The sequence below is a fragment of the Erpetoichthys calabaricus genome, chromosome 9 (genome assembly GCF_900747795.2).
Source record: "Erpetoichthys calabaricus chromosome 9, fErpCal1.3, whole genome shotgun sequence".
Taxonomy (NCBI): domain Eukaryota; kingdom Metazoa; phylum Chordata; class Cladistia; order Polypteriformes; family Polypteridae; genus Erpetoichthys; species Erpetoichthys calabaricus.
Genome location: NC_041402.2, coordinates 85,055,818 through 85,127,906, shown reverse-complemented (window position 1 = coordinate 85,127,906; position 72,089 = coordinate 85,055,818).

Genomic DNA, 72,089 nt, shown 5'->3' with positions numbered 1-72,089 from the left:
TTCTTCGGTTATAGTCTTGAATAAAAGTACACTTTTATTTATGTGAAAACAGCTGTGTCAGATGGGGTTGTATGGATTGATAAGCAGCTAAGAACCGCTGATTTCAAGTGACGGTGAGATACGAAGAAGGCAGCTTCGCCAGCGTTTGTGTGTCAGAACCCTTTTGGGGGGGGTGGCAGTAATATGCATCGTGGTACACTGCAGACCTATAGCGCGTCTTTATGTCAGATGGGGTTGTATGGATTGATTCTGAATGCGACTGCGAGAATGAAAAGTGAATTAAAAAAAAAAAAAAAGCTAACCTTTACCAGTATCATAAGTTACACCGGCTGTTACAGACTGAAATCAAATTTATGTTGTTATTCTAAAATTGTAAGAATAAGAGCAGTTCATTTCTCGAAGTGGAGCCGAACTCGCCACCCTCTGATACCCAGTCAGGAACTGATACCATTACACCACCGCGGCGGTTTTAGTAAGAGTGTGAATGTGGCATGCTAACGCGGCTTTTTTTAAAAGCGCACGTGTTCTCTTATTTGTACCTTTTGTGAAAGTGTTTCTTTGATATATGGACTTCAGGCTTCATACGTTATATAGTTTATGCCTACATTTTGTCATTTACTATTAGAATATGAAAAACGTTTCTGTTTTAAAAATGTGTTTGCACAGACTACTGAACGGAACAGAACACACATGAAATGCGTGTATTCCAAATAACACTATATTATTTCCACTATAAAACTCCACTTCAATCCCACATAATCAAATCAAGGCAAGCCATGTGCTAGGAGAAATTCGTTCTAAGTCGGTGGGGGGATGGAATAGCTGGCTGCTAGTAGCTTTTGTTTATCAGCACATTTAGATGACAAAGGACTCTGGCGGAGAGATGCAAACGGATCTAAGACGCGATTTAAGGTGGGACGGATTTACGAGTTTTTTCGTAGGGTCTGGTAATTCTAGTGTTAATTGCATATGGAGGCTATCATAAAATGGAGTCTCACACATTGCGAAAAGGGGTGAGGCCTCCAAAAGATGCTGCTAAAGCCAGCCAAGGCTTTGGAGCTCACCCAGTCCAGCTTAATTGAATTGTCAACTGCAGATTTTGGCCAAGCTAGGCCTAAAAATGAAGGAAACTGGTTTAAAGTAGAAAAACTTAAATATTCCAAAATGCTCACAAGAGAAAGAACCCTGGAAAAACTCAAAAGGCAACACGGTTCTGTTATAAATTGAAAATATTTATTCAAATGCAAAAAGAATAACAATAGGTGTTCAAAAGAGAAGATGGAGGTGCCTAAATAGACAATGAAACATGTCCCAAACATTAATCCAGAAACAGAATCCAAAGACAGAGAAACAAATTACAAAAAAAACAGAAATATCCAAAACCACAATAGCTACAATACAACTCCAAATAGACTTTAGTGAAAACGCTGCCTGAGGTTCCTCTTCTCTTGGCTAAATCACCAACAGGACAGCGCGGGATTGGTAAATTCTTGTGTGAGGATTACTGTTAGGTTTGATTTTCTGGTTTTGCTGATTTTCTTGCTTACTGGATTATTGGATTGTGTTTTTGGAGTTGTTTAACTTGGATTGCCTTTTTAGGCAAATAAAATGTGCCTTCTTGTTTTGCTCTTTTGAATGATTTGTTATTTTTCTATTTTGTAAATAAATCCTTATTTATAAAGTTCCTTTGATTGCTCTTCTGTTTACAGCCAGACATTTATGGTAACCCATTTTCTTGTAGGACATTTTCATATACAGTACAAGTAAAATTCCGTTACAATGAACTCCCAGGGACCTAAAAAATATTTCGTTGTGACGAAAATTTTGTTGTAATGAGATTCTGTATTTGTTGTTATAGTGCTTTCTTTAACTTGCACTCAGGCGTTTGCAATCATTTCAATAGCTTCTTTCAAGTTAATTTTAATCTCATCCTGCCTACAAGTAATGCTGACGAGAAATTTTCTCAGCATTTCCTTGCGATAATACACTTTCAGGGTGCGAATGATGCCCAAATCCAATGGCTGAAGCGCTGCTGTGCAATTGGGTGGGAGGAATTCAACTCGAACATTATCTAAATGTGGAAGCATGTTGTGGGCAGTACAGTTATTAATCAGAAGCCAAATCATCCTTTTTTTCTTCATATTGTGAGGTTTCTGAACTCTTTTGAGACTCCCCCACTCCCCACCCAACGGGAACGACACGCTGAAGTGCGTCTTGAAGCGCGATTGCCGCGTCTGTGGAAGCTTGTTTGTCCGTTGCCGGGCAGGGTAACAACAGGCTCATAGCGCTGCAGTGAAGCGACACAGAAGCAAATCATAAAAGATCGGGGTTGCGCTATAAGTCACTGTCTTACACCCCAAAACATGAGGCTGAGTCTCAGTACTTTAGCAAAACCAGCTTTATTCAGCTTGAAATACGAACGGCACACTTATTTATTGTAGCGTGATCTGCCACTCTGCTATACACAGACACAGCAGATCAGTGATCAAGTTATCTGTTACCTGCATTTACAATGTTCCTTGCATATCACCCATCGGTATCTTTTCTGTTTGCTTTGGTGGAAAGACGCAGCACAGCTAAGAGACGCAGCACAGCTGAGAGACGCAGCACAGCTTTGAGCCAGCTGTTGCCCCAGCAACAGATAAACAGTCTTCCATAGATGCGGAGTTTGGACTTCGGGACGCTCTTCGGCATGCTGTCTGGTATGGGGAGGTCCCAAGAGAGTTTACAAACCTGACATTTTCTTGAACGAGTGCTGCATTAATAGGAATGTTTCTTGAATGCGCATCACTGAACCACATAAAAACTGCTTTTTCGACGTCTTCAAATGCAGCAGTTCACATCCGTTTGCAACCCAAGATTTTTCTTCATTTTTTTTTCAAGAAAGTTGACAGCGTCGATAGCGAAATTCTGAATTCACTGGCAACGTCGTTTTTCTTTTTGCCGCAATCGAGAGCTGCAAAAAATGTAAAGTTTTTTTTCTAATATGAACTGTTATCATTTTTTCGTGTCTGCCATTTCTATAGGAGGGTGACAATGAGTTAAATTCCAATGGATGTTTTTCAAATGTTGATGAGCGATAAGCAAAAGGTATCAATGAAATCCGCAGGAAACAAAAAAAAGCAAAAAAAAAAAAAAACTACGAGGAAAGGTCGAAGAAAGTAAAAAAAATTTACAGTGTTTCTGTTTGGGGGATTGTTGTGCACAACTGAGCTGCGGCCACAGAACTAACTGCTCTGTGGATGATTCATTCAAGCATTTCAAGGTCTTTTGGACACTTCATTGTAATGAAAGTATCTGCTGAATGTACTTTGTAGTAATGAGATTTCTATAGACTCGCGTCATATGGGGAAGCTGTCGGGACCATAAAAACACTTCGTTGTAATGAAAATTTTGTTGTAAAGATATTCGTTGTAACAGAATTTTACCTGTATATTTTGAGACATGTTTGGGGCCTGCTAGGCAGAAATCTTGCAAGCAGTAGTTGGGAATCGTAGATCAGGGATTTGTCTTTTTACCAGGCTAATGATGATTGATTAAGGAAACCTTAGACTCCTTTTTGCTATGTTACAGACTCCCACTCATAACAGAACCTGCTTGTGGTAGTTGGGGTCTGGCTTCCTGGGGTAAGGCCACATCTGGCCCAAGCTAGTGGGAATTTTCAGAAGTGTTATATCCTTTCTGCTTTTTAATACTACTGTTATATATGAAGTAAATATGTGCCTCTTGAGTGTACAGCTACTTTTCACATCATAATATAACAGAAGACCAACTAGGCCAGCACACAAATATTTATTATACATTTTTTCAGCAGTAAGTATTACAGATCATACTTTATTTCCATATTATTATGTTTTTTTGGAGTTGCTTTCATTCTGGTGTTCGTCCTGTGTACTTTTCGGAGCACCTCAGTTTTGTTCCTGCTGTTTCTTCTGTTAGACGGCATATCTCCCAAGGTCGTAACCCACTGGTAATTGTTTTGACAGGTATAAAAAGTCACCCATTGCGGCATGTCTTTAATTGACCCACAGATAACAAACTTTTGTTAAAACCTTTCTGGAGAATTCCTTGTTTTTATATTGATTTGTTAGGTTCTTTTGCTATGCTTTTTTTGACAATGGTCTTTGTCTAGCTATTTGGCTTTGTTTCAGTTTTTTTCAATCTTTAGGTTTTAAGCTTTTCTGTTTTGCATCTCTCTCCGGGTTTGCCTGTTAAATCTCTTGTCGATTCACACATATGCAATACTGCCACATTTCTGCCTGGGGACAAATAAAGTTCTATCTATCTATCTATCTATCTATCTATCTATCTATCTATCTATCTATCTATCTATCTATCTATCTATCTATCTATCTATCTATCTATCTATCTATCTATCTATCTATCTATCTATCTATCTATCTATCTATCTATCTTACAAAAACAAGTAAAAGTTGGGTCCTAACAAAAAATAGGACACTTTGGCCAATGAGGGAAAAGGGGAGGGGCTTACCCTTCTGTGCTTACCCCTTAGCCTAGGCATTTGAGCTATATAACCACAGCACAACCTGATAATTATTTTCGTTACTTGGTTGTGGAAACTTTACTAAAATGTCAGCCTAAAATGTTAACCTATTTCTTTAAAATGTCTTGATAGCATACTGACATTTTTGTACTATAAAGTATAGAACTAGGTATTTAGGAATAGTAAGGAATTTTCTAGGACTAATTCTAAAATAACTCAAATTACTTTATTTTCAGCCTCAGGATTAGGAGGTTGCTGCAAGAGATAACGTTTCTGTGATTGTATTTTAAATGGCTTTATTGACATTTATACTGTATTTACAAATAAACCTCTTTCACAAATACAACCTAGGAAACTGTCTAATTAATTCTTTGACGAAGTTACTGGGATTCACTCATTTATCTGCACAAGATTGGTCAGGCAGCTTTCTGGGTCAGCATCAGAATGTCTTATCTCGGGAAAGGGGCAGCGCTACGGAAGGTGCAGGATTCCTTCTGGCAATTTTTCCTTTTTTATCCATCCATCCATTATCCAACCTGCTTTTTTCCTAACTACAGGGTCACTGGGGTCTGCTGGAGCCAATCCCAGCCAACACAGGGCACAAGGCAGGAAACAAACCCTGGGCAGGGCGCCAGCCCACCACAGGGTGTCCTTTTTTATTGTTAAAGTTAAGCAAATGTTGTTGTGTGTTGGGTTCAGTCTGTTTTTTTTTTATTATTTTGTATAAGGTATTTAATTCATATAGACAAAACTTGCACAAAATTAAATTGGGAAACTGAAAAGAACACATCCAAATATGAATTATCCATTTGTAATTTATTTTGTTTTTTCTTTTTCCAAAAGCTGAACACAGGTCAGTTTTTTACCTGAGGGATGCCAGATGTCCCACTTCCTTCATCTTTACAACTGCTTCACAGCTGCTAGAGTGTACTGTGCAGACAGAAATCAGCACTGGTGAAGCAGGCAGGGCTCTTCCATGTCAGACAGAAACCACAAAACCTCCTCCTCAGTTACAGTTCAAAGTAGTTCACCCATTTTAATTTTTCTCCAATTTCCAGGCGGTTTTCAATTAGCTAAGTAATAATTAAACTTCCTTGAAAAATCAATCTAAACTTCCAATCGTGATTGTCAAAGTCTTTTGTGTTTGTTTTATTTGCATCAAGAAACTTCTGTGATATTTTGACTTCTTTAATGGGGGTTTCCTAGAAAATTCCCAGGAGCCCAATGACGACTTGATCTGGGAAACTGCCAAATTAAATTTCCAGGAATTCTTGACTTAGCTTTGTTCACACTTGTCAATGTCTAAATAATTAACTTGTAAAATCTTGGCATAACCCATTTGTGTGAAAGGGGCTATACATATATTTATATATTTTTTTATATAATATGAAAAAGGGCTTAGTCTGAAACCTTTTTCTATTACAAAGCAGTAAAACAGTGTATTAAACATAGAACAAATTTATATTGCAATAGAATTATGCTAACATATAAATATTTAGAGATTGCAAGAAATCAGTTAAATGATAAGAGGTAAGGTCACTTAAGAACATTTTACAGAATCTTTAAGCCACACACAGGATACATGAGGGATGAGGAGATTTGTTATTTACTTTGGTGGTATATGCTGTATATACACGTAGAAGGGTCCGTCAGTGTCATAAAAAAGAGAAGGAAATGTTTAAGAATTCAGGAATGTCCCATGTCAAGCCAGTAAAGAAGAATGGATACTACCAGAGATGATATGCCTGCAGAGGTCTGTTGAATTGTAAGCAATTGAATTATGCCATTTCTTGCTTAGTTTCAAGTCACTCTCCCTTGCTGCAGACCCTGAGACAGAGCCAAGTTATAAATATGATTAAAACTACCTGTGGTAAATTTCACTAATTACAACTTATCTCAACTGTTTCAAATTCATGTGCTAAACTGGTGTCTCCTTTATCCCCTCTTCTTTATAATCTCTCCCTTGAACCATTGCTCATTTCTTTCTGCAAAACAGAGCTAAACATCCTTTTAATTATACATTGTAAGCCACTAGAGGGCGTACTGCCACCCTAACCCCTGGACACAGACAGGCAGGACACAGGTTCACTCAACACCTGTATTTATTTACAGTTTATGCACATTACCAACACCACAATATACAGACCATTCAGTTCCTTGCCGCCAGTCCACCCACCTCCACTCCTCAATGGAGTGGTGTCAGCTTAGCCTTTACATTTGTGTCCTCACTGTGTTTATTGTGATTATCTCACACAAAGGCTTAAAAAACAGGTGCACACCAAATTACGTAACAACAGTAAATTAAGATATTCCTAACTTAATTAAGTCAAACCCTGTTTGATTTCCACCAGATTTACAACAAAACAGGGATGTTAGCATCTGTTTCTACCAGAATGCGATGCATTTATTTTCAGCTGTGGCCCACTTTTCATAAAGAATGAGAGCTCAGCTAAACATGTGAAACTGAAAACAAAAAGAAATAGACAGCCCTTTTGAGTGATTTTTCTTGAAATCTGAAAGAATCTTGAAAGAAAATAGCAACACCCAACAAATATTGTGATAAATGAATAAATGTCATCTTTAATATAACATGCTAGTCAAGTCTAAAAAACAAATTTAGTGTGTGAACGAAAGAGCAAATATCATTCACAGTGGCCTGCACTTAGCCTAAATGAATTGTGTTAGAAATGCCATCAGTCCTGCCACAGAGATGATTCACTACAATTTCTCCGCTGTTTTTGAAAATGCTATGAATAATTTACTTTCAAACTAAATAACATGATTACAAAATTCCAGTCCTAAGTAAATGTGTCAGTTCTACTCTACAGGGTACCTGAAATCAAAATCACTTCAGAAGATGTGTTTCATTTCAACCAAGGTGCCTAGTTATGCTTAAACTTAGAATTTCTGTAAATTTAATATGGAAAAATGTTGCTGGACAAAGAATAAAGGGAAATTATTAAGAAGAAGAAATTAGTTGCATTACTCATGGTCCTTTATGACTCTTAGCAATGGTTTCGTCTGTCTGCATCTAAAGTGTATAATATAAGAGGGAAAGAAAATAGAGGAAATTGTTTTAAAGGAATTCTGGGTAGGAAAAACTGAAATTAAGAAAAAAAGATTTTAAAACAAAAATATTATATGTTTGCTGTTAATACTGTTCTACTTTCATAAATTATTTGTGATATACCATTATAATTGTAGCAAGCGTAAGGCGAGATCACTAAAGTTTAAAACCGTATGCCTCTACACCTTACACATGGCAAGGCTGTCACTAACTGAGAAATAATGTTTACTCAAAACTGTTAGAAATGGCAAGAATATACCAATTCAGTTCTACTCATGGGGGTTATAGGAACCTCCCATAGATTGTGCATTGTCATCTAGAAAATATTTATGAATCTTATATATCTAGGAAAATGGCTCTTACATATCCGGCCCCTAATTGTTTATGCTAGAGCAGAAATCAATTACTTTAACATTACTTAGTAAGAGCCTTTACTACTTTAATGAACTTAAATCAAACTTAAGAAACTTAAAATTTAAATTCTACTATAAAAACACAAACACAATTAAAATTAAGCATGCAAAAAGAAAAATTAATTATTTCAATGATTTGCTGCTTCCTGGAGCAGGCACAGTTTGTTCACAGGTCTGTCCAGTGTGCTGGTCTTGGTCTGCACACAAACTCTTCTGACTACCCCTTTTGCATCTGGCATTGTCTTGATGACTAGACCCTTTACCCAGGAGTTACAGGGTGTAGCATCTTGTAATTACGCCCACAATGTCCAATTTCTTTATGAACTTGTTGCATAATGAGAGTAGCAATATGTGAATTCTTCTGAAAAATTGCAGGGTGTTTTGCCTCATCTGGCACAGCAGATTTGCTGAGTCTTCCGCCATCTCTCAATATTCTTTCTTGCAGGACTGGGTCCAGTTTGTTGATCTTACTACCTTTCTTTACAAGCTGATTTTTGTGCAAGGCTTTAACCTCCTCTGGGTAAGCTTGTAGTTGACTGAGGCGAATAAGTTCGTCTTCTGCTTTAGACAAGTCAATTAGAGAGAGGCTTTAGTCTCATTGTTGATTTGTATTCCTTAATATGTTCTGTGATTAGTGTCTTTTGTTTTTCTGGGCTGTGTCCAGATTGACTGACTGTATACTGAACGGCTTTTCTCTCTTCTTTCAGACGCAGTAGCACTTCTTTGAACCTAAGGAACCAAGAAATTGCTTTCTTTAAATTATACCATTTTGAGTAGTACTCCACAAGTCTTTTTACTGGTTCGATTTTTTTCTTCTACGCTTGTAAAATTTACTACACACCTTTTGATTTCTGGATCGTCGTTAGTAGACAGGTCCACTTCATCCGGTCTCTTAGGCCATTCATGCTCTGGCTGTAGCAGGAAGTTTGGGCTTTGTATCCAAGTCTTACTTTTGATGAAGCTTTCTATTGTTAATCCTCTTGATGCCTGGTCTGCAGGATTTTGTGAAGATGCGATATTCCTCCATAGCGAGGTTTGAGAGTGCTCTCTTATCACTGCGATTCTGTTAGCAACAAAAGTTTTGTAGCATGCACTTTCATTTGTAATGTACCTTAGTACAGTGGTGCTGTCAGTCCAAAAGATTGATTCTTGCAGGGGAATCTGTAGTTCTTGTTTTAACATTTTGTCCATTTTGACTGCTACCACTGCTGCTGCAAGTTCTAACCTTGGTATAGTGACAGATTTTAGTGGTGCCACTCTTGATTTCCCCATTAGAAATGAACAATGTTTCTCATTTTCTTTGTTAGTCAGAAGGAGGTAGGAAACAGTACCATACCCTTTTCTGAAACATCTTCAAAATGATGCATTTGTGCGGTCATTATTTGACCAAATCCAGGCGGTTCAATGCACCTGTCTACACAAGTAGCTGTAAATCGACCATCCATTTTTTCCATTGCCAAACATACTTAACTTCCACTTCTTGATCCCATGCATATTTCTCTTTACACAGTTCTCTTAGAATAAGCTTAGCAGGCAGTATGACTGGTGGTAAAAATCCAAGTGGGTCATATATTGAACTGACCACTGACAGAATACCAGGTCTTTTAGCACGCTTATCTTGCTTATCTAGCTTTACCTGGAACTTGAAACTATTAGACTGTGTGCACCATTGAACACCTAAGGCTCTTTCAACTGGTTGCAAATCATGGTTTAAGTCCTTTTTGATCTATTGTCCTGTCTTCTTCAGGAATAGACGACAAGAGTGCTCTACTATTACTTATCCATTTTGTAAGATAAAATCCTCCCTTTAAGCACAGTGTGGAATGGGAGACCCGGACACAGACAGGCAGACACGTTACAAGCCATCACCACACGTTTATTTACAATAATACTATTTACAAGTCAATAAGTGCACCTTACTCCAATTCCCCACAGTCCCAAAGTCCAGGCTTCCTTCAGCCTTCTCTCTTCTCTTCCACACACTATACAATGGGCCTATCTTCGCCCACTTCCTTCTTCAACCTTGTCCGCCTCCTCACCTGACTCCAGCCTTGATTGTCGGGAGACGGACCTTTAAATAGGCAGCTGATTGCCGACCACACCCAGGCACCTGTGACAATACTCCCCCCCAAGCTGAGACCCCTAAGGGCCAGCGGCCAATCCAAGGAGGACAGATTTCTCTTGGCGGTAGGCCGACACCTTTCAGTCTAGGGTCCAGTCCTAAAAAATAAGCAGAAAAACAGGGGGCGGAGACGTTGCCCTGTCGCGGCCACTCAGCACGCTTCACCCATGTGTGGGCCAACACTCTCCGCTCCGACCGGCACCCCAATGCTCCTTTCTTCGGCCTCACCATCTGAAACCTGCGATTTCCTCGCCACAGGACCGCCAACTGGAGCACACTCATGTTTCGCCTCCCAGCCTGCAGGTTTTCCCTCTGCCTCGGTAGAGGGCGGCCCTTCGTGGGACGTGTGCACCCAGCAACATGTCCTCTCATATTGGAGGAATCAGTTTTCTTCCTCCGACTCCTCCTCTTACTGTGGGATGCCGTAATGGTTCGGATCTGCCTATAAGAAAAGGACAGACCCTGCCCCGCCGGCGTCCGTAGCGTTACAGGGGTGGTCCTACTCACCGTCCCCGCTGTGCTCCTCCGGTCAGAAGTTCCAGTGCGGCGCCATTCCACTCTCGCCAGCGGCGCTTGCTTTGGCGCAGCAGCCGTCCTCTCTGATCCCTGCGTCTCCACCCGGTGGGCACCTCGCTTGGCCGGCAGTGATTGCACAAGTTGTAGGCCTTCCTGCAGCTCTTGCAGAATCGCTGCCATGGAGAGAGAAATATCTGACGGCGAGCTTACCTGACACACAGCGCCACTCACCGTCTGCTTCCTTTGGGCCCCTTCCTCCGGCCCAATCGGGTTTCTGGCTGGCACGGGATGGACATTCCCTGGTCCCACCTCCATCCAATCACTGGCGGGGACACAGGACACGCTATCCAACCCCGTGCCTGTCACAAGGAGGGACTTCCGGTTGGCGACCATCTCGTCTTCCGTACACACACGGAGACGAAGCTCCGGGCAGCTCTGCGGCTGCTGCGGCTGCCTGAGTTGCAGCCTCTTTGTCCCGGCGGCTCCTCTTGCTGCCGCCGCGTCTTTGAGCCGCCCCTGAAACACACAGTCCTTTGGTAGACCGCTAACGGCCCGGGTTAAACAATCTTCACGCGGGGTTGGGTGCACGCCGCCCCTGCGGCACGTGTGTGAGGTTACCTGCTGTGCTGGGCCGTCCACAGACAATTTATTAAACGCAGGTCCCTGCCTTGAACCAGGCAGAGCATCCTGCCGGCTACGCCACTGTGGAATGGGAGACCCGGACACAGACAGGCAGACACTGTCAGCTGATTGCCGACCACACCCAGCCACCTGTGACAACAGGGTTTGAAGATCTTTGGCCAATTTTATGGCTTGTTCTTCTGTAGCAACTGACTTTAAACAGTCATTAACATAGAAATTATTTAACACGGTCTTAACTGCTTCCTCTGGAGCTGTGCCTCTTGCATCCTCTGCTGTTCTTCCTAAGGCATAAAAAGCACAACTCGGTGATGAAGTAGCACCAAAAAGATGCACTGTCATATTGTATTCCTCTAGTTCATTGTTTAGATTACCTTCAGGCCACCACAGGAAACAAAGACAATCCATGTCTTTTTCTGGAACTTTCACTTGATAGAGCATTGATTTAATGTCTGCCATGAGAGCAATTGGTTCGTCTCTGAATCTTGTAAGAACTCTGATGAGTGTATTAGTTAAATCAGGTCCTTTCAGCAACTGTTCATTTAAGGAAAAACCTTGGTAAGTGGCAGTACAGTCAAAGACCACTCTGATTTTATTTTTCTTTTGATGATATACTCCATGATGAGGTATGTACCACACTCTCTCTTTTTCAAGGGTTAGCTGTTCAGTGGGTACCTTGATGGCATATCCTTTGTCTAAAATGTCTTTCATGAAAATTTTGTAATCCTCATGGAATGTTGGATACTTTGTAAGTTTCCTTTTAAGTCAAATAGCGAGTTGTTCTGCAACACAATGCTTGTTTGGGACTTTAAGAGTTTCATCTTTAAAAGGCAGGTTAATACAATAGTGTTCGTTCACTAGCCTGGTAGAATCTGAGGTTATGCGCATAAATTTTATGTCCTCCTGTGACATTTCCTCCTTCTCCTCACTGCTGCATTCTCGAAAGTCTGTATTGTATTGCTGGAGTAACATTTGTTCTACCTCCATTACTGTCACATGATTGACTGAATAACTTTGTAGTCTTTCTTTGTCTGAGTCCTTTATCAATCCATTAGCAATCCACCCTCGGAATGTTTTTACAGTATAAAGTCTTTCATCTTCACTATGTGTGATTTGCCATGGCTCCATGACTTTATGGGCATTTGTACTTAACAACAACAATATTAATAATAGAATTGTAATTACAATATTATTGCTTTGGTCAGCATTTTTCTGGGATAGATGCACGTCTTTTAGATAAGACAATTTCTTGACATCTTCTTGCATAGGGATGTTCTCCCTTTTCACTGGTACAGGGTTCAGTGTGAACACTTCTGGTACATTAAAAGATGTATTTTCCTCTATCACACAGACTTGTAATTCCGTTAAGACTGTACACTTCACTAATTTCTGTCTATTTACTTTGTCTCTTTCTACAGTGCTGATGTAGATGTGAGACTTTCTTCCAGAAAGATTTAACTGCTCTTGCAGACTTTCTGTGCAAAACGTAACTGAGCTGCCAGAGTCTTTTAGAGCATATGTTTCTACACATTTTTCACTCGTTTAAGACTTAACTTTAACTGGAGTCACAGCTAAGACACACTCTTTACCGGCCCCGGTATCAGTACAAGTCTCTAGCGGTTCCACAGAAATATGGGCAGAAGAAATGTTCTTCTTTTGCGACTTAGCGTTCTCCTTTACAGGAGGTGTGGCTTTATCATCGGTGCCTTTTTCCTTATTCATATGCAGAATGAATGGATGTAACTGAGTGCACTTTTGGCATTTAATCTTTTCTTCACAGTCTTTGCTATGATATTCTTGTTTAAGGCACTTAAAGTATAAGCCTTTAGATTTCAAAAAGTCAATTTTACTTTCATAAATTAATGTCTGAATTGCACTGCATTCGTTAAGATCGTGATTTTCATTGCAAAAAAGACAGACCTTACTGCTTGTACGTCCAGCCATCTCCGCCGTTTTGACTGAGGTGTCTGTATCAATTTTTTCGTCAGAAGCAGAAAAATTTGTAGCGAAGCTGCTTTCTCTCAGGACGCCTTTCGAAGCATGATCCTCTTCATCATTGTTGTCCTTTTCCTTCTTGAAGGTATGGCTTTGTAGAGCTGAGGTGTACACGGTATCCAAAGCTGATGTTGTCTGTTCATCCAGAACGTTCACTGGATCGGCGAGAAGGGCTCGCCTGCTTTCCGTACTTTCAATACTCTGAACTTTGCATTGCCACGGTGCTAGTTGGTCTTGAGGTTTGGAGACTACAGTACAAAGGTTATCATTACTTTCAAATTGTTGTCCGCTTTGTAAGTCGGGCATAATGTTTGTATATCCGCTAGGAGAGATCGCATAATCGCTCAGACCTTCTCCATCGTTTGGCTTTATTTGCTGCCGCCCTTTGTCTTTTCTCATATATGCATCTGCTTTCCGTAGCTGGTTTCCATAAAGACTTTCGAGCTTCATTCTGGCTTTTTGATAACCTTCTAACGGTGACAAGTATTTACAGTTTTTAACAATCTCATGAGGTGAACCTTTAGTAAACTGTGCCAAGAAGTCCAATTTATTTCGCGGATTCTCTATCGCCTCATCGATAGCTCAGTCAAATGCTCTGATCCTTATATTTGAAGGGATCACCGTCAAATACTGGAATATTTCTGTATGGCGCTTGAGTCTATTTTGTTGTTCTTTCTGTTGATCGTAACGCTTATCATAAAGCGGTTGTTGAGGATTGTTTTTACTTTCGTTTTTACATAGAAAGTCACAAGTATTTGCATCTTGTGGCTTTTCAAATTTCACATCTGATTTAGGAGGAACATTACAAGATTTTGGTTTATCTGTACTGTGCTTCGATTGCGTCTTGTAAGAGCTCTCAATTTTGCATCGGATTCTGCGATAGGTGTTTCCAACGCCAATTGATCTCTTTTAGCTTTCAACTGTATTTCTTCAAATTCTCTTTTGGCTTTCAATTGTATTTTGTCAAGTTCTCTTTTAGCTTTCCACCGTGCTTTCTCAGTTTTCCACTTTGCTTCTTCCATATCAAGATCTTGTAGCCTTCTCTGGTTCTCTGCTTTAGCCAATAACACAGCGTGTGCAGCCTCTTGAGATCTGATGGCACTAGTTGAAGTAGCCGCTGAACTTAAGCGAATTTTAGATTTGAGAGTCTTTAACTGAAGTAGAAATGTCATCTTTCATTCTGTAATCCCTGAATTGATTACCAGAAAAGTCAGGTTGCTGTTTGAGGCTTTTATTTTGGCATGCTTCAAAAACCCAATTCATTGTATAGTCCATAAATGTATTAAAAGTTTTCATTTTAGCATCAAAATCCTTTTGTAACATTTTCTGTGTATATTCCATTCTCAGATTGAGGAACTGATTTTTGATAACTATGTCTACTTTGTCGCAGTTAAATTTGTTTTGTTGTAAATCCTTTAGATAGATAGATAGATAGATAGATAGATAGATAGATAGATAGATAGATAGATAGATAGATAGATAGATAGATAGATAGATAGATAGATAGATAGATAGATAGATAGATAGATAGATAGATACTTTATTAATCCCAAAAGGAAATTCACATACTCCAGCAGCAGCATACTGATACAAAAAAACAATATTAAATTAAAGAGTAATAAAAATGTAGGTAAAAACAGACAATAACTTTGAATAATGTTAACGTTTACCCCCCCGGGTGGAATTGAAGAGTCGCATAGTTTGGGGGAGGAATGATCTCCTCAGTCTGTCAGTGGAGCAGGAAAGTGACAGCAGTCTGTCGCTGAAGCTGCTCCTCTGTCTGGAGATGACACTGTTTAGTGGATGCAGTGAATTCTCCATAATTGATAGGAGCCTGCTGAGCACCCGTCGCCCTGCCACGGATGTCAAACTGTCCAGCTCCATGCCTAAAATAGAGCCTGCCTTCCTCACCAGTTTGTCCAGGCGTGAGGCGTCTTTCTTCTTTATGCTGCCTCCCCAGCACACCACTGCATAGAAGAGGGCACTCGCCACAACCGTCTGATAGAACATCTGCAGCATCTTATTGCAGATGTTGAAGGACGACAGTCTTCTAAGGAAGTATAGCCGGCTCTGTCCTCTCTTGAACAGATAATCAGTATTGGCAGTCCAGTCCAATTTATCATCCAGCTGCACTCCCAGGTATTTATAGGTCTGTACCCTCTGCACACAGACACCTCTGATGATCATGGGGTCCATGAGGGGCCTGGGCCTCCTAAAATCCACCACCAGCTCCTTGGTTTTGCTGGTGTTCAGGTGTAGGTGGTTTAACAAAGTCATTGATTAGGTCCCTATACTCCTCCTCCTGCCCACTCCTGATGCAGCCCACAATAGCAGTGTCGTCAGCAAACTTTTGCATGTGGCAGGACTCCGAGTTGTATTGGAAGTCCGATGTATATAGGCTGAACAGGACCGGAGAAAGTACAGTCCCCTGCGGCGCTCCTGTGTTGCTGACCACAATGTCAAACCTGCAGTTTCCGAGACGCACATACTGAGGTCTGTTTGTAAGATAGTCCACGATCCATGCCACTAGGTGTGAATCTACTCCCATCTCTGTCAGCTTGTCCCTAAGGAGCATAGGTTGGATGGTGTTGAAGGCGCTAGAGAAGTCTATAAACATAATTCTTACAGCATCACTGCCTCTGTCCATGTTTATTTATGTTCTTCATCAGACGATATAATTGTTTGTATTTGTAATCCATTTCTGATTGAAGTTTACTTGTCACTGAATTGAACGGCTTTCTGTCGTCATGGAGATGGTCCTTTGTGATATCATATTCAAAGCGACTTTCGTTCACACCATGCAGATATTTCCTCTGGATGCCGGAATCAGGTGCCATGACGATTTTATTAGGTGTTTAAGCTCCTTTATAATTTATACAGTCTCGTGAGGAGCGCTACCAATTCTCAAATATGTCCTACTCCGATCAAAGACAAAGATTAAAAGTACCTGTCGCAGTCCGGTTTCAGGCTTAGAACACACAGGCTACTTTCTTTTTATAATCCAAGGCAATTTTTAAGCTTTCAATCTTTAGGCTGGTTTCAATCTTAGGCAGGTTTCGATCTTAGGCAGTTTTCAATCCTAGGCAGGTGTAGCCACCGAAGCGTAAGACGAGATCACTAAAGTTTAAAACCGTATGACTCTACACCTTACACATGACAAGGCTGTCACTAACTGAAGAATAATGTCTACTCAAAGCTGTTAGAAATGGCAAGAATATACCAATTCAGTTCTACTAATGGGGGTTATAGGAACCTCCCATAGATTTTGCATTGTCATCTAGTAAAATATTTATGAATCTTATATAACTAGGAAAATGGCTCTTACAATGATATTAAAAATGTAAATAATTGGCTATTAGGTAAACATGGCTTTGATCTTCAGTGGTGTTATTCATAACATACTGTACATTCATAATTCAAAGAAAGCTAGCCACACTTTCAAGTTAAGCTACACTAAACTACACTATTCATTCATTATTAAACCCACTTATTCCAGTTATGGGCCATGGAATCTGCTGCCCCTTTCATTTATATGATTACTAGTTGTGCTACCAGTCTAAGAAATGTTGAAATCTAAGTAATCAACATAAACCTCAGCGTTACAGTGCTCCATGTTGCAGTGATCCATGTAATGCATATTCTTTATGATATTTGGTATGGGATTCATAAAAGCAGTGTTAATGTCTGTGATGCACCATCTATTGAAATGACAAATGCAATGCACTTTACAAAAATATTTGTGATGTGTCATCTTTTGGAATGACAGAGACATCAAAACCAGATGGACACACAGACATACACACAGACACTTATGTGTTTATTAAAGTATAAAAGCATAAACTCGCGAACCTCTAGGCCTTGAACTCTGATCTGGGTCTTAATAGAGTTTAGGTGTGATACACGTAACACAACTGATGAACTGGAGGTGCAGGCTACCTCAGCAATGTAATTGGGCTTCAGTTCCTTGTTATGGCAAGTGCTGGTGCATGCAGTGGTTGACAATAAAAGAATGGCTGCAACATTGGCTGAGAATGAAGTTGAAAGATTTAGGAAACATTTGTATGCCTCTTCTTGGCAGCATAAGGTATAAGGTGGGAATGAATACCACAGGGTACACTATTGCATGCCCTCACACTCAGTTGTTGTCAGGGTCTTCTATTTTGAACATCTTTTGCATCTTTTGGGGGTTTGTACTCTAAGGAATCCATTGTTTTCATTTATTTTTGAAATATACATATAGTTTTGATTTTGATTTCTATGTTGGTCTGTTTTATTGCCACCATTTTAATGGTGTTATTGTTTGTTCCTGGTGCTAGGATCCTCCAGGTGTGGGTATGTCACTGTCAGTCCTGCTGCAATGGGACAATAGGTCATTGAAGGGTATACTTCCTCATCCAAAACCCTTCAAACGTTTCTGAAAAATTTCTTTTGTTTTGTTTCTCTGGTTTTTGAATTCTCTGCAATCAGTCTGACTTTGATTTTGTCTAGCGATTCTTAACATTGATCTTAAATAGCTGTTCTCTCTTCTGACTCTCTGAAATCACATGCTTGCTGGGCATAACAGTTGTAGTTTAACTTACCTCACACATGTTGGAATGTGGGAGTGAATGCCCACCCCAAAAAAAACACAGACACCAGACAAATGCCAGACTTCACATAGACAGTATTCAGGCTAAAATTCAAAGCCGGGACACTGAAAATGTGTCCTGTTTTAACATAAATAGCAGTCAAAGTGTTTCAGTGTTCATACTGGAATTTGTTTGCTTGGTAAGACTGGTCAAGTAGCCTTTCAGGATTGTATTTAACTTGGCCTTAAGTTAATGTATCAAGTAATCGGCAGCTTTTCACTGTGGGGCTGCAATGACATTTTAGAAAGTGGCTGTAATTGCAGCAACCATAGTAACTATGATAGGAGAAGCACAACAGCTCAGCACATCTCTCAAGGTAACTGTTCCTCAAATTTTCCAGCCAAATAATTGCAAATACTGTATTGTGGAAAGTAAACCTCAATCATAGTGAGAGTGGTAGCTGATAGAAGGAATGGGTGCTATGACAGTTGTAAAAAGGAAGGCCTTGTGGCATTTGTGTGTAAAGGCATGGGAATGTCTAGTAAAGAAATTTTCAAATAATCTTCTGAGCGCTCCACTTTTAAAGATGTGGAAGCAACAGGGGTCCAGCAATACCAGCAAATTTAATTAAAAAAATTATACAGTTATCAAAGTGTGTGTCATTATTCAATATTTTATTATTTTGTTTTTTATAGGCTGTTGGAAGCACACAAGTAGATAGATAGATAGATAGATAGATACTTTATTAATCCCGATGGGAAAGTAGGAAGTAACTTCAGGGTACTGAATTACCTTGCAGTTGGCCTCGGGACCAAGGATTGGTACTGTCACTTACATCCTTTTCTCTCTTTATTTCAGAGTGGTTGATGGATGACCAGAAGAACTTTAACGTTACATCCTTGAAAGTCATGAATCCCTGCCTACTCTGTCCGGACCTCCATATAAGAATAGCAACACCTGGAAGTCAGTGTTCAGTTAGGGACCAGCAAACTCGAGAAGACATCTATCCAGTCTCAGTTGAGAAGACAATGGACTCGCTAAGATTACTTTACCATCAACTTCTACTTTTGTTTTCATTTATTTAAAAGATGTGCTTATAAAATGGGGTTCACTCAGTTGGTGCTCCAACCCTTTTATCTTGATCAGTCCGATTCCATTGCATGATGCACAACTTTTCGACTATAGCCAAAAAGACAACTATTAAAGAAAAAGGTATATTTATTTGAATTCCAAACTTATGTGAGCAGTTAACTTTTTAGTTTTGCGCTCAGATAATCCATTTTTGTTGTACGTGTCACACACTGGTCCTCTGATTACTCAAAGTAAGAAAGGTGGCAGCATCTAAGTCAACTTTGTGGAAATCTGGCCTTCATGTTTTGGCGGTTTGGAGACAATCATGGAGATGTTCATTTGATATTTGTTGCTTATTTTGTTATTTTTATGGAGGAGAAGTCAGATTCACTGATGTGTGTCAAACCAAAAACTATCAAGAGAAATAAAGCAATTCTGTAATTGGCTCCTGGGGATAATGTTCCACCAATAATATGCAGTCATCTCTTCAGAGGGTCAAGATTTCGGAATGACCAAAGTGAACAACTTGACACACCGTAGCTGGGGTATTTCTTCATGAAAAGTATGACCACTAGACAGGTAGGTTGTCTAATAAAATAGATATTAATTTTGAAAGCTTGAAATATTTGAAGTGCTTTGAAAAGTCTGACATTACTTGTGTTAATAAAGTTTTCCATTTGGTTGCATTCTTAATATTGTAACATATAATCAAGCCTTGACACAATAAAAAGGTTTGGGGCAACCTCCTGTATACTTGAAAGTTGGTTGCAAAATGCAAAAGTCTGAAAAAATGGTCTTTACAGACAAGAGTCCAAGACAAAACTGAAGCAATAGTACATGCAAGATGGTTTTAAAATCGGAGTGGGGAAATGATGTCAATCAGGAGAGGAACCGGAAGTGACATATTCTAGGGGCGGGGCCAGAAGTAATATCTTCTGTGGGCGGAACCAGAAGTGGCATCATAGGGCCCAGGTAGAATTTCCCAGATTTTATCTTTGGGGAGACAAGAGAAAGGATCAGTGCACTCTGCCTCCCCTTTGTCCAACATGGGAATTACCTTCTTTTGAGCCCTTTAGCTGTGTCCCATGTGCACGTATGTGACAATATACATTAAAAAAATGTCAATCTATTACGGATTAAGCAGTCTGTTCTCATTTTCAGCCTTCCTTCTTTTAGCTGGCATTATTTTAGTTCAGTTGTTGTAGCCAAACTACTAAGCCTGGATAGTCAGTGGGGACTCTGAGCTTGGGCACAAATAAATACATGTGGACGCAACATACTGTGTGCAATGTTGTCACAAAAACCACTATGAGACATCAAGAAGGTTTGGGGCAGCCACCCATATATTATGTCCTAGCTGCAAATGGTTAGGATTTAGCACACAGATCTTTATAGATCGGAGTCCACAACTGAACTACCAGTATACAGACAAGATGGCTGCTTTAAAGGACAGTGAAGGAAATTATGTCATCAGAAGCTGGACTGGAAGTGAAATAATCAGAGGCGGGACCTGAATTGACACCATCAGAGGCGGGGACCGGAAATGACAGCTTGTTTGTTTCTGTATAACTCAGTACATGGAGTCAGTAACCTATATTGTATTAAATCTTGAGGAAAAAATAAATAAAATTCATCAGCCATTTGTGGTGATATGAAATCCTACCAGATGAAAGCTTATTCTAGACTTTGTGCCTTGACTACTCTTTTTAAAATGGGGGGAAGCCAGTGCTTTAATGTGTCAGATGAGATAGAACGTTTTACATTTCAGATGTAACAGTAAGAATACATAACAAATCAAATTTTAAGCCATCTTAACCTTATCCCATGTATTTTGAATCACCAGTGCAAAGTGAATGCAAGACAAAAATTAAGAATTGCTCAAATCATTCATTTACTTACTGTCACATTTGAAGTTTGATCACTTTCCATTAATAAAATGCCATATTCTATGCTTTTTTACAACTCTCTATTGTCTTCACTGCATTCCCCAAAAGTTGTCCACTTCAAGCAAGTGAGGAGGGCAAGTCAATAGCTAAAATCATTCTTGTTTTGCAGGATTACTAATTATAAAGGTTTAGCTTTTGAATGAATGTACACTTACCTCCGCTGTTACAGCAATTAATAGACAAAGCACTTTCATTTTCCAAGTCTGCTGATGAACGTTCATTTGTCTTCAATCTTCAATTTTCCAACCAAAATGACATGCAGGTCATTACCCAATCAGATTTCTGAAATTCCTCGTCTTATTAGCTTCCCAAAGAGTCCCTCACATGTTAATCTATCATAAGCTGATCGCTTGATAGAAGTGACTGACTCATTTGAGTGCCAGTAAGAATGGCTGTCGGGCAGCAGTGGAGGTCATGTAGTTTTTATCTGTATGTGTCTGATTGCTTTTCTTTCAGCGGACCGACTTTATCCAATAAAACCAGCAGATTATTGGCTATCTAATGCCTATTGGATTATGGCAGAAAAATCTACAGATTGCCTGATGGGCCCCTGTCACTGCTAATAACTGCTGTTAGCCTCTGCTTTGAGAAAAGCTGTCAAACTTGTCTGCCTGTGTCTGTGGAGGTTACTAAAGTTTAAGCAGATAAATAATAATGCCATCATAATGGAATGTTTTAAGAGGCAACATTTAATAATTAATTCAGATGTTCAGAATAATTTTTGTACTTTTTATAATGTTGGTTTGACATGCATCTAGTATGCCTAAATCTTAATTTTGCTTTAAGTCTGATAAGGCATAGTTTTCATTTCTATTGTTCTTCAGGTTATTCCATTACATTTCATTTGATTTCTAATCCCCTTTATCCTGATAGGGAAGCAGGGCAGCAGGAGCCTATCCCAGCAAGCACAGGGCACAAGGCAGAGGAAATTATGGTTTTATTATGCAAATTGTTTTTTAGGACACATTGTATCCTATTCTGTTGTAACATTTATGAACTATGCAACTTATTAAACAGAAGAAGACTGACTGCGCTTCACTTACACATATAGAACAGTTATGTAAGTACACAATGATGAGGCTACTTGTTATGATTGGTGCATTTTATTTTATTTTTTTAGTTTTCAGGGGAGTCTTTTGGGCATCCTGACAGCTAATAAGGGCTTTATGAAGTCAAGGAACTTGATTTTCACATGCATTTTATTCTGTGTTATTTTCTGAGGGAGCCATACTTTTTACTCTGTCTGTGACTCCATAATAATGGAAGGTGCCTTTTTAAGAATTTCAGGTTGGCTTTTGCTGAGAATTCCCCCGTTTTGTGTAACTTCATCAGAGCATTACTATAAATGGTCAGATTTATATGCCAATTAGCCATTCATGTGTGGATTCTCTTAAAATGTCGAACTCAAATTCTAGTTCTAATTGTTTTCAATAGGCAATTGAATATTTTTTTATTCTTCAATTTCGAGTCATGAGAATCATGTCTAGCTTGGTAAAAGATCAGTTTTTCTTTTTGGTAATGATCCCTGCATATGATTTTGACCTTGCTTCATCTTCTGACCCTAAATTAGAATTTCCCTCTGCTGCAGCAGAACACTGTTATCATTTTTTGAAAAAGAGTAAAATCTGATAAAAATGGTCTTTTTAACTTCTTTAAACCTGTAAAACTATTTATATTAGCTATGGAAATTTGCAAACCATTTTCTGGTGTCTGGATGCTTAAAACATGCCTGACAGTAAGAATACCATCCAAAGTGTATTTTTTGATAAAAACATTTTTGAAATTTGCAGCTCATTCTGCTACAATTTTTTGATTTATTTTTTTAAACATATTATTGAATATATTAAAATCAAATAACATTTCATACAAGTAAATCAAGTTTTACAAAACTAGGTTTGAAACAAATCAATCCCCATCCATGAAAAAGAGAGCTAGGTCAACAGAGAAAAACATTAATAGTAGGAAAAAAAATAAATAAGTAAATAAATAAATAGAATCAAAAAGGGAAGATAATTCTTTCTGCTATAATTTATGTACACAGCCATAATTCCTTACCCAATTGAAAGAAAAATGTCTGTCGTTTATTTTAATGTATGGAACACTGAGAGAAACATGAGGTAGTAATGACTGGTTAAATTTTTGTCAAAAACTGCTAAAAATGTAATGTTTAGAGGGTTGGTCTACAAATAATAAAACATTCAGACTATACCAAGCACTTAAAAAATTAAATTTATCCATCTATCTATTCATAATCTGAACCTGTAATTCAGTTTCAGGACATGGTGGATTAAGTCCTTCTAATATCAAAATTGGAAATTAAATTAAATCTATAAATAAACACGTTGATGACAACCAATACATTTTTCAATATGTTAAGAACTGCTCAAAAAATGATTGGATCTCAATAAAAGAAATATTTAAGTGAAAAATCTTTACTGAGTAACACTGTGTAATTTGTTGAGAACAAAATGATGTAAATTATCAGCCCATTGAGGACTGGATTCAACATCACACCACAAATTAAAGTCAAAAATTGTAATTACAAGCTGATCCAACTTGCATGAAGTTCATCACGGCAACTCATAATGTGACGCAGTAGTGTGTATGGCCGCCATGTGCCTGTATGCCCTCCCAACAACGTCTGGGCATGCTACTGATGAGACGGAGAATGATGTCCATTGGGATCTCCTCCCAGTTCTGGATCAGTGTATCAGTGAGCTCATACAATACAATACAATACAATTTATTTTTGTATAGCCCAAAATCACACAAGAAGTGCCGCAATAGGCTTTAACAGGCCTTGCCTCTTGACAGCCCCCCAGCCTTGACTCTCTAAGAAGACAAGGAAAAACTCCCAAAAAAAAACCCTTGTAGGGAAAAAATAGAAGAAACCTTGTGCAAGGCAGTTCAAAGAGAGACCCCTTTCCAGATAGGTTGGGCGTGCAGTGAGTGTCAAAAAGAAGGGGGTAAATAGAATACAATACACAGAACAGAACACAAGTAATCCTCAATACAATATAAAAATAAAAATATTACAAGTATGGAGCAGTAACAGTAGATGATATCACATAATATGATTTGGATTTGTTTAGAGTCCTGGAGACCTCAGCCATCAAGCTGCCTCCCCCAATTGGCCATTCCACAGCTGAGACAGCCAATCCGATGAATGGACCCATCTACCCAGCAATTCCTGCGATCCTCCTTCAGGGATGACTTTACCGTAGGCAGGCAAAACAACTTGGCAGGTGGGCCGTGCCACATTTGAATACTGAGAAGAAAAACAGAATAGGTGAAGGTTGGTAAGAAATAACTATCATGTTACTTATGTTATAGTGCTAATGACTAACAACAGAGACGCAGCCTGTACAGTTAATAAGCAGCTCTAGTCAGGATATGCTAAACTGAAGTAGTGAGTTTCAGCCGGGATTTGAAAGCTGAGACCGAAGGGGCATCTCTTATATTAGCAGGCAGACCATTAAACAGTTTAGGGGCTCTGTGACTAAAAGCTCGACCTCCCACTGTTATTTTATTAATCCTTAAAATCATAAGCAAACTGGCATCTTGAGATCTTAATGTGTGTTCTGGTTTGTAAGTAATGATAAGTTCAGACAAATAAGCCGGACCTTTATATGTTAAAAAGAGGATTTTGAAGTCTACCCTAAACTTAACTGGGAGCCAGAGTAAGGATTTAAGAACTGGAGTTATGTGCTCATATTTTCTTGTTCTTGTAATAATTCTTGCCACGGCATTTTGGATTAACTGGAGGCTGTATAAAGAACAATTTGAACATCCAGTGAACACCGCATTGCAGTAGTCAATCCTACTAGAAATAAATGCATGAATTAATTTCTCAGAATCCTGTTTATTTAGAAAGCACTGTCATTTCCAAACATTTTTAAGATGGAAGAAACATGATTTGGACAACTTTGTAATATACGCTTTAAATGACATGCTAGAGTCAAAGATAACTTCTAGATTGCGGGCTGATTCAATAAAATTAATGGTGATTTTAACTGAGTTAAATGATGACAAAATATTGTGATCAGCATCATTCCCTCCAATAATTAACATCTGTTTCATCAGTGTTTAAAGATAGGTAGTTCATCCACCCCTTTAATTCACTAACACAACTAATTAAAGACAACATTGGAGAAACTTCATTTGATCTAAATGAAAGATATAATTATTCACATCTGTGAGTGAAAATTAAGATTATGTTTCCTAAGGATAGATCTCAATGGAAGCATGTAAAGTGAAAACAGTAAAGGTCCCAGTACTGAGCCCTGCGGGACATCATATCTCATTTCTGTGTATAATGAGGGAGTACTGTCAGCACATTTCTGTACATATTGGAATTGATTTGATAAATAAGAACTAAACCAAGCGAGCACAGTGCCGGTAAGCCCAACATAATTTTCTAGCCTGTGCAGTAAAACAGAATGGTGTTAAATGCCTTGCTTAAGTCCAACAACATAATTACAGTGGAGTTTCCTTCATCAGAGGATATCAGAATGTCGTTTACAACCGGTGTTAGTGCCGTTTCAGTACTATGACCAGTGCGGAAACCAGACTGGAATTTCTCAAATAAATTGTAATGCGTAAGGTGTGACTGAAGCTGATTGGCGACTGTCATAGACAGTCTGTGGCGCTACTTGGCGGCATCGGATGCAGCAATATATAACGTCCCAGAAGTTCTCAGTTGGATTCAGGTCTGTGGAACATGCAGGCCAGTAAATGGCATCAATGTCTTCATCATCCAGGTATTGCCTACACACTCTGTCAACATAAGGCTGGGTATTGTCCTGCACCAAGAGGAATCTAGGCCCCACTGAACCAGCATAAGGACTGACAAAGGCTCTGAGGATTTCATCCCAGTACCTAACAGCAGTCGGGGTACTATAGCCTAGCACATGGAGGTCTGTGCGACCCTCCAAGGATATACCTTTCCAGACAATCACTTACCCACTGCCAAACCGGATGATGTTGCAGGCTGCATAATGTTTACAACACTCCAGGCCCTTTCACATCTGTCATATGTGCTCAGTGTGAAACTGCTCTCATTTATGAAGAAAATGGGGTGCAAATGGTGGAGCTTCCAATTGTGGTATTCTCTGGTGAATGCCAATCGAGCTGCACGGTGATGGGCTGTCAGCACAGGTCCCACTAGAGGAGGTCAGGCCCTCATGCCACTCTCATGGAGTATGTATTTGACAGTTTGGTCAGAAACACTGACACCAATAACCAGCTAAAAGTAATTTTGTAGGACTCCAGCACAACTCCTCCTGTTTCTCCTTGCAGAAAGGAGCAGCTACTCGTCCATCTGCAGGGTTGATGCCCTTTTATAGCCCTGTCCAGCTCTCCTCGTGTAACAGTCCATCTCCTGGTATCTCCTCCACACTCTGGAGACTGTGCTGGGAGACACAGCAAACTTTCTTGTGATGGCATGTGAAGCCTGATGGAGCTGGACTACCTGTATAACCTGGATCAGCTGCAGGTACCTCCTCAGGTTACCCGTAGTGACAAGAACACTAACAAAGCATAAAACTAGAGAAGAATCAGTAAGGAAGTAAAAGGAGAGAACATGTGTCTGTGGCCATCACCTGCAAGGCCATCACCTTTATGGAGTTTGTCTTGCTGTTGCCTCTCCAGTGCACCTGTTGTCACTTTCATTTGCAGGTGAAGTTATTTCACAGCCACTTTTGCTTCCTAACTGGACAGCTTGATATCCCTGAAGCTTAACTGACTTGGTGTTGGACTGTGATGATTATGCAGTGTACTATAATAATGTGCTCGTCACACATGATGAAAAGTGTAATCTTTTACAAAAAGTTGAGTATCGTATTTACTTAACTCACACATTTATCTGAGACACCACTGATTACATTTCTTTTTTGCTTTTCCAATCAGGTAACAGGCAGATGAAGTGACTTGCTCGTGCTGACACACTGTGGGTGGATTTGATCCTAGAATCTCAGAGTTAGGAGTCCAAAGTCTTAAGCACTATGCCCTACTGCCTGCCTCATATGTGTATGGTAGGCATTGCTTGCTAATTCTATTGGGGAAGAAAACTTGAATAACCTTTTATTTATTTTGTTTACATAGGGCATACAAGGAGGCATTGATGGAGGAGAGAACTATTTCACAGATAATTGTTACTAATTGTATGGTGTAGTGTGATAATTCTAATTCAGCCCAGGACTGCAGATTACCACATTTGCATCAAGTTGCCATAATGGTCATCAATTTTGCTACCCTCTAGTGGAAATATCTGGTAAAAAACTTTGGCTGTACACTACAAAATCTTAACTGACCTCTTTTATGTCATATTTAGCCAGCCACATTTTAAACATTATTGATTATGAATTGATGTGAATTTGTATACAAATCCTTTATCAGATAAATTTCCAATCCTTCTTCCTCTGCATACTTGAAACTTCCTCTTTGCAGATTTTCTTCCAATTTATATTGTTGTAACTCTTACTATTGTTCTGCCACAAAGACAACTGAGCAAATTTTTATGATAAAGGATAGAGAGAAGAAACACTGTCAAAAGACATGCAAAGTTCCTTAGCCAAATATCAAAATTGATCTGCTGACAAGATTAAAAGTAGTTCCAAAAATCTAAGTGAAAAGAATAAAAGTTAAAATGCCCTTGTTACAATCAAGGTCTCTATACTCAAACAGGAAGTGTCTGAGTTGACCGTTAGCACACCCCCTTTAACCCGTAACTTCACAGGTCATGAATTCTGGTTGTCCTGCATAGTGAAATAGCTAGGAACATTACACAAATCAAGTGTGAAATGGTGCAATAATAATAATAATAATTGATTATATTTATATAGCGCTTTTCTCAGTACTCAAAGCAATGAAAAGATGTTAAAATATATGAAATATTTCAATAGACGTTTTTAGATAAAAAAGATTCAGAAACCTTTAAAACATTCAAATGTACCAAATCGTCTTAAGAACAAATGAAAAACAAAGCTATAAAAAAATTAAAACAAAAGCTGATCATAACATTCATTTATTGCTTCCATTGCTGATCACAAATGTGTTCTCTCTGTTTGATTTGTCATTGTGCTTACCGGAAGTTCAGTGCCTCCTTGCTCTGAAATGCAGATTTTTCTTAACCACTGGGTCGAGACCCACTCTTTGGTCATGGACCGCCTTTGCTGTGACATGAGTTACTATTATTTATAATGGTAGTGAGTCACAGATGCATCATGAAGTGGGTCACATTTGGTCGTGAGAGTGTCATGCAGTGTGTTGCGACAGGTCGCAACTCCAAGGATCACATACTATTCCATCTTCCACTCTGGAAATCACGCTTGATTCACCAAGGGGTTCCCTTGGTGGGTTGTGAAGACACATGGAAAAAAGTTGGTGGCGACATCAGAAATGTTGAAAAACACTGATCTAACCCAGAGCAGTTTATTTCTATTCTGTCTCTGTGTCAGCTGGCTATGAAGGGAGCCATCTGTGATGTTGCACTTGCTTTTGCCACAAAATGGGCAAGCTCTGTACAGGAAAAGATTTATGAATTTGAGGTTAGTCCCTCATCTTTAGAGAGTGTGTATATAAGTGTGGTGGATCCTGAACACAAGTTACACATTTCTTGTACCAGATAAGAACTAATGTCTTTACTTCTTCAAAGGATTCAATAGGAGATCAAAATTGTGGTACTTTGTGTCATGGCTGACACTTAAGCTTCACAGAAGCTAAAATGCTAACATTTTACTCATTAATATCAAATTAGGGCTCCTTGCCATTCTACAGATAAACTCCACATCTACACATCATTGATACCGGGCCAACATTATCTCATCCATTTGTCCTTCTCAGTCCTGATGCAGAGGAAGCTTTTGACCTTATGAAATAGGCTTACTGTAAGCAGTGTAAATTAAGTGTTTTTATAAACACTGTGAACTAAGCGTAAATAGTACAAATATGGTTAGGGTCCTAGCCAGGAATCCTTGTTTAATGGTCAGAAGTTTTCTTAAAAAAAAAAAAATAAGGTACAGGCCTTAAATGAACAAGAGGAAGTAGCAGCTTGCTGTTGGCTGTTTGACAGCTTCGTCCGGTTATTGTCTACTTTTCTGTCATCCAGAGTACAAGGGGAGAAATGAGGAAGGATTGCAAGTGGTGTCAGTTAGCTTTACATTGGACTTCATCTGTCCTGAGAAATGGAATGGAAATTTTATAGCATGCAGCACAATCCCTTCTTCAGGTCCCCACTAGTGTCCCGATAACTACATCCTCGTAAGACACTCATACTGTGCATGATGCATGATACCACAATCAAGATTTTTCATATTTGTTAATTTGAATATTTCATATTCATTTTGTATTAACAAAAATGCCAAACAAAGCTTTCTCTTACTGTCTTAATTTTTAACCTTTTGTTTCAGCCTTTTGACATCACTAAGCCTGGCACACATTAGAGCATGCAGATGATATTGTATGTTTTTTCTTGGTAATGCCCCTTCTGATCTCTCTCACATCTTTAACTTTTTTAAATCATTATGAGGCCTTGTCTGGCTGTAAAAATCCAGCCCTCTTTTCTTAATAGTCCTCCTCTTCTACTATCTGTTTCACTGGCAAGTTCACTTACAGTAGATATCTACAAATTACATGGTGGTTGTTGCCAATGATTATTAAAGTTAACGTGGTTTCCCATTTTAATTTTACAAATGCTAGGCTAGCAACTTAATGTTTTGTTAGTCATACATCAAACAACTCTTTTCCCTCTTTCTCTGGAATGCAATAATGCCATCTATTAAGCATTTTACTTTAACCTGTGATATGTTGGGTGGGAAGATTTGTCCTTACCAGATTTAGAACAATACTTTTTGGTGTTCAGCTGTCATCCGACTTTGAATCCTCCATCAACCTGCAATTCTGGTTATCCGCTGAGTTTAGTATGGTTCCTATGATCACTTTTAAATCTTTAAAACTCAAGTTTCACCCCCTAAATGTGGTTCATGTTATCCAACTTAATAAAAGGCTAATTGTCTGTATTTGTATGTGTGTCTGGTTGCTATGTGTCTGTCATTTCAAAAGATGGCACATCACATACATTTGTAGTAATAAAATACATTGCATTTGTCACTATTAAAGATGGCGTATCACACACTTTTATAGTAATAAAGTGTTACAAGATGCATTCTAAGAAATGGTGCACTACAAACGTTAACACTGTTTGCTTAGATTTTAATCCATTTTAAACTGGTAGCACAGCTAGTTTCTTCTATTTTGGACATGTTGATGGGCGTTCAGGTATCACTCCCAATAGTTCATCTTGTATACTGACATGCTTGGTAATATTTTTGATGACTCAGAGTTTGGAACATTACACTCACTTAGATACAGCTTTGTATTTCTCCCCTCTCATTTCTTCTATCATCTGCAGCTAAGTTCAGTCGTCCCTTTCCACCCCACGTTTTGTCTGCTCCCAGTCTCTCCAAATAAGCTAGTGACCTTCCTCTTTTTCTTGAAACACTATTTTTAAAAAATTTCTCACTTGATTCCATCATCTCCACATTCAGTTTAAATTGCCTGCATACACTGTCTCCTTCCACCTTCTCTATTCTTTTAATGTTCCTGGTACTCACATGTTTCGTAAATGTAACCATCTCCTCCATTTACCCTGTTGTCTCTGGCTCTCTGTTCTCAATCCATTCTCTTGACACCCGCCATTCAGGCCACTATTTTGTCCTACTGCAACCCCTCTGCTTTTCTTTTCACTAACGTGCAGCCAGAGTTGGATTAATCATGAAGCAAAATCAGTACGTGCCTAGGGCATAAATTTTCCATTGCCAGATTTACCATGGATCATATGGTGCATAACTGCAAATGGTGTAGCTAAACCAGGTTCCACAAAAAGGGGCTCCCATATTAAATGAAAATATTACATACATATATGTAAAATAATAACACATAATTAAAAAGTAATAATAGAGGATAATGATATACAGTATATTAATCTTGGGAATATAGTAAAATTAGAATCCAGTAACTGCCACACGGTCCACTGAGGCTCATGTTATTGTTCTTGTCATGTCAACTGTCCTATTCAGTCATCTACTGAGAGTGAATACAGATTATATATATAGGGGGGCATCAAAATGTTTTAAGTGCTTAGGGCCTCTAAAGGTCTTAATCCGGCCCAGAGTACAGCAGAGACTTTTCTTCTTGAACACTATTGCTGCAAAGGTTTAGCAGCTTTGCTAGAAATCCCTGGATTCATCCTCTTTTTATGATGTTGTCCTAGTTAAACTTTACAGCAAGTTACATCAAGGATTAATGGGTCTTCTGGCTCCAAAAACAGGAGATGATGTCCATGCATCTTTTTTTTCAGGACAGTGAGTGGGAGAATGTGGTGGTCAGTTGGAAAGAAGACTGAGGACTCATTCATTTCTTTTAATTGTTTGATTCATAAATGCTTGTTATTGTTTATTTCTTGTTCAAAATTTGATCACAAAAAAAATGATAATAGATACAGAAATCTGCCCATATCTTATGAGCTGTAAGCCTGCATGCTTGCACGGTGAAGTGAGATTTCAAGTGTGGATTGTAATGATGATGCACTTATCTCTGTGTTTTGTTACAGGTTATCAGATGAGTTTGTAGGTAATGTGGTGAGTCATGACATTGCTGATAATTATAAGCATTGGTCTTAAAATAGGTACGAGAATAAATAATACGGAAAAGGTAGGGAAAGAATATTTTAAAATAAGAGAAACAACAACTCTACTCCCTCGTTACTTGAAAAATATGAGATTTCAATAGAATTAGGAAAGACATTAGTGAGCCTTGATGATCATAGAAGACATTGAAAAGAAGCATTGTGTTTTTATTGTGATTCTGGCCATTTAGGAATAAACTGCTGAAAGCTACAGAAAAACAATAATAATTGGATAATTTGAGTGAGTTGTTGTTTTTCACCTCTGTGTGTTAGTTGTTTAATGGTATCAGTCACCTTAGAAGGAGAATATTTTGTTTATTCTGGTGTGGCTGAAACTTATTTGTTCTAAATGCTAAAGAAGTTCAAATAGGATCTGGTTCTGCTACCTCACAAATAAAGACAGAAACCATTGACAGGGCCATCTGGGTCTGAAATAATAGACACTCAACCTGTATTCATTACAGTGCAAACAAGAATTTATCACAGAGAAAATGTATGATTTATGGTGATTAAATTCACAATTACAAAAGTAAATTTAATGTATCAATGGTTCAAATGATACTACTCGTGTTTTAATTAGGAATTAGTAGAATTCATTTCCTGGTGTTTTGGTAAATGTGTCACTGAATTAAAAAGTGTTACATTTGCCATCTAGCAGAATTTCCAGAACAATATGCCAATTACACAGAAATCATTAGGACAGCCACCTCACAGTCTCTATTACTGTGCTGTTGATCTTCCTCCATAGGCTCCATTACAAAAAGGCAAATTCATATCCAAACCCAAAAATCAAACTACGAAGACTGAGAGAATATTTTATAAAACTGCTGTTAATAATAAATACCCTTTAACATTAATCTATATTCACTGAGCTAGACTTACAAAGTCCATAAAAATGTAATGAGAACCCTTCAGGGCGATGAGAGTAAAACTGCTTTTAACACAAATCTGGGCAATGTGGATACTTGATGATACCCTGTGGGTTGGTAAACGTTCCTGCAGATTTCTACTCTTCTGTTAGTGATAAATTCCAGGACATTCTAGGTGGTTATGTTTCGGTATATATCAATGATAATCTCATATTTTTCTGCAGACTGATATTCTTTTGAGTATTTATTATAGAATAAGCTATTTATAAAAGTGGAAAATGTGAAGTCTTTTAAAACTTTATTGCTTTTAGGATACAAAATTTATAGACAGGGTGAAAGCATGGATTATTAATCACTGGCACCTAGGGAACACTAATGGACGCATTTGGAAACTGTGAATTTGTTAATATTTAACAGACTTTGTATTGTTTGTTTTTATTGTTTGGGTGACTTGTCAAGTTAAATCTAGTGGCTTTATTGTCATATCATCTATTCACAATATTGCAGCATACAGTGGCATGAAATAACGCTCCTCAAGACCACAGTGCAACATATATATAAAAATAGGACAAATGCAAGACAGGAAAAGAACTATGCTATACTACAGTATAGTAGATACGTCTCTCTATTATAAAAAAAAAAAACTTTTTTCCGGCAACGAGACGTGATCTTTTGAAGAGAGACAGAGAAACAGAGGGACACTTTCACGTTTTGAAGAGAGATCTTTTGGAGAGAGACACAGAGACAGAGAGACACTTTCATGTCCTGTGAGACAGGCAAGTCACGTCATACTTATAACCTTTGAAAGCAAGTCCCGTGATGCACATGCAGAGCAGGCTAGAGATAATGGAAGTAGGAAAATTCGAAAGTCTCACAAAAATGAGTGTAAAGATCAAATTAGTGCAAACAAACGGAAAATATTACTCACGGAAATAACGGAACAGTGAAAAGAGATTGCATAGTGTTTGAGGACAAAAGGACAGGTGCTGTAGAGGCTTTTAAACATTTGAAGCGCCGCATGAAATGCCGATCACGAGGCACGGAAGCAGCAGCAAGCCAGCAGCTGATCGAGCATAGAGGAGGTAAAAAAAACAATTGTTATTTGTTTCCCAATGTATCACCGTTTAAGAGGGGTTTCAGAGGAGTGACCTTGTCTCCTTGGTGTGCATGCAGCCACACTCTTCACAACGGCGCAAGGCACTGGTGGGGTTAGGGGTATGCGAGCAAAGTTCAGATCACACGGCATGGCAGCAGCAGCAAGCCAGCAGCTGATCAAGCAAAGAAGAGGTAAAAAAAATGTATTTGTTTCCCATTGTATCACCATTTAAGAGGGGTTTTGGAGGAGCTGCCGCATCTCCTTGGGGTGCATTCAGCTCCCCTCTTTACAACAGCGCGAAGCGCTGGCGGCGGGGGAAAGGGGTTGGCAAGCGAAGTGAGTAGGGGTAAGGCCCCACTAGTAAATAATTAAAAATAAATAACAGGTAATAGACAGTAATAATTTGAAATAGACAGTTCTAATAATAACCATAAAACTAATAAAAACAAAAGTGGCGACAAGTGCACATACATTCACTGCTAAAGGCAGATCAAAGGTGAGGGGCGAGTTCAGAGTCCATACAGCACAGGGATAGAAGATGTTGTAGAACCTGGCAGATTTGGTTTGGATGCTACACTACCTTCTGCCAGATCAAAGTGTAACAAAGAGTCCATATGAGGGGTGAGTGTGGTCCTTCACATTGCTGTAAGCTTTGCATGTACAATGCTTTACAAAGTTATCTTCAATGGAGGGCAGGTGAGACACAACCACAATCTTTTCTGCATTTTGCATTATCCATTGTAAAAGTCCCAATATAACATTCCAACTAATCTATAATAGAACTTGCTTCCTCTGCTTACCACATTGTTTAATACCACAAGCTAAAACAGGAACTTGGGATATCCTGAACAGGCACATCAGCCACAGGTAATGGTCTGCAAAGGCAAAAGACACATTTTGCCCAAGCTCAGGGGGATGGGTAGAATGTTTATTTGTAGCTAGTTCAAAAAAAAAGTTATGCTTTAATTGGATTGGTTCAACAGAACGAGGCCTGTATATGAAGGGGAACTGGCCCCTAAACTATAACACCACATTGGTCCCACAGGTACAGTAGTGAAAGAGAAGAATGGCCTAGATACGAGGCTCTCCAGAACCTCTGGGTCTCTTACTCTCTCTTTTAGTTTATCAGTTCCATCTAGAAACTATGCTGGATCAAAGACCAACCAGCTTATAAGTGCAATGCAAAAATGAAGAGCCTCCTTAACCATATAGGCACATTGGTTGTCTAGGTTCCTAGCAATATGAGCTTCTATCCATCTAAGTTGTAATGTTGTGAGTTGCCATACTCATTTTCCTTTGCTCCAGCTTTAGGCATATTAAGAACCTTATATTAAAGAATATTATTTATATTGTGTAAAACGTTTGAGCCCGATATGCTACTTACATTGTACTCTTTCCACTAAACTCCCTGGGGGTAACAGATAAGAGTATTATGGTACAGCTAGGTTAGTTGTCCTGGCTAATTTATTTCTTTTTTACTTAGCCTTTTTTTGTTTTTTTCATATTATGTCAATTCTGTTTTTGGTTGTGTTTTGTCATTACATTTATGTAATATGATTTCAATTTATTTTGTAATATTTTTTGTGTAACAAAATTTTGTCTTTTCTTTCTATTTTGCCCCGTGTGTGTTGTGGGTGGAACTCCAAGAGGTAGGACCCCCAATTAGGCCACTATCTTGGAAAAACTAATGGTTGCAGTTGTTGTGATTAATGTCTTTTTTATGTTTTTGTTCCTCTTCTGTTTTGGGAATTTCTATATGGTTAAGCTATTTTTCTTTTAATTCATTAAATCCAATTCTAAGGTTTATTTTTCTCTAGCTGTTGTCCTGAGAGACTTGTAAATATTTGTAGCAGTATCAACCAGCCATCGCTACAGTAATCAATCCCTTAACCATTCAGTAATGAGATTCACATAACATCATAATGCTTGTAACGTGCATTCCTGATTCATCAGATTTTGGATAAAAATTGTGTCCTGTCTGTGATTATTTGGCATTAACATTTCCTGGTTAACAAACAGACATCTTTTTGGCATATCTTTCTTTGATTTTTAAATGACATTTTTGAATGGTGATAGATCAATTTGAATTTTTCGTACTACGCTTGCTTGTATTTCTGAACACATTTCGTCTCCCTGTACTTTTAATTAAAAATTTTTGCTGTCTCTTGCTGAGGCAGAAGAGCAGGCCAGTTATTTAGGTCAAAGTTGCTGTTATAACAGCGGTTTTCAGCATTGTTGGATTATTTCGAGTTGGATTTCCAGCTGTCGATCACAGCTTTCCATTAAGTACTGTCTCTGTTTTCTATATTCGGATTTGCTTGCTTTAGGTTTTTGTGTTTTAGGCACAACCCATTTTTGTTTTTCATTTTTAATAACTTCTTAAAAAACATCAAGCACTTTGTTCTGTTGGCCAGAGAGCTTCTTATGTTTAACTGAAGTAAAGGATGTTTATTAGTTTTTTATTGTTTCTTGGCTAACGTCATCATGGCACCATTTTGCGTTTGTTTCTTCTTCGCGATAGTTTTGTTGGTAGCAACAATGCCTGTTACCAGTCAATTGACTGATGATGACATTATGCATTCCATCCATCCATCCATTATCCAACCCGCTATATCCTAACTACAGGGTCACGGGGGTCTGCTGGAGCCAATCCCAGCCAACACAGGGCGTAAGGCAGGAAACAAACCCTGAGCAGGGCACCAGTCCACCGCAGGACATTAAGCATTATGCATTACAATTGCATACTAAGTTTTTGGATAATAAAAATGCTCTTCATTTAAGATAGTTATGACTTTGCTTTGCATTTTCCACTCATGTGTTTTGTTTAACACACTGATCCTTGATCTCTGTTCTTCTTGTTTCTGACCTTTGCCCATTTGACAACCATTCACTTGTCTACTCCCTTTTGGTGCCTTCATTTCAAAGTCCTATAAATACTTAACTTGTATTTTGGGATGAGCTTTTCAACTGCTTATGTCCTTGACACATCTGTACAATGCACTGTAGTGGATTTTGGTTTCAGTAAATTCAAAGCCTTATATTACCATTAACTGGAAAATCATCCAAAAATAACAAGTCCAAATTGGTGTTGGGTTAATCTGTTGCAATTTAGTGGTTTGAGGTCTTAATGCAAATCATCTATTGAACTTTTCTAAACAGGTGCAACACAAAATATTATTTTTATTAGTCTCTCTACCTACAAGGGTTAATGTCCAATAGTGGCTTGTTTATAGACTTCTAGGGTGGGTTTCTATTATAGACAGCCCTGCCTTTTGAAAACCCATCTCCAGTTATACATCTGTGAAAATTCGCAAATAATACTTGGGCCCCACTAGCTGGGGTGTGGTGTGTCACATCGGGTTATTTTGTGGTTTACTGCATTACAGTAATCCCTCGCTACTTCGCGGTTCACTTTTCACAGATTCACGACTTCGCGGGTTTTTAAATACAAGTGATTGCCCGCCTATCGCGGAAGTTATGTTCCAGACCCATCAGCAACAGGAGAAAATCCGCGATATAGAAAGACCATATAGATAAACATTTTTATAGTTTAAGCCTTAAAATACCCATCCCATATGCTTTAAACACATGTAAACTTATAAAACACACTTTGTTAACACATATGATATGTGGATGTCGGGCTAAGGATATGAGTAACATCTCACTATTATAAAACATTTTAACTTCACGCAAGACAAGACAGTGAGACAGGAAAATTGGTGATGTACAGGCTTTTAAATTATTGACACGCAGAGCGACAAGCAGCACAAAGCCAGCACAAAGTCCACTTCTCCTTAGCATTCATTCAGCTCCCCACCCCCTTGACAATGCGAAGTGGCAGGAGCGTACTGCGCCTCCGGGGAGGGGGGTTTGAGCGAACGTGCGTTCAGCCCTCACACCCCCCCACTACTCCTCATTCTTCCAAACGCGCAGAGCAACAAGCAGGCATTTTGGCAGAAGCAGCACATAGTCCATTTCTGCTCAGCGTGAGTTCAGCTGCCCCCCTTCACAAAGCGAGTGCAGACACATTGACGTCTGATCGCTGCGTGCAGTGTGCAGTGTTGGTCTGCGGTGTTTAAGAATGTAGAAAGTGTTTAAGAGCATAGGAAGTGTTTATAAGAGTGTGGGAAAGGTTAACAAGAGAGTGAGAAAGGTTTATAAGAGTGTGGGAAGGGTTTATAAAGCCTTAAAATATGTATAAATAATAAAATAAATATAGGTCGCTACTTCGCGGATTTTCACCTATCGCGGGGGGCTCTGGAACGTAACCCCCGCGATAGGTGAGGGATTACTGTAATTGCTTTTAGGATTTTTTGTTTTTTTACTTATCTAGCTCTGGTAAGTAAAAAAAAATACATATGCTCCGGGATACACTTGAAATGTTCTTAATGAGGTGATTGCCATTTGTGTGGTAAGTGTGCGGTGTCAACAGGGGTCAACTGCTCAATAAAAAAGAGATGAGCAGGTAAGAAAGGAGTGAGTGAGTGAGTGAGTGAGTAAGTGAGTGAGTGAGTGAGTGAGTGAGTGAGTGAGTGAGTGAGTGAGTGAGCAAGAGAGTGAGTGCTCAAGAAAGGCGAGAGCCAAGAAGGTTGGCATCAGCTCTACACAGATTTCATATAGAGGTACATGTGCAAGAAAAGAAAAGAAAAAAACTAAGCAAGTGAGGAGTGCAAACCAGCTGGGAGGAGATGTTCAGATCTACTGAATAACTAAGGGAGCAGTGAAGGTAGAAGGTAGCTGGTGTTGATCCCACAGTTTTTTTTGTTTTACAAAAATAACTTTTAATATTAACAATCTAGTATGCACATACACTAACAAATATAAAACAGCACTAATATTTATAATATTTATATATTACCAGTAACGGCACACTGCATGATAACGTGCAGTGAATACACCTGACTTATAGTTTTCATCCTCTTTCTCTGTACGTTTAGCATTAGTTTGCTCAGAGGTTGATGTGCTTGCTGCTTACCGAGCAGCTTTTCTTTACTCCACCCTAGCAGCCCGCTTCTTCTCTTCTTTCGTCGGCATCTTTTTGCGTTAAACTGATTAAGTCAGTGTTTATATTGCAATTACTTAGTACTTTTTCCTAAAATTTTCACTTAAGCTGGCATTTAAGTCTTCACTCTACCTCAAGAATGATTTAAGATATGAAGAGGAAGGGGAAGTGATGGCGAAGGTGGTAGGGAATGAGAATGGCGCCCGTACACATTTGTCGCTCGGCTGCCTGCTGCAGAGAGTTGATTCTACAAAAAAATAAAAAGAGGAATAACCTTGGAGGTCAATTATCACGCCAAAAGCGGATAGTAGACGTCACGTAGTATATGTGTACCAAATTTCAGGTCAATAGTTCAAATGTTTTGCAAGTTACAGGTGATTTAAAATTCTGGACAGACAAACGAATAGCCACGGTAGCGTATTATATAAGAAGATTAGTTGTCCCCTGTGGCTTTGCCTGTGTAGTAGTGAAACAGGACAAACTTTAAAAATCAATCAACAAACAGGTATCGCCAGCTAAGCCAGAGGCAAGGTACGCTCCAAAACGTGGTCAGAGGTAGACTGATTCGAACAGAGGCTGGCGTGTGAGTGAAGAGGGCCCCACCCAGCTCCCCACTCCTTTGTCTTGGATTAGCGTGTTTATATCGATCCTGCAAGTGAACTATAATACTTAACGTGATGAGAGAAGTCACAAAATCAACTGGAATATTCAAGCAAGTTATAGAAAAAAACCCAACCTAGACAGATGTTGGATTTTATATATATGATGTGAGAGACAAAAATAACCGGACTGGGCTTGGGGCTTTCCTGGAAAGCTCTCTCAAACCGCCAATCGGCTAGGTACAGTATATCCTGTGAATAGCCCAGTCAGTATTTGCACAACAATTGCTACACAAGTTGCCGCGATAATGTTGGGTGAAAAAATCGAACAGCGAATCAACATCAAATTTCTCGCAAAACTGAACAAAACAGCCACAGAAACTTATGAAATGATAACAACAGTGTACAGTGATAACAGTTTGTCTCGCACACAAGTTTTTGAGTGGCACAAACGTTTCAAGGAAGGACAAGAAAGTGTGGAAGACGTTCAACACCCAGGATGCCCACGCTCGTCTCGGACGGATGAAAACATCAAAACAGTGAATCAAATTGGCTGGTATTGATAGGGAATCAGTGAGACGCATTTTGCACAAAGAATTTCACATGATAAAAGTTCGTATATAAGGTGACAATGTTTAGAATGCTTTAATTCATCAATAAATATTTTTTTACCAATCCGGGTATTTTTGTATCTCATCCTGTATAGAGATATGATTTTATGTGATACAAATCATATTTAGTATTTGTCAGAAAGTCCTTTGTCAGGTTGAATTTGAACCTCTAATGGCAGAATATTAAAAAGCACTTGTGGCGCCTTTCCTACATATTTCCGGGTGAAAGTTCATGCTTCGCACGTCTTTCGTCCCTTTGTTTGCTTGCTGCACGTTGTGGGAATAGTTTGTCCTTTTCTCTTATCACTTGAGCCATGCTGTGCGTCCTTGCGGAAAAGTAAGTTTATCATAGATAATTTGATATAAAGAGGTTCAAATGTTTGTTAAACTTACACGTTCAGAGTGTTAAAATGTGTATTTGTACGTAACGTTGTAACTTAGTGTATGTATTTAATTTGTTTACAGAGCACAGCCACAGGAATTAAAGTACTTTCAGACTTCAGATTGTGCTTGCAATTAATCTTTACCTCGATATTGGAAAGGGGAGTTTACAAACAAAGTTGTACCACCGTGGAGTTAATAGCGACACCTCCCGTGACCAGACATCTGATCGTGTCTGAGGTCGTTTGGACTTTATCTCACCCGCATCTATTACACCAGCCTGTTGTACCGAGATCAGTTCTCATTTTTAGTATTGTTTCTAAAATGTTTGGCTTATGCGTCATTTGTGATCTTTTCATAAGCTCCTAAAATATTACGATTTAATTATTCAAATAACCAGAACTGCATATGCCAATTTTGCAAATCTGTACAAGCGTTTATACTATTTGTAACTTTTAAGTTGTAAATTTATTTTTTTTTACCACTTCAATATTAAAAAAGTATGCTGACTTTGACATAATTTGTTTGTTCATTATCAAATAATAACATTCAGTTCAACAAGTTTAGGTATAATTGTGAGAATGGCCTCCAACCAGGAAAACAGGAAACATCTGTATTATCTTAAGCTAACCTATCCATCCATCCATTTTCCAACCCGCTGAATCTGAACACAGGGTCACGGGGGTCTGCTGGAGCCAATCCCAGCCAACACTGGGCACAAGGCAGGAACCAATCCAGGGCAGGGTGCCAACCCACCGCAGTAAGCTAACCTATCTAAATTTTATTATAGAAACTAGCTGCTCTACCCAGCTTTGCCCCAAAGAGTGATAGATAGAATGTATGTTGTATGTGTAAAATAAATAATAAACAGATGTGACAGTTATAACATCCTCATTGTGGCAGAAACACGTGTATTTGTAGTATGATCTAGAACTTCTCAGCTAAATAAGTCCTTGAAAAAATTTACAGGGAAATTAAATACAAGATTTAGAGAAACAGAAGTAATTTTGCAGCAAAGAACAATTCACAAAACCGTAATAATAATATCAATAGTTCAATAGTTATATTGAAATGTTATAGAGCATGTAAAATGCACCACACTCATAACATACAACTCAAACTCTGAGAAACAAACAGTCTAATGGCACACACACACACCTCCTCCCTAAGCAGCGCTCCATTAAAAAATTGTGTTGAACCAACGTGCAGTTTTTGTTTGCATGAAAGTCATCAGACTTCACAAGCTTTTCCTAAAAAGTAAATTATTAACCATTCTAAAAGACATGAATATATGGTTGTTTGGCAACTGAAAACTGGGGCAGTATGAGTGTGTGGGAAAATGAGAGTAAATTTGTCCTGTGATGAAATGGTTTCCTGTCTAGAATTTTGCTTTAGCTCCTTGTCGGGTTGGAACCATGAACACTACTTCTTTGCATTGGCAGGTTTAGAGTAGCTTCACAAATATATATTTAATCCTACCTTAATAAACTGGATGTCTTGTTGAATAATATAATATATGGAACACTAAAAGCATTTACAATAGGTAGGGCCTGGGGGATTGGGGTGCACAGACATCACAGTAGGTTTATGTATTATTAGCGAAGAGAACACCAGTATTTGATAATGTTATAAAATTGATTCAAAGTCGATTCATTTAAGTATGATTTATAATTGCTACAAATAGCAATGCTGTATTGGCGTCTAATTCTAATATTATTAAATATCTCATCATAAAATGGACTTGAATAAATATTTACTATCAAGACACTATTAAAATTACCAATGTCATCCTGTCATTGTCTTTCTAACTTATACAAACGGTGATTTGGCATGCAATAAAAGAATCATGTTTCGTTCTGTTTCATCATGGCTTATCTTTATATTGCTCAGTAACAACCAGTAATGAGCGCAACAGCATTGGCTTTTTCAAAATGTCAAGTTTTGTTTTAATAAAAATGAAGAGTCAGTTATTTTCAAAAGGATTATTACATGTACACATGTCAATAAAATCAGTAACATTTTAGTTTAGGTACTAAAAATGCATCTATGACTCATTTATTCTTTAGTAGCAACACTTTAACAAAGGCTTCTATTGGTTTTCATCTTCTTCTTCTTTCAGCTTCTCTCATTAGGAGTTGCCACAGCGGATCATCTTCTTCCATATCTTTCTGTCTTCTTCATCTTGCTCTGCTACACCCATCATCTGCATGTCCTCTCTCACCACATCCATAAACCTTCTCTTAGGCCTTCTTCTTCTTTTATTTTTCCTCTTTCTTTAGCAACATAGCAACAGCACTAGTTGCAGATGAATTATTCAATTCCTAAAGGAACATCACTGGCCATGCACAGGGGGTCCTCACAAGATTTCTGAGTGGGCCCTCAGAAGGTTAATCAGAAGAGTAGTGCATGAGCAAAGAACTACACAAGAAGAGGTCCAGAAAGACCTGGAAACAACAGGTACAGTTGCCACAGAGAAAACAATAGGCAACTTTCTCTACCACTCTGGTCACCATGTGCAATCACCCTGAAAGACTACAGGGTGAGTCAAAATTATGTTAACACTAAAGGTACTGCTATGTATATACTTACGTACAATTTTTGTGGACAATTTATGTGCCACATATAGTACATGTGTTGAACATCTAGGCGAACAGGTTGAGATATTCCTGTAAATCATTTGCATGTATGTTTTGTGAATAAATTGTTTCCGGCATTCAAATGTTAACATAATTTTGACTCACCCTGTACCATACCAAAAGAAAAGTGTGCTAAAGGTCACTTGAAGTTTACCACTCAACATTTGAAGAAGCATGTAGAATACTAGGAGAATGTAGTGTTGTAGGATGAGACAAAATCAAACTTTTCTGCAACAATACAAAGCATCATGTTTGGAGGAGAAATGGCTTAACATGTGACCCTAAAATACCATAACCTACAGTAATGTTTGGAGGCAGAAGCATCATGGTATGGGTCTGTTTCTCTTTCCATGGTACTGGTGGATTCAAAATTATCGAAGGGAAGATGCATGAAGCCATGCACCAGGATGTTCTTCTCAAATTCTTCAGAGGAATCTGTTGGCTTGCATGATGGGGATGTGTAGGTAGTTGGGCTTTCCAGCAGAACAACGATCCTAAACATACTGCAAAGGAGACTTTTAAATGGTTTTAGCGAAAGAAAATAAAGGTGCTGGAATGACCCATTCAATCACCAGACTTCAACCCAATAGAACATTTGCAGAAGAAACTAAAAATCAGGTTCACCAATGGGCCCCCCAGACATGTACAAAATCTGCATCGCCTTATACAATTTCTTGTATTAGGAATTTGTTAGTTTTCACATACCCCTTGGGGTCAGAGTTTGTACAGCGCCCCTGGAGCAATTACAGGTTAAGGGTCTTGCTCAAGGGCCCAGCAGAGTAGGATCTCTTTTGGCAGTGATGGGGATTCAAACCGACAACCTTCTGGATACCAGCACAGATCCTTAGCCTCAGAGCCACCACTCCGCCCTAAATGCCTTATGGCATTTATGTTCACATTTTGGTATTTACGTTTCTGTTACACATAACATTTCTTTTTGTTGAAAAAAATAACACTGAGGGAGTTAATTATTCCAGTGTGAGTGAGTGTGGGTGTGTATGACAGACTAATGCCCAGCACTTGGATGAATTCTGCACATGCCAAAAGTTACTGGCATTGGCTTCAGCCTCCTCCATAACACTGTAGTCAAATAAATTGGTTCAGGAGCTAAAATGATGATAAAATGCACCAGTGAATGAAAATGAATTTAAATTACTTAACTTTATGTTAATAAATGGCAACTGGCATGCTTTTGATAGAGCTCTGTGGAACAAGTTTGAAAACATTTTAAGAAGCATGCAATGTAAACATAATACCAATATGCTTTTAATGTATTTGTATGTAACACAGCAAACATAATGCTTACACATAAATCTGCTTTCAGGTCTGCACATCTCTGAAGAATTCATACAGCATGTTGACTGGTCTTTGGCCTCATTCTCCTTTGTTATAATCACATAAGAAATGCAGCATGAAAATGCTTCTTGACACTATTGGAGCATTTTTATGTTTAATTCAATGTAGATTCACAGAGAGGCGACAACTAACTCTCCTTTATCTCAGGATTTATTTTATAGAATTGAGTGTGATTTTTGTGTCCACCCAGAGAGACACCAATAAATGCTGGAAATGGAAAGATAATTTTAACTTGGTCGATTAATTATCAACTTTGCCTTCGGCAATACCAGTAATTAATTAAATAATTCAAAAAGTCTCCTACTTTATTTACCTTACCTTTTTCTGTTGTAGGATGGAGTCTCCAGCCTACGGACTTATATCAAGGTAAACGAAACACTCTCATTTTAAGAAACAGAATACTGTAGTACAATTTATTGATAAATACAAGGGTAATAGAAGTATGATAAATACATAAATATTTTGAAATATAAGACGAACATATAACAATGAGAGGCTGGCTGTTTATTGTCACTTAGATTTCTAATTTATCTTGGCACAAATAAACAGTTTTCTGATACCAAGTCATTAAATGTGATGTCCGATGTTGTGTGAAGTTTTGTTGCTGGTCTGGGTTCAGCGGGAGGATTCACTAACGTATTGACTTCTTGTAAACAGAAGAGAAGCTGCTGAGAGTTTTATGTTCTGAGATGTGAGAGTTAATTTAAAACTACATTTTGCTACTACAAACTTTGTGTTTAGGTTACTGCTAAGGAGCCGTATGGGAATTTTTTAAAGGTTTTTTTTTTCATTTTAGAAAGTTTTTTTTTTTTGCTTTTTTTTGTCTGCACAGGAGCAAAAGCAGATGAATATTTGGGGGAGTGTTTGGAATATGTACTTGTTACTTGTACTTGTTCTTGTGATTTGTATTCAAACTAGCATTGATGAGGCAGGGTAGTAAGTAATAGTAACTGACACTGGCATCTCTGTAAGTAAATAACTGGCATTGTAGCATCAAACAGTTAAAAGTAATGGTAACTTTGATTCCTTTGCAGAAAAATAAGCCAGGGCATATAAAGAACAATTGGATAGAGTACCACATAGTTCTCATACAGTCAAGTGTTAACACTAGTAGAAAAGTGAGGGAGTACGTGTTCATAAGTAAGAAAGCATTCATTTTAAGTACAGGTAGGTGGCTGACTTCAGAGTGGTAAAGAGAAGGGCTCTATGGTACATTGGCAGGTGACTAGCATTAAGGTGCAGATCAGGCACTGGCGGCGGTAGGAGCAGATAAGACAATAAGAAATTAACTAGTATTCAGTAATTGAGTTTTTCTTAGTAAGAAGGAAAAAGTGTGTAAAAAATTACTAGTTTGAACAGTTCTTAGCAGTCAGAAAAGTAGAGCAGTTAATAGGGTAACAGCGTAAGGGTTCTTTACTATGAAGGAATCCAAGCAGTATGAGTGGAGAGCTTTTAAGTAAGAAATAAGAGGGGCACAAAGTTAGGAGAACAGACAGCAAAAGCTAAACTTAACCTCACAGAACAATAAACAGCAGACAGTCAAGGGGGAGAATATTATAGGAGGTTAAGGGGCCAGAATGAGTAAAATAACTGTAGCACTCCTTTAATTTAAATTTTTTAGCTTACATTTTTTAGTTTAACCATTTAAGATAAATAATTTAACTTTAATAAAAAAGTGAAAAGTTGAGCAGTTTTAGTGATCTAAAGTCAAATTTTAATAATGAGGCCAGTGCAATGCAAATCACGTTGGTTGTTTTTTAGAAAATGGCTTGGAGGAGCCAGTCTTCTATGAGGGCTACATCTCCAGGAGATGCCTGCTGATCCAGCACCTCAAACTCCGGGTCGCTGATCTGGAAGAGGAGTTGGCCTGCCTGAGCTGTAGTAGGGCGGCCAGGTGTCCTTTAGGGAAATAGTGTGCATACCTAAGGTGACGCAGGAGGAGATTCCAGACCAGACAGGGAGAGATAGGTGAGTCATGGTGTCACACACATGCGCATGGGAGGCAGCCAAAAGGCTCAAAAGACAGTAATTCCTCACCAAACCAGGGGAAGGCAGAGTGCACTAACCCTTGTTCTTTTCCATTCTGACCGATCACAGGAAATTCCTGCTTGGGCCCGATGGTTTCAGTCCCAAAACGTCACTTCCAGTTCCGGCCTCAAGGACATCACTTCCAGTTCCAGCCCTGCAGGATGTCTCTTCCGGTCCCAGTCCTGAGGACGTCACTTCCGGTTCCTGTCTGATGACATAATTTCCCATTTCCCTCTATATAAACTCCATGTTTGCCTGTTTGCTTTGTTCTTGTTCTGGACTGAAACCTGTAACATTGAATCACAACCTTTGCTATTTTTGGCAGCCAAATTCAAGAATACGGGCGGTTGCCACAGCCTCCTTCTGTGTGGTGTGCAATCTATTACAATGGTCACAATGTGTGAGGTAAAGGGTGCACACTGTCCAGGGACATTGAACCGCAGAATTGGAAGTGTCAGACCGTTTTCAGGTCCTTGCAGAGCTGGATGGTGTCTCTGAAGTTTCTGAGGTGGTAGGCAGGCCCCAACAGGCTACCTCAAAGCCAGTTCTCAGGAAAAGAGGGGTAGTGATGTTTGGGGACTCAGTCATTAGGGGGATTGAAGTGCAGGTTTACTCCAGAGACAGAGTGTCTTGCATAGTGCATTGCCTTCTGGGTGCACAGGTGGAGGACCTCCCTGGAAGGTTTAATAGGCTGTTGGCGGCTGAGTGGGATGTATCCAGTAGTCATTGTGCTATGTTGTAACAAATGTCATACATAACGGTAATCTGTCAATACTGCAATCTAAATTTAAACAGTTAGGTGCCAGGAAGATAGACAGAACTGGCAAGGTGGTCTTCTCTGAAGTTTTACAGCAATCTTGCATTTTTCTGACTAGTCCACCAGGAAACCCACGTGAAATAATTGAATTGGGTGAAACATCACAACTCGGAATTCCGAATAGTCAGAGTACATTTGAACACAGCAATTGGTGAGTGGTTTAAAGGTTGTCTCAATTGTGTGCTTGAGATTGGACCAAACCTAGCGGCTCACTTTACTTGTTATTTTGATTACTTGTTATTGAAACAAAGCTCTACCTTTTGACATCATTTTTGGTTTACGATTTGGCTCTGATTTCCTCTCCTTTGCCCTGACTCTGTTCTTTCTCCTGCACTTCACTCCTATTTTCTGAGGTGACTGCTCTTTTTGGCAGACAACACGTTAACAAGCACCATATTGCCAGTTACCCTGACACCATGATTAGTGAATAATACAACCATAAATAAAAACTTCTGTCTACCTTATCCATCATATTAAGTTTGTTTTAAATCATAGGTTAATATTTGATTCTCCATGCACAAAATGATGCAAACAAATAGCTTGCATTTCTTACTGTGTCTTGAGTCACATACAGTGAGGCTGTTAAAGTTTTTGATGAAAGAAACCCGGATTACTCTACATTTTTGCCTGAGTGCTACAGAATTCATGCTTGACACTAGGTCACTGTATTTGCCCCCATTCTAACCAACCAATCTTTGTCTCTATATTAAGTGTAAACGTGGCCTTAAATTTACAAAATTAGATAAGGTTTATAAAGCCTATCAGGCTCTTCCCTGTTTAATTAATATGAAACTTTTATCAGTATTTGAAAACCAAACAGTGTTCAAATTACTTTGCTTGTTTAATGTAAGTGTCACGATCTGACAAATGTTTTAAAGTTCATAATTTATTGTTTAAACAGCACCTTAATGGTCTCACTAGTGTGTGATGAAGCATGTAGGTGGTCAGTGGCAGAAAGCTGTTCAGCCTCAGAGTGTTTCATGGGGAAATCGACTGATTGCTTGTTTAATACACTCTGTGGATCATTAGTAAAAGCATCTGCACCCACAAGGAGAAAATGGGTCTGAGTAGGACATAAAAGGGAAAAGAAAAGTGAAATTGGGAAGATAAAGAAACTGAGGAAGAAAACATTGGTACAAAGAGAAAGACCAGAATTGTATAGGAACCAGTGTGATTGAAAAGTGGGGAAGTGGAGGACATAGTGAGGAATCTATCTATCTATCTATCTATCTATCTATCTATCTATCTATCTATCTATCTATCTATCTATCTATCTATCTATCTATCTATCTATCTATCTATCTATCTATCTATCTATCTATCTCACCATGAATGGACCATATTGCTCCTGCTCTCTGCTGTGCTCCATGGGATCCTGCGGATGCCAATGGAGGCAGCAGGATAGAGGAGTCAGAGTGCAGCATATATTGGTATAACAGCAATAGAAGGTAGTTAGGAAGGTAGCTTTCACCAGTGTCTCAGCCCCTCTGAGTATAGCTGGGAATTGAGTGAGCAGGGGGAGACATTAAAGAAAGAGAGAGAAGCACGCTGATTCAGACTTTGATTTTTTCTTCATTTTATTGAATTATTTATTGACTTTTAGTTTTCTTTCAGGACACTGTTTTTTATGGATCATTTATATATTGAAGAATTGACACTTCATTACATTTTTATACAATATTCTTGCTTTTAATAAAATGCATTGATCACTTTTGCACCAAGACTTGTTGTTTGTTTTGTAGATGTCCCAGAAGACATTTGGCCATCTCACCCATGACAAAGATGGAATTCTTATCCGGCCAGGGTGCCATAATGGAAGGATGCACTAAACAGGGGCAATACCAGGCCGGGATGCCTTATGATTCCCATCCTGCATGAAAGGCCTGAAGATTACAAGAAACAAGCATTTCATCCCCCACTTTAATAAGTGTCAGCATCCCTTGTATAGAGTCCCAGTTTGGAGACCTGCAGGGCTGCATTGGAGTTGGAGTCCAGAGATGCAGCCCTGTAGAGGTCTCCTGGTGGATGACAGAGGGTGCTACAAGGGAAGGACTGTTTTGTGCATTTGTGTTTAGAGTTTGGGGCTCCCCCTAGCCTTCACAGTGTCCTTATTGTCTTAGTCCATGTCTATACATGACCATTGATGCCCTGGGAAATGGGTGATGCCAAAGCTGCAGACACCCAGGGCATCACACCTGGCTCAGATGACAGCCCTACTAATATAAGAATAAGAATCAGCCATGACTAAGGTTGGTGCTGCTGAGAATCCCATGCTGCTGCCTCCTTTGAGGCTTCAAAAACTTGTAGGTTAGGTCGATTGTCAACCCTGGGGGAATGGGAGTGAGTGTGTGAGTAGGCACTCTGCTGGACTAGCACTCCAACTCTGGCATTCTGCAACCCTGAACCAAGTGAGCTGGTCTGAGAATGTTCTGTTGTTGTATCTTGAAATGAAATTGTCAGACTTTTGCTTTCTCTTTCCTTATTTATTTTCATTTTGTTTTTTCATAGGAAAGTGATGTTGAAGGTCCTGCTAACATCAAATGAATAGAATTAATTGTTCCTGAAAGAAACTTTTATTTTTACAAACATCAAACTAAATGTGCACTTCCATCCATCCATTTTCCAACCCGCTGAATCCGAACACAGGGTCACGGGGGTCTGCTGGAGCCAATCCCAGCCAACACAGGGCACAAGGCAGGGAACCAATCCTGGGCAGGGTGCCAACCCACCGCAGGACACACACCAAGCACACACTAGGGCCAATTTAGAATCGCCAATCCACCTAACCTGCATGTCTTTGGACTGTGGGAGGAAACCGGAGCGCCCGGAGGAAACCCACGCAGACACGGGAAGAACATGCAAACTCCACGCAGGGAGGACCCGGGAAGCGAACCCAGGTCCCCAGATCTCCCAACTGCAAGGCAGCAGCGCTACCCACTGCGCCACCGTGCCGCCCTAAATGTGTACTTGCCAATCACAATTATGTGGAATGTCAGAATTGACATGATTAGTAGTACTTGGCACTGTAGATAATGTAAAAGGGTGAAAAGTGAGTGATGATTATCCTTACTAACATAAAACTGCAAAGATGTTGATAATAAACACTCATAAGCCATTATAAACATATTAGGTCACTATCTTTGCCAAGGGCAATGGCTGCTTCCAGCAACTTAATCATCTAAATACTTTTCCATGACTAAACTGAGATGCTCCCATCTGTTGAGAACATAATAAGTAAAGAAAGTCACATGACAGCAACTAAGGTAGCAAATATAAACAAATACTCACAAAATGGTGGTACCCATGTTAAAAAAGTGCCATCCTGTCATAAACTAAGCATAACGATAATAAAATTATATTAATCAAATTAAAAGTTGAAACTACAAAATAATAATAGAAACCAATTCTTTATATTCAAAGACCAATTAAAATAAAACAAAACATTTCTAATAGTATCTAAGAACTTGAAGAAATTAATTAAGTTAATTCATTCAAAGCACTGTTCCGTTTACAGATGTTTGTTTCACGTATTTAAATTAGAATTAACAGGCAGGGTACTGTTTTTCTCATATAGTTTAATGTTTTTGCCTTTTTGGGGTGTGTTTCTGGACTAGCATTAGGCCGCAAAAATAAAGCAACTGATTTCTAAGATAACTTGTGCCCCCTACAGAATTCAACAGGGAAAGAAGTACAAAAAATGGGGGGTCTAGCAGGGCTCTAGAGGACAGCATGCATGGTATGCTATTATTTGGTGACTTTTGTGACCGATACCTTATACTATTTATAAGTGTTTTATGTGAAACAAAATAAAATAAAAAAAACAAAGTACAAAGTACATTTATTTCAAAACGCCTATCTTCCCAGGGTACATTAGCAAAACCACACGTTAGAAGAAGCTGTTTGAAAAACCACACCTGATGTGGAAAAAGATATCTTTGCAGCATAAAGGCAACCACAGACACTTGCTGTGATGTACTTTAGAGTCAGTTGTTTTTTCTGGTCACAAATATAGAAAGCCAACTGACTCACAAGTGTAAAAAAGTTCACAAAAAATGGAGACAAAAAAAGATCACTTCAAGTCTTTGGATTGTTCTGCTGGTTTATATTGCTATTCAAATTAGAAGACAGTCGATTTAAAGAGGCAGCTGCAGTAGCTTCCTAAGTTGGTTTTAGGGGGATTACTTTTGGAATATGTCAATGAAGAGGTGTTTTGCCCAGAGAGAGGTTCATGGCACTGTGTATTTTAAATAAATAATCAGGAGTTCCGGTGCTTTCAGACTCAAGGTGGGTGCATGTGGGAACGTGCATACACAGCTCCAAGGTTAATTGGGGTGCTTGGCTGTTTGCGCATTCACGTGCAAATACGAGCAGAAAGGTCAAGTACTTCATTAACACCTCAGCGCAGATGATGACAGCACCTGCACCCAATCTGTGATATAAAGGGAAAAGAGACAAATAAAGACAGTCAGGAGGATAGTGGAAGGGAGAATAGTCAAGGGAAAACCAGACAGTAGCAGCAGCAGAAGCAAACATGGAGGAAAGGAGAGTGAAGTGAATGGAGCTCCAAGGGGTGTCCCTGTTGAACAGTGTAGGAGTGGGGTTGTGGAATGAACCTACCAGGAATCCAGGTAGTGCCATGCTGGCGTATTGGATGATGGAGGGCTTGCTGTGTGCGTCCCGGAGGATGCCGGTCGACGAGAGTCAGGGATGGTTGTAGCTGTTGGCATGTCCATCAGTTGGAAGACCCACTGGGTTGAGCTTTGGAGATTTGGAGTGAAAGACGTGCTGTGCTGGATGAGAAATAACTTGATGTCAGGGTGGTTTTATTTTGATTTGAATGACTGTTTTATTTGGATTTTAGAATTGTTGATTTTATTCTCCATGATGTGCACTGGATTTTTTTGGATTATTTATTTATTGAAAATTCAATGCACTTTATGGCACTTTTTGTTTTAAAATAAAACATTGAAGCACTTTGCACCTACCTGACTGTGTGAGTCCTCATTTGCCCAACTCATCCTCAGGTATGTTATCAATGGTTCTGGGTTCAAGCAGTTCCCAGAAGCTGCCAAGGAGTGTGGAGTTAACCTGGACCATCACATTATTAACTTGCACACAGCACTGCCAGATTAGACCCTGGCCAATGTGATCCTTGTTGGATATGTCAGCATTTGGTTGAGCTTGTGGGTACGAAACTAAACAGACACAAGGAGACTGATTAAAGGGGAACAGTCATGTTTTGATGTCTTTTAAATGCAGAAATTACTCTTTCATGTGAGAGCTTTGAAAAAATTGTGATGTGAAACAATGCAACTTTTGAAAGAATAGCCAGAAAAGTTTGAACCAGTAATGTCACCAGCGTACTTAGCAGGTGGAAGAACTCCAATCCCAAGAATCAACACAGTCACATAAGTCATAAAGAGGACAGGGAAAATCATCGCCAACCCCTCACATCCAGACCTCAGCCTTTTTGAACTTCTCCTGTCCACCAGATGCTATAGATCTACTATCTATCACCTTTCTACTCCAAAGCAAGTAGATATAAGGACAGTTTCTGCCCACAGGGCATCAAACTCACAAATGGATAATTTGACTATCCTTGTTTAGTTTGGATACCCCACATAATCTCACAATATTCTTACAAATTGTTAATGTGTATACATATTTCAGCATTTCCTGTATTGCCATGCACTTTGTATGAATATGTTTACATTGTATGCCTTATATTTATCTCAGGTGTATACTTATCAATTGTGTGTGTGTCTGTCATGTAACTACACTTGCAGAGTCATCAAAAAGCTGGAGTCAAATTCTTTGCATGACAGAATACTTGGTCAATAAATGTGATTCTGATTCTGATGACTATTCTCTCCCCTTAACTGCCTCTTGAAACTACCACTGAGTAACATTCAAGCAATCAGAACTGACTTTTTTTACATTTCTAAGGCCTGTTTCTTGACATCATGGCTAAGCCCAGCAACACTTTTACAGTGATCCCTCCTCGATCGCGGGGGTTGCATTCCAGAACCCCCCGCGAAAGGTGAAAATCCGCGAAGTAGAAACAATATGTTTATATGGTTATTTTTATATTGTCATGCTTGGGTCACAGATTTGCACAGAAACACAGGAGGTTGTAGAGAGACAGGAACTTTATTCAAACACTGCAAACAAACATTTGTTTCTTTTTCAAAAGTTTAAACATGCTCCATGACAAGACAAAGATGACAGTTCCGTCTCACAATTAAAAGGATGCAAACATATCTTCCTCTTCAAAGGACTGCATGTCAGGAGCAGAGAATGTCAGAGAGAGAGAGAGAGAAATGCAAACAATCAGAAATCAATAGGTGCTTTTTGGGCTTTTATGTATGCGAAGCACCGTGTGGGAAGCATATCGCTTGACAAAGCAGCTGCAAGGAAGGAAGCAATGTGAAGGTAGTCTTTCAGCATTTTTTAGACAAACATCCGTATCCTCTAGGGGTGCGAACAGCCCCCCTGCTCACACCCCCTCCGTCAGGAGCAGAGAATGTCAGAGCAAGAGAGAGAGAAAAGTAAACAATCAAAAATCAAAAGGTGCTGTTTGTGCTTTTAAATATGCAAAGCACTGTGCGGGAGGCACATCACGCAACAAAGCAAACACAAGTAAGCCCAGCAAGGAAGGGAGCAATGTGAAGGTAGTCTTTCAGCGTTTTTTGAGGAGCGGCCGTATCCTCTAGGGGTGAGAACAGCCCCCGTGCTCACAATATATTAGAGGAGTTTTATTTAATACGTAATACGTGCTCTGATTGGGTATCTTCTCAGCCATCTGCTAATAGCATCCCTTGTATGAAATCAGCTGGGCAAACCAACTGAGGAAGCATGTACCAGAAATTAAAAGACCCATTGTCCACTGAAACCCATGAACCAGTGAAAAATCCACGATATATATTTAAATATGCTTACATATAAAATCCGCGATAGAGTGAAGCCGCAAAAGTCGAATCGCGATATAGCCTTTTTACAGTTAGTAGAGTCCCTCCTCTGGATACCAAGGTGACCCCACCTATCCTATCAGTTCACACACTGGGCCAGGTCACACCACTCAGATTGAAATATGAATGATTACATTGTAACGGCATTGGACAAGTTACATCAGCCAGAGATGTGTATTAGCTGGCATTTAATTACCAGTGACAGAGAAACCTATGAAAATGTGGCAAACAGAATTCCATCAAATGCACCAAAGGCCAGCAGTCCCTTGAAAGATAGAGACCTGCTTGGCTCTTCTGAGGAACTGCTGAATAGTCTTGAGGCTGTGATCCAGTTTCTGAATTACTGCTTGCAGCAGTAGTACAGCAAGGAAGACAGCTGAGAGACTGCTACCTGTGCAGCTCCAACGCTTTTCCATCTGCTAAGGTCCCGGGTGCACAAACACTGGCAGAGCTTCCAGTTCACGTAGCTGAGAAAAAATGTGGCAGACTCTGACCTCATGTGAGCTGTGTGAGGCAGGACCAATGTTAAAACTGTTCAGGTAAAGGAAAGAGGCACTACAGAGCTGCAGGACAGTGACAGTCTCAAAGCTGAAATCTGGACATGGAATGGTGTTGGCAGTATCAGTTCAGTGAAGGAAAATAGCCAAGAGACTGGTAATTCAGCAGCTCCAGACAAGAAGGTTTTCCGGCTCACTTGCAATCAATGGATCACAGAAGTGCAATGTTAACCCTTAAACCGCCAGAACCAGCTATACAGTAGTTGTGTTTCAGTGCAATTTGCCAGCACACAAGAGTCAAGCCACATACATTCATTGAACACCACATCCGGCTATATTTGGTTCCCAGTGCAATTTGCCAGTAGGCCAGAGCTGATCAGTCAGTGTTGTACATTCGTTGAGCAGCCAAATCATAACCACTGCCACCCCCCACAGCACTGCAGCATCACTGTCCCTGGGATTCACCCACTGCACTAGACTAGCCTGCAAGCATCAGTGTTGGCCTATGTGTGCTTGTGTGCAGCCAGTTCAAGCGCAGTTGGCTCGGTGATTTACATGAATTTCATCAATGGTGTCAGTTGCACCTTATACATATAATAATAGAATGCTGTAGTAGTTTTTTTATAGTTTTTACAGTTCATTGCTCGTGTGTAAAATGATCAGTGTTGCAGTAATTGTGATACCCTTTGCATGAAAAAAATATTTGTTCCATTAAAATTTCACTTTTTCTTGGAGAATTGTGATGTTTCTTTAAAAAATGCAGCAAAAAAGTATTTGGCATCCAGGGGTGCATTAACCCCCAAGAATGTGGCAGTTTAAGGGTTAAACACCCCTGCTGCACCCCATGACAGCGCAGCATTCGATATCCCTGCTGAGATAACAGTGAAGTGCTCAAGATCTCTGCTGTTGCGTTTTTATTACCGGCTGCACAACCACAGCAGAAATGAAGACCAACCCGCCGTTGCATACCAGTTCTTGAGTACCAGTTCAAGACGTCGGAAGTGTTCGCTGTGAACAGTGACTTCGAAGGGAGGGGGGGCTAATTAATGGTGCTGCACAAGTTACTTCAGCCAGGGTCCAGTCGCCCATAGTATGAGCTGGAATTCCATCACCTGCAGCAGGGGTACCTATAAAAACAGCAGGCCTGCAATGTTGCAAGCAAAATTCCATCTGGTTCAGCAAAGGTGAGCACATCTTTTAGGATTGTAAGCCACCTAAATGAGCCAAGTGCTGAAGATGCATTCTAGCACTTGGTGCCACAGCTACAATATAGGAATAACAGTTCAGTAGTATACAGCAAATCCTCTTATTCCCTATGGTCTTGTTGAACAACAGAATTAAGAATCAAAGTTCTCAAAAACTTTAACAAAGATTACACTTGATACCAACAGTAGTTAACTGTTTAAGGATAATTCCCAAATGATATACAGTATAATAATGCAAAGGGCACCTATTAAGCAGCACTGGCTCTTTTTACTCTCCTCTGGTTTGGGTCACAGCTTGTGGCTTTCTTGGAGGCTGCTAGCTGTTAACATTTTTGACGTCACTTCTATCTGTCTCACTGCAGGAAAATGCCTGTAAAATTAGTGCCTGTCCCTAAAATTTACTCAATAATACTAACATTTATGTGTTTTCATGGAATTCACTAGGTTACACAGTATGTCAGTAGCACTGGTTGATTTGTTCATTTGAACATGTCCATCATTTCCTAAATAGACCCCCGCCTTCTAGAGGCCTATCCTTCCTTTAGCAGTACTTTACCTTGATGAAGTTACGAGGTATCAACTCCAGGAGGATAGCCACTTGTGTTTTCAGCTCAAACCTGAGGTCCTGTCATGCAGCAGTCACCAGTTGCCCCAGTATCCTCAACCTCTATAATAATGTGGCTTTATGTGAAGTAACATGGTCAGTCAGCCTTGCTTTTGCATCCCAAAATCACCACAGTCTTTTTGCAAGTGTTTAATAGAGCACAGCTTCAGTTATAGGACTAGCAGCATTATTGCAAAGCTCATCTTTTTATGAAATAGATGCAGATTTCTATTGTAACATATTATGTTAGTTTAATCATGGTTTCCATAGCTGGGCGCTAATTCTTACAAAGGGTAATATTAAAATGTTCAATATGTGACAACTCAAGCTTTAACTCCTTTCTCTCGCTTAAGATTTTAAGAAAACATCTGTAATTAAGGTATAACTATATTTTGAATTCCTCCTGGTTTTCACATGAAGAAGATGAGTGCACTGTGTAGGCGAATAAGTCAATGCGCTGCAAATAGAAATGAGATGTCATTATTTTTTATAAATACAAAACAGCAAGTCATAAAGCATATCGGTGGTCCATTTAAATAAAAACAGTTACATCAAAGATAGCACTTTTGGGCTTTAATTAGTTTTGCTTCATGACTAAGATAGCTGGGTAAGTTTAGATCTCACGTGGCGTGAAAGCATTACAGTAGAAATGCCTTCCTGTAGTTGAATAATGTTTCTAAGACACTTAGAACACTTTGTTTCTTGTATTTGTAAGTTGTCAAGGGCATGATTATTCACACAAGACTGCTGGTAGGGGGTTGTAGAAAAGGCCAAGGGATACACATATTTATTTACTCCACCTCTTTTAGCTCAGAAGCTGTCAGTCTAGAACAGCTGTTAACTCCCCCTACCCATCCATCTCTGTCATATCGTATCATTCTCCTTTAAAAGCGGCTCTGATGGATTCTTCAGTTGTCTGTGATGACCACGAGTAGAAGGACACTCATCATTTATTTAGTGGGTTTTTGGCAATGCTGGCGATGTTTTTGCAATTCAACTTGCAGTAAACTGGATTTTTCCACCTGGGACCTCAACTCATTTTTCTGTTTTTGTGCTCTTATTTTATAATGTCAGGATAAAAAATGTAAATTTAAATCACAGTGGTTAGCACAGCTGGGTTCCATATCAAGCATGTTCACTGTTGTGTGCTGTAATGTATTCAGTCCATGTTTGTATGTGTTTCTTGTATTCTACTCTATTCTTGCAGCTCAAAGATGTATATGCTATATTACTTGGAGATGCTAAATTGGTGTGCCTCAGCTTTTCTTATGAAAATGATCTTCATTGTCATTTTTTTTGTTATGTAAAGAACTAAACGACAGTAAAAGAAAATCCATAACAACTGCCATTATCTGATACAAAGGTGATTTCAGTGCGTGCCACCTTAGTCAGAGATTGATTCAGCTATTTGGGAATCAGCCAAAACTAACAGCTACAAATAAATCTAACATTTCCTTTTAACATATACTCAGCATAGTCGGGAAATACACACTCACACACAATTAAGGGATCTGTTATAATCCATAATTCCCGAGATTTATGTCGCATTTCATGTCCAATGTTTATTCAAGACTATGTGATTATTAGCTGCAGGTGACATACAAACATATTACTTAAAGACAAAAAATCTGTATCTGTCAGTTGTGTCTGGTCCTGCTTCAAAGTTTGGCTTGAGCTACTGAATGTAAACTGTCAGCGTGCCCACCTACCCCATAAAGTAACAGTATTTCTAGATAAAATTACAAGAAGAAGTCAATTATGTGGCACCTCAGATTCACTGCATCACTCTAAAGGATAATTCAGCCCATGAACATTTAACTCAGCTTAGGCAACACCATGCAAGAGCATAAAGGAGTTACTGGAATTTGACAAGCAGTTAGAAAAATCTACACCTGGTGAGAGTGAAACAAAATGAGGGAGAGGTTGTATCAAGAAGGAGCTCAGGAGAGAGTAGTTTGAGTTTTGCACTGAGTAAACACCATTGCCATCTGGGTATTATATACAATGTAAAAACGTATAGCCCCATCTCGTTATTTCTACATATATATTTTCCTTCAATAAACATTAAATTCTGTAACTTCAACCCAATTCCAAAACTTTAAAGTAAATAATAAAGACACAGTAATGTGAAATAACTTAATAATATAAGTTCTATCTAACACAAGTGGCTTAAAACATTCAACTGGGTGAAGGTAAATGAATGCTTTTGAGGGAGAAAAATATGTTATGGATATGAAATGTTGCAGGAATATGGTAATACTTTTCTAATGAGCATCACATCCTAAAGCCAATCTGAATATATCAGAGGTTTCTGTCTTTTATTGAGATCTGAGATACATGTGCTTGAGTAATCCATGAATCACGAGTAAACCACAGGAAGTGTCACATGAGAAGCGTGTCCATGACACTGTGGGACAAAGATCTGCTATTCACCACATGTTGGAACTTAATGAATGCAGGTGCGCTCAGGGCTGTAGACTTACTGTGAAGATTTTCAAAAACATAATCATTTTGTCACATATAGACAGGGATGTAGCACTGCACTCTGGGCCCTATACATAAGCAGTCTCTGTGGGCCCCTTCATCTCGAAAACAAACTTTTAATTGCAGGCTTCTAGCAAACCAAACCCATGGAACCTGGGTAATAATTACTCTTTGCATGTAGACATGCAGGTTAGAAGAACTGAAGATGCTAAAACTGGCCCTAGCGTGTGGGTGTGTGAGTGTTTTTGCCCATCCTGTGTTAGCTGAGATAAGCTCTGGTGCTTCTCTTTTGCACAATCAAACTGTTTGCAATACATGTTGCACTTCTGACATTGTTCTTCAGTAGTACCCACATTGTCACTTTCTTCTGACAGCTCAAACTCCTCATCTGACAGTGCAGAATCCAAGTCATCAAGAATATTCAAAACATCTTCTGCAGAATATTTTTTGACGAGGCTGCTGGTTTTTGATACTGTACTGTAAGGGCACATAGATCAGTTTATCTTGCTGTATTTGCTGCCATCTATTGGATAAAACTAAATGATATATTTCAGGTGACTTTTATTGACCTTTAGCCTTCTACCCCTTGATGTCCACTTTTGTCAACACCCTTCTTCATCTCTTTATGTTAACTTTTATTGGTACCTGCTTTGTAAAAGTTCATACTGTGAATACATTTTGAGTGTGGTTCTTGTGTCTTATGTCTATTATAGGCAAAACACTTTTACAGAAGGAAACATTTTTGTTGTGTAGCGAATACTTTGTGGAACCTTCTATGATTTGAAGTTGTTATTTTGAGTATTAGTATACCTTTGCACTATGTTAGACCTAACTAACTATATACAAAATCCACAGGTTTAACCAGTTAGGTAATGTAATATTAAACTGTAGCAATTTCTCTTTCTCAGTAAAAATGTTCAATAATGTTTCCACTCATCCCTTGAAGGACTAGATGGTCTGGTCACAAGGCTTCAAGTGTATAAACGTCTGGAAGGAAACCTGTCACTGCAAATTATTCTTCAGTGTTTTGAGAATGTTGAAAATGGTAAAAGTGTGATTATGTGTTGTGCAAATACATGCTATTACATTTTAATCTCCCACCATAGTACTTTGTCTGATCTTTTTGGATATAAGCCAGAAAAGAAAAACTGCGTTTTGCTTGGTTAGCCATACAATATATCTGAATATGTGTCAGACATTATCAGGATGTGTGATCTATGAAAACAATTCTTTATTGATTGTTTACTTCTTTAATAGTCCAACCTGTTGTTTAAGTAGATATTCATCTTAACAACATAAATATGTGGAGTCAGATATGTTGCAGTAGTCATGCTTATTGTAAAGTATGGAGAACTTAGTCATGTATTTCCAAAGAATAGTGACAAAGCAGTCATTTCCAAATTTCTAATTGCCATGGATTCAAGTTTTTACAGTTTGTATACAGACAATGCCAAATTAAGTGACAACTGCTATCATCTCAATCATGGTGATTTTCTCAATGTTGAGTATGATGACAACAATTCAGAACGGTCGTATAGAATTATAATGCCAAAAAAAGGGATCAATTTTTAAGTTCCTTTTTTTTTACTCTGAAAATCCAAGGTGAGCAACTGGATCATGAAGGGCCTACAAGAGTCCTCTTGGCATCTGAAGGTGCACTCCAGGATATTTTTCCACATGAAGTGCTCAATGCTGCAGTTATGGAGGAAGGGACAATTGTTACACACAACCACCAAGACGCCATACTGATGGACATCATATCTCTTTTAATCTGGAGTAAACACAAAAGATGAAGGGCATATTTCAGTTTCACCATAGACTGACTATGAAGATTAAACCAGGCTAAGGTTTCTCCTGAATACATGGCCTGACAAATAAGTGTCAATACTGACGTCAACATTGTTGTGTCTTAGGGAAGTAACTCTATGCAGGGTAGCATTCAGAATTCAGTTGTATAGAAACACAATAGTGCAAATGGCTTGATCATGGTACAGGAAAAATGTCTTCAGTCTTTTGTAGTTGAAGTACTGTCACTGAGAGAGTTCATTTTATTAGTGTACTAGCAAAATACCCGCGCTTCGCAGTGGAGAAGTAGTGTGTTAAAGAGGTTATGAAAAAGGAAAGGAAACATTTTAAAAATAACGTAACATGATTGTCAATGTAATTGTGTTATTGTTATGAGTGTTGCTGTCATATATATATACATATACACATATACACACACATATACACACATATACAGATATATTATATATACATATACACATATATTTTTTATATATATATTTTTTATATATATATATATATATATATATATATATATATATATATATATATATATATATACATACATACATACATACATATACACACATAGATGCACTTACAATAACATAGAAATCAATATAAACAACATTAACATCATTATCATATGAGAATATGAAGTAATATATAAGAAGCACATTTCATATAAATATAAATTATTAAACAGTAAAATCTTCTTCTATAATTTGCTACCGTGGCTTTTCGTTGGTCTGTCCAGGATTTTAAATGACCTGTAGCTTGCAAACCGTTTCACCTATTGACTTGAAATCTGGTACACATATAATACGTCACGTCTGCTATCCGCTTTATGGGTGATGATTGTATTACTCTTTTTATGTTTATTTTATTTTAGAATCAACTCCTATCTGCGCACACCAGGGCGGCCGTGGGCAGATGCGTATGGTGTATTCACTCCATGTTATCGTGCATTGCGCTGTCACTGGTATTTTGATAAAAGAATTTGAACAATATATAAGAAGCGTATAAATTATTAAACAGTAAAACATTAACATTTAAGAAGTAAAGTTACATTGAGTACTACTGCAGTGCCTTCGGGTATACCTCATTTTTTGTTTGCCCATTACATGCTTAAATGTATACATTTTTTGGTGTACCTACCCGAGAACACGCGACATATAACCGAGCGTGGGAGAAGCATGGATTTTAAACACGCGTTGAGTTCATCTGCTGGTCTCCCTCGTGGAATAACTGGTAATGTTTGACTAAAATGTACAGCGAGTAAAACGACATTACCTCCTTTTTTTTTTTTACGATCTCTGAGATCTTGCTTTTTTCGGTTCAAGGCTTCATAAGCTCTTTTATGTGCCATGGTGTACTTAATAAGTACTAATTATCCCAAACCATCATATTTGAATGTTGCAAGACTTTCGCCTTGTATGTAGATCGGGGTAATTACATTCATTGCATTCCTAGTCTGAATCACAATCTGATTGTATGGGTGGTTACCTGGCACTGTAGGCTTTGCCTTTTATTATTATAGATTACTAGCTAATTAAAGCTGTTGTTTGCTGGTTACCTTCAGTGATTTAAAGTAATATTCCATCCAAAAATCATATTTTTAATATGTTGTTTACCCCATGTAGTTTGTAATGATGTCTGAGAACAATTTTTAATCTCATGTTTCATTGCAGAATGGAAAGAAAACATTTATCTATAATAATAAAAGGCAAAGCCCTCACTGACTGACTCACTCACTGACTGACTGACTGACTCATCACTAATTCTCCAACTTCCCGTGTAGGTGGAAGGCTGAAATTTGGCAGGGTCATTCCTTACAGCTTACTTACAAAAGTTAGGCAGGTTTCATTTCGAAATTCAAACCGTAATGGTCATAACTGGAACATATTTTTTGTCCATACACTGTAATGGAGGAGGCGGAGTCACGTATCGCGTCATCACGCCTCCTACGTAATCACGTGAACTAAAAACAAGGAAGACATTTACAGCACGAGTCACACGCGGGAACGAAGGTAAATGACGTTAATTTTTGACTGTCTTTTAATACTGTGTAAGCATACATATTAACACATGTGCAATTAAACGTGTGCATTTACGGGGTGATTTCTCAGGCTTAAAAGCTCACCTTTTATCAAACGCGGGAACAAAGGTAACTGACGTTGTTCACTGTCTTTTAATACTGTGTAACCATACATATTAACACATGTGCAATTAAACGTGTGCATTTACGGGGTGATTTCTCAGGCTTAAAAGCTCGCCTTTTACTAAAAAGGTACATGCAAAACTATTTTCAATCAGTTTATTGAAACGCTCCTGTTAAGGATTGCAATAACATATTCGCGAGATAAAAGAACGAAGTAGGGGGAAATGGAGGAACAGCCGGAAACAGCGAAGAGCAAAAAATTAATTAAACAATTGAGAACGGAGCGAGTGAAGCATACAAGCATGTTCATAAGGGAAACAAAGCACGGTGTAAAACGTAAGTTTAAATTAAGTTTATAGAAACGCTCCCGCTGCGGATTGCAATAACATATTCGCGAGATAAAAGTTTAATGAGAAGACACGAGGTATAAACGAACCACACGCCGTGGCGCAACGTTAAGGGCAACAGTTTCAACCATTCTATGATCTGCTTCTCGCAACTGAAAGACGGCACATGGCGGATGTTATCCGACTTGCTGACCGCAACGTTAGGGGCTTCAACTATGGCGCTGACGCCACATCTCAGTGCCAACACTTTGCAGACTGTACTTAAAAGACACGCCCTCCTCACTGGACAGTTAAAAAGACCAATCAAACTAACGATGACATCAAGTATTACCCAATCAAAAGTAGGAAAGGAGGCATCTTCATAAAATGCGTGTGGGATGATTTGCATGACACGCTGCTTTAAAAAAAAAATGATAAAAAAAATACGGGATAAATCCCGTCCCGTATTGATTCAAAACGGGACGCGCAATTTCATTCTCAAACGCGGCACGATTCCGTATTTTAAAGGACGGGTGGCAACCCTACAGTGCCACGCCGCCACATCTCAGTGCCAACACTTTGCAGACTGTACTTAAAAGACACGCCCTCCTCACTGGACAGTTAAAAAGACCAATCAAACTAATGATGACATCAAGTATTACCCAATCAAAAGTAGGAAAGGAGGCATCTTCATAAAATGCGTGTGGAATGATTTGCATGACACGCTGCTTTAAAAAAAAAATGATAAAAAAAATACGGGATAAATCCCGTCCAGTATTGATTCAAAACGGGACGCGCAATTTCATTCTCAAACGCGGCATGATTCCGTATTTTAAAGGACGGGTGGCAACCCTACAGTGCCACGTAACCACCCATACAATCAGATTGTGATTCAGACTAGGAATGCAATGAATGTAATTACCCCGATCTACATACAAGGCGAAAGTCTTGCAACATTCAAAGATGATGGTTTGGGATAATTAGTACTTATTAAGTACACCATGGCACATAAAAGAGCTTATGAAGCCTTGAACCGAAAAAAGCAAGATCTCAGAGATCGTAAAAAAAAAAAAAGGAGGTAATGTCATTTTACTCGCTGTACATTTTAGTCAAACATTACCAGTTATTCCACGAGGGAGACCAGCAGATGAACTCAACGCGTGTTTAAAATCCATGCTTCTCCCACGCTCGGTTATATGTCGCGTGTTCTCGGGTAGGTACACCAAAAAATGTATACATTTAAGCATGTAATGGGCAAACAAAAAATGAGGTATACCCGAAGGCACTGCAGTAGTACTCAATGTAACTTTACTTCTTAAATGTTAATGTTTTACTGTTTAATAATTTATACGCTTCTTATATATTGTTCAAATTCTTTTATCAAAATACCAGTGACAGCGCAATGCACGATAACATGGAGTGAATACATCATACGCATCTGCCCACGGCCGCCCTATTGTGCGCAGATAGGAGTTGATTCTAAAATAAAATAAACATAAAAAGAGTAATACAATCATCACCCATAAAGCGGATAGCAGACGTGACGTATTATATGTGTACCAGATTTCAAGTCAATAGGTGAAACGGTTTGCAAGCTACAGGTCATTTAAAATCCTGGACAGACCAACGAAAAGCCACGGTAGCAAATTATAGAAGAAGATTTTACTGTTTAATAATTTATATTTATATGAAATGTGCTTCTTATATATTACTTCGTATTCTCATATGATAATGATGTTAATGTTGTTTATATTGATTTCTATGTTATTGTAAGTGCATCTATGTGTGTATATGTATGTATGTATGTATGTATGTATATATATATATATATATATATATATATATATATATATATATATATATATATATATATATATATATAAAAAATATATATATAAAAAATATATGTGTATATGTATATATAATATATCTGTATATGTGTGTATATGTGTGTGTATATGTGTATATGTATATATATATGACAGCAACACTCATAACAATAACACAATTACATTGACAATCATGTTACGTTATTTTTAAAATGTTTCCTTTCCTTTTTCATAACCTCTTTAACACACTACTTCTCCGCTGCGAAGCGCGGGTATTTTGCTAGTGATATAATATAAGTCAGTGGTGAATAGTGCTGCATAACATCAAACAATGTGAAAAATGTCCATAAAAAAAGGGAAAACAAATATCTCATGTTACTTATGTTACATAATCCACATGGCAGTTATCCATTATTAATATTATTAAACACATACCTGTACTTCTGAAAAGTCAACACACATCATAAACAAGAAATGCATTCCCATAAAACTGCACTTTTGAACTGAAGTATCAACCTTTCCCAATCATTAATTGTTCAAAAACATGCATGTGTTTTGCATGTTTTAAGCATACAACTGGATAACTGATGCATAATTCATGCAACACAAGTAATATGAGATTTTTTTTCCTTTTTTCCATGTAGATTTTTTCCATTGTTTGCCGTTGTTCAGCATCAGTCACCATTGGCTTCTATTTTATCATCATTTTTTTTCTTTACATTCTTCATTAAAGCATTCAAAATGTTCTTGACTATCATTACATCGGAGAATCACACTCAGGGCGACGAAAGGAATGATCCTTACGAATGACACTGCAGTTGTGACCCGCTGAGCTGACTGCAAGTGATATTTTCATAATGAAAACGAGAATTAGAACTAAATATATTGTTTTCCATTTTACAAGAACAAGAATTAAGATTAAGGTAAACAGAGAAACTAACACTAAATAAAAATAAAAATTAGTGATTTGTGAACACACTAAAACGAGAACGAAAATTGAGTAAAAACAAAAAAAACAGCAATAGCATTTTCGTTCAATCTGGTGCAGTCTTGCAGAGGGGTTGTTTGTACGTCGTCCTGAGAATTCAGTGACGTTGTACTGTTTACTATGCGGTGATCTTGTAACTTGGGCTTACTATAGTCATGTGGCTCAACTTACGTAAAAGACCGTTGTTTGTTTGTTGAGCACATTTGGTTTATCGAGTTGAAGCAGTAAGCACGTGTGGTTAATGATGGCGAGTTTTGCACAGATGTTTGTGGGTAGAGAGTGAGAAAGTAACGTGTGGAAATACTTTAATTAAATCACAGATTATAATAAAAGCAAATATAGCGTGCAAGAAGAAGAAAAGAGTCTCGGAGTTTCAGTGCAGGACCAGCTGGATCAGTACTTAGTGGAAGTTCAGCACTTCACTGGTACCATGACTGCACTTCAGGGACATGTCTCTGCCTCATCTGCCATCATGAAAAGTAAAAAAAAACTAATAATGAAAACATAAAATAAATTTGTCCACTGGTCTGTGCTGTAAATTTGTTTTCTGTATGATTCCAAAAATTTTGATAATTTTTATAGTCAAAATCACTGAATTTGCACATTTCCTGATAAAATACAGGGAAGAAATGTGAGGTGCGGCAGCAATGAGCCAAGATTCACTTCGGACTGTGCTGTCCCTCACACACTGGGTTGATGCATGCAGTTGGCGCGTGCCTGTTGCTGTCTCTGTGTATGTCCACAATATAATGTTTGCACACACGTTTATTATACACCCTGACTTTCCACAGTCTGGCTAATATCTTTAATTAATGTGTGTGACATATCAAGTCTTGCTGATCGGACATAAAACCGCAGTGAAAAGGCACAAGGTGAGCCAGACAGTACCGTGCCGCCCTGAAGGGGGTGCACGTGAGCCCAACAGGTGCTCATTGCTGTTGTTCTTCTATGCAGAGGCTCTAGGTGCCAATAAGTTAGTGATATCAGAAAGTCAAGTGCACTGCAGCGGTCCATTTATTTTTATTTTTTGTTCCGACTGACTGCTAAAATGGAAGATTAAGTCTTTTAGAACTAAATGAAAATAAGGAGGACTTTTACAAGAAAGTGATGGAGATTTTCGTGGAGGATAGGCGCATAGACTTCATTTACAAAAGACCATAAATGGTTTTCAATTTTATAAAAAAAGGGATCAGACTAAGAAAAAAAAAATCCAATATTTAAAAACTAAATTTTGACCTTAAATAAAATATTCTTTTGTTTTTTGTGTTATCCTTTTGTTGAACAGTCTGTATTAAAATTGATTAAAGCATCAGAATTAAAAGCTTTTAAAAACAACTAAATATTTCAATTAAGGTCAAAACTGAAATCTGTTTTTTGGACCCCACTCTATACTTTCATTTGTATTGAATGAGTATGAATTGTGAAATTGTAACAGCAAATTTAGAACACATGGAGGGTGCAGAGCAAACGCACTCTCTCCGCTCTCTGTCGCCGCTATAAATGTAATGTTCTTTCTTAGCCAAATATGTACCTTACCTATGTGTGTGTAAAGAATGCTGATGGGATTTGAAACATAACCAGTAGTCATTGTGCATGCTGCCAATTGAATAGTGAATACGCTACTCTTTTGGGTTTATATATTTGTAAATCTGACTTTGAAGGAGTTAGTGCCTCACCAGCCATGAACCTCACCACACGTCACTGCTTCAGTACTGGCAGCAGAAAGTGTCATCATGCAGTCTGCTGGCTCCAGTGGCCGAGGACCATGTCTGTGCACTTGCATCACAGGCGTTTGTCGAGCAAGTATTTTCACTATGTGGCTATCTGTGCAACGGACGTCATCGCAACATGAACAAACCACTCAAAATGTATGATTGTTTAAACTTAACAGCAATGTGCTTGCACAGACTGGTTTCTTGGGTTGAAACATTTCATCTTGCTAACTACACTCATTAGGCCACTTAATCTGTTTGATCATTGATAGTCAAGCTGTGTTCAACGGCATTATGAACTCTGAGTGTTTTTTACTGACTTAAACATAACTTGCATTGAAATATGTGTAGGCCAGCATTTGTGGTCTTGCAACAGAAAATAATAAAATAAAATTGTGCTAATGTTATTTAAAAAGGCCAGAACTAAATAAAATAAAAACTAAAATTTTAAATACATAACTAAATTAAAAATAAATAGTTAACTACACTGATAACTAGAACGAAATAAAAAATAAAAATTAATTTTGTAAAATAAAATAAAAACTAAAACTGCGATTAATATCAGAACTGAAATATCACTGCTGACTGCTTTCAGCAGCTGTTTAAAGCTGATCCTCCGACTAGGATGTTGGATATCTCTGAGTTCATAGTTCCTGAGGCTGATCCACCAATTAGCTGTGAACCACTCAATCTCACTGAGATTGCACAGGTGGTGAACAAGCTGAGGGTAGGGAAGGTTGCAGGAATCTGTGGTATCTGGGGTGAACTTCTCCAGGCTGGTGGTAAGGCTGTCTTCCTGGCATTACAAGCAATTTTTGCATCCATTTGGGAGACTGGCGTCATCCCAACTGACTGGAAAATGGGACTTGTCGTCCCTATCTGGAAAGGGATGGGTGATCTCCTGGATTACAGCAACAACAGGGGATAATACCTCCCTCAGTGCTGGGTGAAGTACTTGCTTGGGTCATCGTCAATAGGATTCATGATCACTTGCTCACCTAGCATCAACCAGAGCAGTCTGGTTTTATGCCTAGGAAGTCTACTGTCGATGGCATCCTGGCACTGAGGGTTCTCATGGAGCGCAATCGCGAATATTAGCAGAGTTTCTTTGTAATCTTTGTCGATTTTCGAAAAGTGCTCGACTCAGATGATCGAGCTGCCCTGTGGGACATCCTGAGACTTTGCGGGATCTCCTCAAAGTTGTTGGATATCATGGCCAGCCTGTACACTGGTACTGTGAGTGCTGTGCAGAGTGGAGGCAGAACATCTTCCTCCTACTCTGTTCAATGCTTGTATGAACTGGGTATTAGGCAAGGTTGTGGGGTCCAGAGTCTGTGGGGCATCTGTTGGCGAAGAAAGATTCACTGATCTTGACTTTGTCAACGATGTTGTGATCTTGGCAGAGTCAACGGAGGCTCTGATCAGGGCTCTCGAGAGACTGAGCCACGAGTCTGAGTGTCTGGGTTTGCAAGTGTCCTGGATAAAAACCAAGATCCAGGCCTTTAATGACCTCTTAGGCACAGCCATCAGCAGTGTGTCTGTCTTCGGGGAGAGCATCGACCTTGTCGAGAGGTTTACTTACTTCTGAAGTGCCATTCATGTTTCTGGTGACTCATCCTATGAAGTCAGTAGACGGATTGGGAAAGCATGGGGGGTCATGAGGTCGCTGGAAAGGGTGTCTGGTGCTCCTGATATCTATGCAAAAGGATGAAGGGCCAAGTCTTTAGAGTCCTGGTGCTTCCTGACTTGCTATATGGTTGCAAGACATGGACGCTATCCAGTGACCTGAGACAAAGACTGGACTCCTTTGGTACTGTATCTCTTCAGAGAATTCTTGGGTACTGCTGGTTTGACTTTGTGTTGAATGAGCAGTTGCTTATGGAGTCCCGAATGAGGCACATTACCTGCATTGTGAGCAAGCGTCAGTTACAGCACTACAGCCACGTGGCCATTCCCCAAGGGTGATCCACCTCACAGGATCCTCATTGTTGAGGACCTAAGTGGCTGGAGCAGGCCGAGGGGACGCCAACGTGGTATTCATTGTTATAACTACAATCCATGAACTCTTAACTATATATTAGTCATCTTCACCAGAAACTGAAAAATAATCTCTAGCCGTACATATTCTTTTAAGTGAAATCAATACATTGAAGCAGCAAATAAAGGCCAGTGGATTCAATGCATGATATTCAATATTTTGACATTCCTAAACTAAAACAGTAAATCATTAGCGGTCATATTATGCTGTTAACACTTATCACATCACATCAAATATTCTACCTGAAAATAATGAGTTGAAATAATAAATGTATCCATATTGACTTTACTTAAAATTTGAAGGCAGCAGAAAAATTAGTTTTTAGTTAATGTGGTTTTATATTTTTTACAGTGAGGAAGAATGGCTTTTGTAGTAGTAGTAGTATTATGGAAAAAGCTTATATTTTCTTACTTCTGCTTTGATTATCTCTTAACTTTATGTGGCTCATGAGAAATACTAGCTCTAAATATAGTAGGTCTTCCTAAAACAGTAACATTGGACTACTGTTGCACAATAAAATGCAGTAAGTGACCTGAAAAATCATTTATGTCTGAATCAATTACAAACAACATCGATAGTTTCCTGATCAATATGTTCAGCAAAGAAGGGCTTTTGTTCTGTTTAGTCTCAGATAATGACAAACTGTTGACACCCACAGTTCTTTCAGAGTTTCTAAAAGAAATGAATAGTTGGCACATTCACTTTAGTGGCTACTTCTCCCTGGGAAATGGTGCCATAGAATGATTTAATCTTGTCCTAGATGGCAGCGAACCCAGGCTTGGATCCCTGCATGGGTGCCCACAAAGCATGCTGGGAAATTAGGTAAAAAATGTAAATAATGATGTGATTTCAATCAGGGGATGTCAATAGGTGATTATAATCATGATTTGGTACAACATCAATATCCACAAATGGCCGAGTCTTTGAGGAGCAACGGGCAGAAGATCTCCTGTTTGTTAACAAATGTGTGAGAAAATTATTGAAATGTTTAAAAAAAAATGTCTCTCACAGAAAGATTGGGAGGGATTTGGATATTTCTTCCTCTACAGTGCATAATATCATTAAACGATTCTAGGAGTCTGGAGGAATTTCAGTGCGTAAAGGACAAGGGTGCAAACCTAATTTCTGTGATCCCTCAGGTAGCACTGCATCAAGTACTGTCACTCATCAATAGCTGATATAACCACAAGAGCAAGGGATTACTTTGGCAAACCTTTGTCAAGGAATGTGTTGGAGGCCTGAAATGAAGGAATTGATGTATATTAACAAATGAAATGAAGTTGACCAGATAAAACATGAAATAGCTTGGGTTTGTACTGTTTGCAATGATAAAAAAGTCAGAGTAAATTTAAGAATCACTGAAGGTTATTTTTTAAATTTTTTTTAATTTGCATTTTCCATACCGTCCCAACTTTTTCTTTTTTTTTGGGTTTGTAGAAAAGCAAAGAATCATTCCTTTGTGCTGTGGTGAGCTGGCGGCCTGCCCAGGGTTTGTTTCCTGCCTTGCATCCTGTGTTGGCTGGGATTGGCTCCAGCAGACCCCCGTGACCCTGTAGTTAGGATATAGCGGGTTGGATAATGGATGGATGGATGGCATTCCTTTGTGCTAATGCTAGAGGAGTTACTGAGTGGCTTAAGAAAATATTGTTAAATACACACTTTACCAACTGTACTTTAACAGCAAATTAATTATGATAAATCATTCTCTTTATAGATTATGTAAAATGAAATACAATAATTGCTCCTTATTAGGTGAAAGTAATGGTGCAACCATGCTTCCAGGTACTAGTCAATAACATACCTCCAGTGCAAAACTAACAGCTTCTACAATTGCATTCAGCTCAGTATGGTACTCATGGGAACACTAATGATAGTTCTTTTGGTAAAAAAGCAACATTAAAGAAACAATAAAACATTATTTAAGCGAGCTTTTAACTGTCTCTTAAAGAGAATGAGACAAGCAATACTGATAGCTGAAGCAGAACCTTGCAGGAGTTGCAAGGGTAAAAAGAATGATTTAGTTATTAAAATGTGATATACAGTAGTATTATGGGTCTTTTCTTTGACCATTATGAAAAAGCAGTGGTTAGCTATTTTAGTGGCCTGTGAGTATGAACATTATGTGAGCATTCTTTTTTTTATCCAGATGGTTAGCTATCTTCCTAGAACTCAAAGATACTGAAAAGTATTTTATGAGTTGATTATTTTTGTAAATCATCTATAGCACTGTATGCACTGTCTCGAAGTGTAATAAATCTGAGTTTTAGAATCCTGGGATGCAGTCTGCCTCATTTTTGGTCCATTAATATTTACTAAGTACTGTACAAAGCAATCAGTGGTATTGTCAGGAGTCTTTTACTTTAAGAAGTATGTTGCTTTAGTTATTGTTAGCACACTGCAATATGATGAGACGTTTACTGCTTGCTTGGTCACCACCTGCTGTAATATGTGATATTGCTTGATAGATACATTTTCTCATGGATTTTAAAAGTAATAATAATAATAATTAATTACATTTATTTAGCACTTTACTCATTACGCAAAATGCTTTACATAGATATCGGGGAACCAC